Source organism: Phyllobates terribilis, unplaced genomic scaffold, assembly GCF_046119375.1.
Source record: "Phyllobates terribilis strain yellow unplaced genomic scaffold, ASM4611937v1 Scaffold_8__6_contigs__length_399053987, whole genome shotgun sequence".
Classification (NCBI taxonomy): domain Eukaryota; kingdom Metazoa; phylum Chordata; class Amphibia; order Anura; family Dendrobatidae; genus Phyllobates; species Phyllobates terribilis.
Genome location: NW_027362768.1, coordinates 280255693 through 280327781, shown reverse-complemented (window position 1 = coordinate 280327781; position 72089 = coordinate 280255693).

Below are 72089 nucleotides of genomic sequence, written 5' to 3'. Positions count from 1 at the left end.
GCTCACACCAACCACTAGTGGACGAGAGGAACCTAAGAGGACATTTACCAGCAATAAACAGGACCATTCACCATCATGTGCTAGTAGTAGATTTATTTTATATCTGAATGGATAAGTATTTTACCTTTAACTCCTTAAGAGCACAGGGTACATGTAATGTGTTGATACATTTTATGTGCTTTTCATTGGTACCATTTTGGTACACATCAGAATTTTTGGTTCATTTTTAATCTGTATAAGTTTGTAAACTCTGCTTTTGAAGGACGGGATGAAGAAAAAACATGCCTCTTTGGTACACTTTTTGAGTTTTTTGAAGAATTATTTGTGCAGGAGAAATAATGTGTAAATTTGATAGTTCAGGTTGTTATTCTATAGGTGCAGCAATACCAATTCTTGTAGACAAAGGTGTAAAGTGCAGGTACTCGTCAGAGCTGATTCCTGATTACTATGGGTCACTGTGACGCGCCCCCAGGGCAATGGGGTGCTCGGCAGCCAGGCCTATGGATGCTGGTGGTGGGGGTATGTCACAGTGGCTGGCCCGGTCCGTGGCTCAGGGCAGTCAACCAAAAAGGGGGATTGGAACTTGGATAGGAAAAATAAAATAAATAGTATGTGACGCCACCTGTGGTACCTGATAATGTTTACCAGCGCTGCTGCAGACCTACGAGGGTGATGGGATGGCAGCTGAGGTGTTTCTGCTCCCCACAGGTGGAGCGGGCCCCAGGAGCAGTGTGGAGTTTGGTGGGTGGTGATGCTGGGACTTGTAGTGCAGGCGGATGGCACAGCAGGAGTAATTGACAGAGACAGGGGATTCTCTTCAATACCTTTACTGGTGCGGATGTCAGGTACGGTTCAGGGTACTCAGTAGTAGAGATGAGCGTTGTTCTACTCGAACTGTTCGCCAATCTCAAATTCGAGCTGTTTTGGGCGGTGTTCGAGCCGTTCGGCGAATACGAACAATTTGAGAAAAATTCGGCTGTTCGAGGTTATGCTCGATAACTGTTCGTGCACCAAAATCATAACTGGATTTTTTCTCAGTAATGATGAAAATTAATGTTAATACGCAGTTTGAGTGTACAGCGGGGTGGGGGGAGGGGCAGGGGATGGATCTCTGCAGGAACAATGAAGATCTCCATTTTTTTTTCTCTTTCCCGCATTTGCAGTGGGGAGGTGCAATCTGTCAGCCTATCAGCAGCGCACACACGGAGCGAAGTGCTTTTTTTCACACAAGCAAGGGCATGTGTCATTGGCAGTGTATGTCACATGTCCTTGCCCTATAAGACCAAGCCATTTTACCCGTCGCCACCATTTTCTCACTGCTGCAGCTGCGTGTTAGACGGCACCGCTGTTGCTGTGTGCGCTATACCTTGTTAATTTCAAGCCAATTTTCGCACAAATCTACAGATAGCTTGGGAGTAGGGAATAGTTGTGATTGCAGTCCTTTTAAGGACTAGGTTACAGCATTTCCTACGACTTTTATCAGGCAGGTCTGTGCTCTTAAATAGATAGATTGTGGGAGTAAAGACTAATTGTAATTGGAGTCCTTTTCAGGACTAGGTTACATCAGTTCCTATCAGTTTTTGCCAGGCAGGTCTGTGCCAGTGCTGTGCAAGTTTTTTTCACAGCATTTGGCTGAATCTAGCAAAGCTAATCCTTTTTGGCCTATTGCAGAGTGTGTTAGTCAGTGGAGTAGCCTATCTGTGTTGCAAGATATACCACCTGTGTATAGAATACCAATTTTTTTACTGCACCTAGTGAAGTAAAATCTTTTGGGCATAGCATCATTCTATTAGTTCATCTATACTGACCTCCATCAGGTTGCAAATTGAATATAATTTTTTTCTGCATCTAGCTCTGAAAAAATATTGGGCTTCTAGCTGTGTGTGGGACTTGTTCTATTAATCCATCTATACAGACCTCCATCAGGTTGAAAACTGAATATATTTTTTTCTGCATCTACCTCTGAAAACATATTGGGCTTCTAGCTGTGTGTGGGACTTGTTCTATTAATCCATCTATACAGACCTCCATCAGGTTGCAAACTGAATATATTTTTTTCTGCATCTACCTCTGAAAAAATATTGGGCTTCTAGCTGTGTGTGGGACTTGTTCTATTAATCTATCTATACAGACCTCCATCAGGTTGCAAACTGAATATATTTTTTTCTGCATCTAGCTCTGAAAAAATATTGGGCTTCTAGCTGTGTGTGGGACTTGTTCTATTAATCCATCTATACAGACCTCCATCAGGTTGCAAACTGAATATATTTTTTTCTGCATCTACCTCTGAAAAAATATTGGGCTTCTAGCTGTGTGTGGGACTTGTTGTATTAGTCCATCTATACTGACCTCCATCAGGTTGCAAACTGAATATATTTTTTTCTGCATCTACCTCTGAAAAAATATTGGGCTTCTAGCTGTGTGTGGGACTTGTTGTATTAGTCCATCTATACTGACCTCCATCAGGTTGCAAACTGAATATATTTTTTTCTGCATCTACCTCTGAAAAAATATTGGGCTTCTAGCTGTGTGTGGGACTTGTTCTATTAATCCATCTATACAGACCTCCATCAGGTTGCAAACTGAATATATTTTTTTCTGCAACTACCTCTGAAAAAATATTGGGCTTCTAGCTGTGTGTGGGACTTGTTCTATTAATCCATCTATACAGACCTCCATCAGGTTGCAAACTGAATATATTTTTTTCTGCATCTACCTCTGAAAAAATATTGGGCTTCTAGCTGTGTGTGGGACTTGTTCTATTAATCCATCTATACAGACCTCCATCAGGTTGCAAACTGAATATATTTTTTTCTGCATCTACCTCTGAAAAAATATTGGGCTTCTAGCTGTGTGTGGGACTTGTTGTATTAGTCCATCTATACTGACCTCCATCAGGTTGCAAACTGAATATATTTTTTTCTGCATCTACCTCTGAAAAAATATTGGGCTTCTAGCTGTGTGTGGGACTTGTTCTATTAATCCATCTATACAGACCTCCATCAGGTTGCAAACTGAATATATTTTTTTCTGCATCTAGCTCTGAAAAAATATTGGGCTTCTAGCTGTGTGTGGGACTTGTTCTATTAATCCATCTCTACAGACCTCCATCAGGTTGCAAACTGAATATATTTTTTTCTGCATCTACCTCTGAAAAAATATTGGGCTTCTAGCTGTGTGTGGGACTTGTTCTATTAATCCATCTATACAGACCTCCATCAGGTTGCAAACTGAATATATTTTTTTCTGCATCTAGCTCTGAAAAAATATTGGGCTTCTAGCTGTGTGTGGGACTTGTTCTATTAATCCATCTATACAGACCTCCATCAGGTTGCAAACTGAATATATTTTTTTCTGCATCTACCTCTGAAAAAATATTGGGCTTCTAGCTGTGTGTGGGACTTGTTGTATTAGTCCATCTATACTGACCTCCATCAGGTTGCAAACTGAATATATTTTTTTCTGCATCTACCTCTGAAAAAATATTGGGCTTCTAGCTGTGTGTGGGACTTGTTCTATTAATCCATCTATACAGACCTCCATCAGGTTGCAAACTGAATATATTTTTTTCTGCATCTAGCTCTGAAAAAATATTGGGCTTCTAGCTGTGTGTGGGACTTGTTCTATTAATCCATCTATACAGACCTCCATCAGGTTGCAAACTGAATATATTTTTTTCTGCATCTACCTCTGAAAAAATATTGGGCTTCTAGCTGTGTGTGGGACTTGTTCTATTAATCCATCTATACAGACCTCCATCAGGTTGCAAACTGAATATATTTTTTTCTGCATCTAGCTCTGAAAAAATATTGGGCTTCTAGTTGTGTGTGGGACTTGTTCTATTAATCCATCTATACAGACCTCCATCAGGTTGCAAACTGAATATATTTTTTTTCTGCATCTACCTCTGAAAAAATATTGGGCTTCTAGCTGTGTGTGGGACTTGTTGTATTAGTCCATCTATACTGACCTCCATCAGGTTGCAAACTGAATATATTTTTTTCTGCATCTACCTCTGAAAAAATATTGGGCTTCTAGCTGTGTGTGGGACTTGTTGTATTAGTCCATCTATACTGACCTCCATCAGGTTGCAAACTGAATATATTTTTTTCTGCATCTACCTCTGAAAAAATATTGGGCTTCTAGCTGTGTGTGGGACTTGTTCTATTAATCCATCTATACAGACCTCCATCAGGTTGCAAATTGAATATAATTTTTTTCTGCATCTAACCCAGCCAATAGTTTTGGCCTAATACCACAGTTTGGCCACTCAGCTCTGCTCGGTTCCCATCCATTGTTTTTTTGTGCAAACAACTCCAGAGTTGTGAATTAGTTAACCACCAAAATGAGTGGAAAAAGGCCTGCTGCTGGTGGAAAGGGGAATAGGCGTGTTGGGAAGGGGAAAAAAGGTTGTGTCCGTGGGGTAGGTGTTAAAGCAACAGTAACATCTGCAGAAGAAAGACCATCTTCCAGTCAAACTAAAATGTCTACTTCTTTTAGCGGACAATGTGATAAGATCCCTTTCTTACGGCCACGCCAATCGCTACAAATTCCAGATGAGGCACAAAAACAGCAGGTGCTTCAACGGATATCAAGTGCTCCTTTAAGTGGGCTCTTATCCACATCAACTTCAACATTACAAATACTCCAGTCCTCAAAGGTGTCACCCCAATCGCACTTGCTTCCTCACAGCTCCCAAATCTCCAGCTGCCCGTCTGAGTATGAGGTAGAACAGATGGTTGAGTCTGCAGAGCTGTTTACTCATACTATAGCCTGGGAATTAGAGGTCGACTCCAGCGCTTCTGTGAATCCAGACGAGGAAATGATCTGCACTGATGCCCAGAATCTTTATGAGTCGGATCCAGGACCAGACGCAGAAGGTTCTGACCATAATGTAGACCCTCATTCCCAAACTGTAACTCCTGTTGGTGGAGACAATGAGGAAGACGATGATAAGACTCAAATACCTAATTGGAGCGACAACTTTAGTTTTTTGTCAGGGCAGGAACAGGTTGGCTCTGAGGACGACGGGTGTGATAACGCACAGGGTGATGATGATGAGGTTGGAGATCCCACTTACTGTCAACCCACAGTCAGCCAAGAGATGAGGTCAGCAGAGGAGGTGGAGGAAGATGCTAGTGACGACGAGGTCAGGTTGCGCCTTCCTGGACAGAGACGTAGTACTGGAAGCACGTCAACAACTGCATCCTCAAACACAACTCTGCCTCTCACCACAAGTCGTGGTGGCTCTTCAGGTCACATGGGTGCTAAGCCTTGCATAGCCTGGGCATTTTTTCAGATCGATAAAGATGACCCAACTCGTGTTATCTGTAACATTTGTCAGCAAAAGCTAAGTAGAGGCCAAAAAATACATAGTTTGAGTACTTCATGCATGAACCGGCACATGGACATGAAGCATAAGTTGCAGTGGGAAGCTCAGTGTGCTACAATGCGGCCTAGCCGGCCGGGCCAACCACCGTCTGCCATATCTTGTGCATCCGCGGCCTCTTCATCCTCTGTGACTGGGGGGACAGCAGTCACACCTGTTTTGGGGTGCAGACCTGCCACCTCTTTACCCGCAACAGCCAGCGTGATTGGCAGGTCATCATTTTCTTTGGAGGTGGTAACACCAGCTGGTGTTGAGCGCTGTCCGACATCGATAGCACCACCTTTGGATCAAGGCAACCTAACATGTCCGCCTGCATCTTCCTCACAGACCGGCAGTTTGCCGGGGACACACTTATCAACCCCGTCTAAGCACAATAGCCAGCCCTCGGTCCCTCAGATGTGGACAAGTAAAAGACCATTTCCTCCTAGCCATGAGAAAGCTAAGAGGTTGAATTTCACCATCTGCAAGCTCTTGGCTACAGAAATGCTGCCTTTCCGCCTGGTGGACACAGAGGATTTTCGAGACCTTATGTCCGTCGCAGTGCCCCAGTACCAGATGCCCAGTCGGCACTACTTCTCAAAGAAAGGTGTGCCTGCGCTCCACCAGCATGTCGCACACAACATCACCGCTTCTTTGAGAAACTCTGTGTGTGACAGGGTGCATTTCACCACAGACACTTGGACGAGTAGGCATGGACAGGGGCGTTACATGTCGCTGACTGGGCACTGGGTAACTATGGTGACAGCAGGACAAGGGGCTGCTGTCCAAGTCTTGCCGTCCCCACGAGTTGTGCGTCAATCCTCTTTATGTCAAAGTTCCTCCACTGCTTCTGCCTCCTCAACCTCCTCTCGGTCTTCCACCTGCACCCAAAGCCTGTCTGGTCATGCCACAAGCTTTCTAACTGCGCAGAAGGGATCCTGCACACCTCCTTACTATGCTGGCAGTAGGGCTCAACGTCATCAGGCGGTTTTTACATTGAAATGTCTGGGAAATGTGAGTCACACAGCTGAGGAGTTGTGGTCAGCTCTGGAGAACCAATTTCATGAATGGTTGTCTCCACTGGACCTGAAACCAGGGAAGGCCGTGTGCGACAATGCTGCAAACCTGGGTGCGGCCCTTCGCCGGGGCAATGTCACACACGTGCCTTGTATGGCTCACGTGTTGAACCTGGTTGTCCAGCAATTTTTAGCCCACTATCCCAGACTAGATGGCCTTCTGCAGAGGGCACGGTCGCTGTGTGCTCACTTCCGCCGTTCGCATCCCGCAGCTCAGCGACTTACATCTCTACAGAAATCATTGGGCCTGCCACTTCACCGGCTAAAATGCGATGTGCCTACCCGGTGGAATTCAACTCTGCACATGTTGCAGCGACTGTGGCAGCACCGACAAGCCCTGGTGCAATACGTTCTGACGTATAGCCTGGGCCAACGAGATTCAGAGGTGGGGCAAATCACGCTGGAGGAGTGGTCTCAGATCAGGGACCTATGCACCCTTCTGCACAGTTTTGAAATGGCGACGAAGATGTTTAGTGCTGACGATGCCATTATCAGCATGACTATTCCGGTGATTTACATGCTGGAGCACATGTTAAACAGAATTCGGAGTCAGGTGGTGGCACAAGAGGAGGTGGAGGAAGTAGAGGAGGAGGAGTTGTATGCGGAAGGGCTAACATCTGCAAGGTCCAGACGGTCGGCAGCACCAAGGCGGCAGGCATGTGAGGGTGGGGGAGATGGTTTTACCAGGGCGCATGGTAGCAGCCAAACTAGTGAGGAAGGTGCAGGAGCCCAGGAAGAAGTGGAGGACGAACTGATGGAAGACTCATCAGATGAGGGAGACCTTGATCACATTTCTGTTGTGCGAGGTTGGGGGGAGAGGACAGAGGAAGGAAGCATGATTGTTACCTCGCCACCAACACAACAGGGACTTGGTGCTCCTGGATGCGCAACACACATGAGTGCCTTCTTGCTGCACTACCTGCAACATGACCCTCGAATTGTGAGAATTAGAAATAATCCTGACTACTGGGTTGCCACACTGTTAGATCCCCGGTACAAAAGTAAATTTGCAGAAATTATTCCTGCCATAGAAAGGGATGCACGCATGCAGGAGTATCAGCAGAGACTGTTGCAGAATCTTACATGTGCTTTTCCACAAAATACCAGTGGTGCACGTAGTGAATCTCACAGTTCCAACTTGCCAACCGTGGGACCGTCAAGTGTTCAGCACTCAAACCGTAACAGAACCACAGTATCTGCTGGTAACATCAATTTTGCGGAATCATTTCACCACTTTTTTAGCCCATCCTTTGCAAGGCCACAGGAGACAAGAAGTCTGACACATAGTCAACGCCTAGAGACGATGGTACAGGAGTATCTCCAAGTAAACATTGAAGCCACGACTGTGTCACTGGACCCTTGCTCTTTTTGGGCTTCCAATCTGGATAAATGGCCGGAGCTAGCCACTTACGCCTTGGAGATCTTGTCATGCCCCGCAGCCAGCGTTCTGTCTGAACGTGTGTTCAGCGCTGCTGGTGGTGTGCTGACAGATAAGCGCACGCGGCTCTCCACTGATAATGTAGACAGACTCACGTTCATAAAGATGAACAAATCATGGATCCGAAACGACTTTTCTACCCCTGTGTCATCCTGGGGAGAGTAAAAGCTTGATGATTGGTTAAAATCACCCTACCAACCGTTTTAAGCTTTCAAATTACTAATCATGTTTATCTGTATCTTGGCTGGAAAATAATTTGGGCTTTGTAGCAGTGTGCAGCACTGATTCTATTAGGCCATCTATAATAAGCTCCACCAGATTTAAAATTACTAATCATGTTTATCTGTATCTTGACTGGAAAATAATTTGGGCTTTGTAGCAGTGTGCAGCACTGATCCTATTAGGCCATCTATACTAAAGCTTCACCAGATTTAAAATTAATAATAATTTTTAGCTGCATCTAGCCCGGAAAATAATTTTGGGGCTCCGAGATGCGCAAGACACATAAGTGCCTTCTTGCTGCACTACCTGCAGCATGACCCTCATATTGTCAGAATTCGAAGTAATCATGACTACTGGGTTGCCACACTCTTAGATCCCCCAAACTTTTCGATCAACCTTTTCATTTTAATAAAGACCAAAAAAATGGTCATTTTTGAAATTATAAGCATTAGCAGGTTGTTAGAAACTGAAATCAAACAGTTTTCAACTCAAAACTTTATTCTAGGTGATGTTACATTTTCACATAGGACCCCTTGTTCGAAAGGAGCTTCTGAACTCTCTCGTCCATTGAATTTGTCAGGTTTTGGATGGTTTCTGCTTCAATTGTTTTGCATGAGGACAGAATACCCTCCCAGAGCTGTTGCTTAGATGTGAACTGCCTCCCGCCATCATAGACACTCCTTTTAATGATGCTCCAAAGGTTCTGAATGGGGTACAGGTCAGGGGAGCATGGGGGTCACACCATAAGTTTGTCCCCTTTTATGCCCATATCAGCCAGAGATGCAGATGTTTTATGTGCAGCATGAGATGGTGCATTATCATGCAGAAAAATGATCTTGCTGTGAAATACACGGTTCTTCTTCTTGAACCATGGCAGGAAGTGCTGTTTGAGAAAATCCACATACATTATGGAGTTCATCTTTAGCGCCTTCAGGGATCCTAAAGGGGCCGACAATCTCTCTCCCCATGATTCCAGCCCAAAACATTACTCCACCTCCTCCTTGTTGGCGCTGTAGCCGTGTTTGCGTGGGGTGTCCATCAACCAGCCATCCTCCACTCCATCCATCTGGACCATCGAGCGCTGCACGGCACTCATCCGTGAACAAAACAGTTTTGAAATCAGTCTTCATGTAATGTTTGGCCCACTGGAGCCGTTTCTGCTTGTGTGAAGTGGATAGAGGAGGTCGACAGGATGGCGTATGCACAGCTGCAAACCTCTGAAGGACCCTGCATCTTGTTGTTCGGGGGACGTTGAAGGCACAAGCAGCTTCAAAAACTTGTCTGCTGCTATGACAAGGCTTTTTTGCCGCTGCTCTTTCAACCTGACGTAATTGCCTGTAGGAAAGAGTCCTCAATTTGCCCTTATCAGCACGCACACGTGTGTACTGTGAATCAGCTACATACTTCTTGATTGCCAAGACACTTCATCCTGATCATCGCACAATGTTGATTGTAGTCATGCCTTGACCTAAACACTCCACAATTTGTTGCTTCTCAACAGCCGACACATCCTTTTTCTTTCCCATTTTGGCAGAAAATGTAGGCTGCTTAATAATGTGAGACAACCTTCTTAAGTAGTCTTGCCTTTCATTGGACACATCTGCCAAACTAATTAGCACAGGTGTCTGCAATTGCTTACAGTGATATAAAGAGCCCTGACACACATCACCATCAATGAGTTTAACTGACAAACAAACAAATTCTTCCCTTATCACTCCTAAACACTTTTTGCATAATAATTTGGAATGCAGTGTACATGTGCTTTTCCACAAAACACCAGTGGTTCACGTAGTGAATCTTACAGTTCTAACTTGCCAACCGTGGTCTGTATGGAGTTGTTCAATAAAGGGCCCAAAATTAAGATAACATAGATGGGAGAGGTCTCTATGAATAGGAATTCCTAAGTATTTGATACCCTGTGAGGGCCAGGCAAAGGGAAAGTTGGACTGGATGGAATCCTATATGGATTTGGGGAGGGAGACATCAAGGGCCTCAGACTTCGCTGCATTGATTTTAAAATTTGACCATGTAACAAAGTGATCTATTTCAGCCATAACAGCATGGATGGATATATGTGATTGAGTGATATATACTAGGACATCATCAGCAAATAGAGAGCACTTGTACTCGGTGCCTCCCACCTCAATCCACCTAATATTGGGGTTATGGCGAATTGATGAGAGCAGGTGCTCCGTCACTAGGATGTATAAGAGAGGGGACAGAGGACATCCCTGCCTTGTCCCATTGGTGATTGTGAAAGGTGATGAAAATGTTCAAAGCCTTCTCTTTCACTGGTTTATGGCCTCTGTGTTTATCTTACATAGCATTGCCTGCTCTAGCCCAGTGCTAATTGGCTAATTACTCAGTTTGTCCAACTGGTGCTGGCCTCTAGCAGACATTTCATTTCATATATATTCAGCTCTGGCTGGGAATAGCACGCGTGCAATAGATTTTAAGTGCAATAATTACCAGTGCAGTTAGACCATGGCAGTTGGACAGGGCAGGAGACAGGTAAGGTGCATAAAATTTTCATACAAACATGCTTCTTGGTCAGTCATAGTGCATTATGCATTAGTCTTATCAATCTGCTTTTTATTTGTTTTCACTTCTGCTTTCTCACAACTCACCCGCCCTTCAAAACATTCTGTGCACTCTCTCTATATCAGCCCCTCCCTTCTCCCCTCTCCCATGTATAACTCTGAGGCTCTACTGACATTCCTCACCCACTGCAAACCATCCTCTACCTCCATACAGCATTCAAAACGTTCATACAAATCATTAGACCACCTGATCTTTCTCTTCTTTCTCCTTTTACTAGTCGCAGGCGACATCTCCCCCAACCCTGGGCCCCCCTCCACTAGCGTACACCACTCTCCTCCAGCTGCATATAGAAACCCTGCTAATCTTATTAACGTTCAGTGCATGCCCTCTCCTATTGATTTCCATTGCGCTCTCTGGAACGCACGGTCTGTGTGTAACAAACTAACTTACATCCATGATTTTTTCCTCTCTAATTCTCTTAACCTTCTGGCTATCACAGAAACCTGGATTCAGCAGCTAGACACCACCGCTGCTGCTGCTCTCTCGTTTGGTGGGCTGAAATTTTCACATACCGCCAGACATGGCAACAGACAGGGTGGAGGTGTTGGTCTGCTCCTTTCCTCACAATGTGCTTTCCAGGTCATCCCCCCGGTTCCCTCACTTATGTTTCCTTCCTTTGAAGTCCACACCATCAGACTCTTTAAACCCTTCTCCCTGCGAGTGGCAGTCGTGTATCGCCCTCCAGGCTCCGCCTGCCAGTTCTTGGATCACTTTGCCACCTGGCTTCCTCACTTTCTATCCTGTGACATCCCCACCCTCATCATGGGCGACTTTAACATCCCCATCGATGACCCCCTCTCCCAATCTGCCTCTCATCTACTTTCTCTAACTTCTTCATTCCGTCTCTCACAGTTTACGAATTCTCCTACCCATGAAGACGGGAACACTCTGGACCTGGTTTTTTCCAGTCTCTGCTTGCTGGATGACTTTACCAACTTCCCTCTCCCGCTCTCGGACCACAACCTTCTCTCCTTCTCTGTTAAGAATTGTCTCCTCACCCGGGACACCCCCACTTACCACACTTATAGGAATACACGTACCATTAATACCCAGCAGCTTATGGACAATCTCCACACATCTTTAGCCCCCATCTCCTCCTTCTCCTGTCCAGACTTGGCATTGTCACACTACAACAATACACTGAAGAGCGCCCTAGATGAAGCAGCTCCTTCTACTCGCAGAAAGATCCGACACAGACAACGGCAGCCCTGGCACACGATGCAAACACGCTTTCTTCAACGTTGCTCGAGGTGTGCTGAGCGTCAGTGGAGAAAATCTCTTTTAGCAGAGGACTTCATCCACTATAAATTCATGCTCAAAACCTATAACTCTGCCCTTCATCTGGCCAAACAATCCTACTTCACCACCCTCATCACTTCAATGTCCAACAACCCAAAACGACTTTTCGAAACCTTAAACTCCCTCCTGAAACCTAAAGCACAGGCCCCCACCACCAACCTCAGCAGTGAGGATCTGGCCACTTATTTCTTGGAAAAAATCAACCACATCCATCAGGACATCTCAGCCCAATCTCCTCAGTGCCTGGATCCCCTTCCCTACTGCACTTCAAGCTCACTAGCCATCTTTGAGCCTGTCACAGAAGAAGAGGTTACCCAGCTCCTCGCTTCTTCTCGGCCTACAACCTGCAACAGTGACCCCATTCCTTCACATCTCCTGCAGTCCCTCTCACCGGTGGTCACCACTCACCTGACTAAAATATTTAACCTCTCTCTTTCTTCAGGTATCTTTCCCTCCTCATTTAAACATGCCATCATAACCCCTTCACTTAAAAAGCCATCCCTGGACCAGAACTGCACTGCTAACTATAGACCTGTCTCTAATCTTCCCTTCATCTCTAAACTCCTGGAACGCTTGGTCCACTCCCGTCTAATCCGCTATCTCTCAGACAACTCTCTCCTCGACCCTCTACAATCTGGTTTCCGCTCCTTACACTCCACTGAAACTGCCCTCACTAAAGTCTCTAACGATCTACTAACAGCCAAATCCAAAGGTCACTGCTCCCTGCTGATTCTCCTGGATCTCTCTGCAGCATTTGACACTGTGGATCACCAGCTCCTCCTCACTATGCTCCTCTCTATAGGCCTCAAGGAAACCGTTCTCTCCTGGTTCTCCTCCTACCTCTCTGACCGCTCCTTCACTGTATCTTTTGCCGGCTCCTCTTCCCCTCCTCATCCCCTTACTATCGGGTTCCTCAGGGCTCAGTCCTAGGCCCCCTCCTCTTCTCTCTATACACTGCCCCTATTGGACAAACAATCAGCAGATTTGGGTTCCAGTATCATCTCTATGCTGACGACACCCAACTATACACTTCTTCCCCTGACATCACCCCTACCCTAATACAAAACACCAAGGATTGTTTATCTGCTGTGTCTAGCATCATGTCCTCCCTCTATCTCAAATTGAATCTCTCCAAAACTGAACTTCTTGTGTTTCCCCCCTCTAGTAACCTAACTCTACCTAATATCGAAATTACCTTGGAGGGGTCAACCATAACTCCCAAGCAGCACGCCCGCTGCCTTGGGGTCATATTCGACACTAACCTTTCCTTTACTCCCTATATCCGATCACTCACTCGCTCTTGTCACCTGCATCTTAAAAACATCTCCAGAATCCGACCTTTTCTCACTTTGGAAACTGCTAAAACTCTTACTGTCGCTCTTATTCACTCTCGTCTGGACTACTGCAACTCTCTTCTGATCGGTCTCCCTCTTACCAAAATTTCCCCTCTCCAATCTGTCCTGAATGCGGCAGCCAGGGTCGTATTTATGTCCAGCCGCTTCACCGATGCCTCCACCTTGTGCCAGTCATTACACTGGTTACCCATTCACTACAGGGTCCAATATAAACTCATTGCTCTCACCCACAAAGCTCTCTACAGTTCTGCACCACCTTATATCTCCTCTCTCATCTCAGTCTATCGTCCTACACGTGCCCTCCGTTCCACAAATGACCTAAGGCTAACATCCCCCATAATCCGAACCTCACACCTCCGTCTCCAAGACTTCTCTCGTGCTGCACCAGTTCTCTGGAATGCTCTACCCCAGACGATCCGATTGATGCCTAGCCCCGATGTCTTCAAGCGCGCTTTAAAAACCCATCTCTTTAAACAAGCCTACCACCTCAACTACTCAGTAAACTAACTTTCCCCTGTTCCCTCCTAAATACTATTCAGAATCTGCACCCTACTGTTCATCTGTTTCTACACCCTCCATGCACTCGATAACTGCACTCGGTAATTGAGTATTGCACTTTAACATACAGGCTGATGACCGGATCATACAGCTTTATATGATAATCCCGACTTATTATAATTGTCTGACCTGAAATAACAAGCACTTTCCACCTATTGTATCCCCCCATTTCCATGTAGATTGTAAGCTTGCGAGCAGGGACCTCACTCCTGATGTAACTGTTAAACTGTCTCACCTTGTATTGAATTTATTGTTTGTACATGTCCCCGCTTAATTGTAAAGTGCTGCGGAATATGTTGGCGCTATATAAATAAAAATTATTATTATTATTATTATTAAATGTTCTGATGCACCCCCTGGGCCTTGGGACACCCGGAGCCGGACCCTTTTTGGTGGATGCTGGTGGTTGTAGTCTTCGTGGCGGCGACCCGGTTCCGTGGCTCAGGGTGGTCAAACCAGTGGCGGAACTATTTATGTGGTTTTGATGTTTAAATGTCCGACTACGCCACCCGTGGATTGCGGTCAGAGTGAACCGCCGCTGCAGGGCAGACCGCTGAGGCTGGTGTTGTGGGTGCAGCAGAGCGTAGCATAACTCCCCACGGGAGGAGTATAGCCTCAGGGCAGTGTATGCGGAGGATGGGGGTGATGGTGCAGGGCAGCAGCAGTAATGACACAGAGTCAGTGATGCAGTCCAGGGCCTTTACTCACAGTTCTTATTATCCAGACCACGTCTGCAGGTAACGGCTGCCCACGTCGTACTGTGCTCACCAGGTGAGGGGCTCAGACAACTCCCAGATAACTTTGGAGCGCTTCACAGGACCCCCTTTGTGTGTCCTTTGTCTAGCCTTCCTTACCAACCCTTCTGTCCGGCTGCCTCGGGCCTCCTCTTGGTAAACTTGGCGCCAGTTTCCCTGACCCTATGTGGTGCCTTCCTAGCGGGTGTAGCGAGGGGCTGCGCCACATAAAATGTCACAGCCTCCGGTTTCTAGCTGAGGGTCGTTTCCTGCCTCCACTAGTTTCGGGGACCGGTCTCCCCCTTTGGCTTGACCCCTCCACGCAGGTGGATTCGGGCGTGCGGTGGCGACTCGCCCGTCCGCACCCCTGGGATCCCTTCATTCCTCGTTCCTGGAGCCTTCTCCGCTCCTCTTCCTTCCTTCTCCCTCTTCCAGGCCTGGGCCTCTGTTACTAGGCCCGCCTCCGGAGCAGAGCTCATGCAGAGCCCCTGCTCCCTGCCACTTCTGCTCAGACTTCTCTGCACTGAACTAAGATGGTGCCCACCTTTTATAGTCCCTTCTCAATGCACCCAGGAACTGCTTCCTCCCTGCTCCTGCACTACAGGGTTCCCCTTCCTCAGTGTTCCCTCCCCCCACTCCAGCCAGGGACAGGGACTGTCGTGCCCATCTCAGAGGCATATTGGTCGCCCTGCCCCACGGCAATGTGGTGTAATGCATGCAGGTGTCGGGTCCTGATCCACACTCCATCCTTACCTGAGAGTGAGATATCACACCTCTGGGTGAGGTGCAATACCTCTGTAGCAACCGAGCCCTCAGGGTGCTACAGTTCCATTTATCTTCAGCCTAGGTGACGTATTGTGATACAGGGCCGTGATTTTGGCTATAAAAGGGTCCCCTAGACCCCTACCCCAAGCTTTTTAAGAGAATCATATATGGCGTGCCAGGAGACTCTATGGAATGTTTTCTCAGCATCCAACGAGAGTATCTAATTACAAATTTTTAACTGCATCTAGCCCAGGAAATACTTTGTGCCTAGTAGCAGTGTCTGCTAGTCAGCGGATTATCCCGGCTGTTAAGCAAGCTACACCACCTGTAGTTTAGACACTTAATTTTTTCAAAGGAAATGCTTCGGGACCATGGGATACTCAGTGAAGAGCATCAGGAGGCACCCCAAGGCATAGGGGCTGGGACTGGCAGTAGGATGCCTTGCGGTGGACAGCCGAGCTCGATCCTTATAAAAGCTTTTTAACTGCAGCAGCTTTAGTGGACGCTACTGGAGCTGGAATTACGCGGCTGCTGGCATGAGACTTGCCCTCCAATAGATCCTTGTAAATGGATTTAAAGTGTATTCATTCAAATTAGAGAGACAATTTAAATTAAAAAGCTTAGAGCTGCCTCCACCACAGGGGGGCTCGCTCGACCCACCAGCGGACAGGCACCAGTATTGGGAGAGGGGGGCTGGCCATCAGGGTTCACCGCGGCTCTGGCACAAACCCGGCGACACGGAGGTGGCACGGGCAGGAGCGGACTGGCCGTGTCGGCTTCTCACTTTTTGGATTTTAGAAGGGCATGACATGCCTATATCTGTGTCTCCCCCTCCTTTTACTCCTCCACCTCTTATATTTTCGCATGACTATATGTACTTGTCACTTTTCCATGTGTTAGTTATGTCTTCTGAGCAGTTTGTCAGCTTTTGGACACCTTTGAAGGTGTTTTCTATGTGTTTCTATGTGTTTTTGTTTGCCTGCCATTGGTTTTAACGGTGTTCGAAGGTGTTCGACGAACAGTTCGACGAACAGTTCGGCGAACACACGGGTGTTCGACGAACCGAACCGAACTCGAACACTACGGGGGTGGCTCAACACTACTCAGTAGGATGGGTGCACTTCAGGACTTCTCCCCAGTGAGCGGGTATAAGGCCTCCTGATCCGTGTCTGCCTCTCTGTATGCTCCTGGCTAGCCGGCAACTGGGACTAGCTTATGTGTCGTGCTGTTCCTTCACCTGTCGTTCGGTAGTAGGACCTTCTGCTGGCAACCACTATCCCTGGGCGTCGGGGCCTTCGTGGTTCCTGGTCCTGTGTGGGTCTAGCTTCAGGTCAGCCAGGGACTTGTAGTCCTCCTGGAATGCCGGTGATCCCTACTAGGTATAAAGGCACCCTGTAGGTGCTGACCCTGTGTCCAGTTTATATATCGGGGTGAGCCTATGATGCTCCTCTGCCCCCTCAACTCCTCTCTCCTTTCTCCTCTTGCCTTCGGCTACACTCGGGGCCCTCAGAACTCAACTCGTGCTGTAGGCCTTAGCTCGCTTAAACACACCAGCCAGCGTGCTGCGTCTTCACTGGTCTAAGTGCCAGCACACTCTCCAACAACTAACTCTCTGACTAAAACTGAGCTGCCTGGCTCCACCCTCCATATATATATCCCTAACGGGATCCCTCTGGTGGTGTGAGGTGGAAGGGTGGAGGTGTTTGCATGTAATGAGGGATTCTTGTGGAGAAGTCCGTCCATGCACCCTGGGTCCTGTGGTACCTGTGCGCAGCAGGGTGCCACATTCCCCCCTAGTACAATTCAGTACTCCCGGACTGAAACATTTTGTAAAAAAGGTTAGCAACAATAATGAATAACAGCAATAACAATAATTATAATTACATTAATTAAGTTACAGTAAGTCCCGTAACCAGGTGTCCATTTCACCGAAGAAAGAACATGAGGGACCCGCCTGAAAACCCTCAACGTAGGCCCTGGGCGTGGCTACAGGGCATAAGTGATCCAGGTGCTGGACCACGTCTTCGGCCACGCCAAACGGGTTTTTGTTCTGTGGTCAAATAAGGGGGGGCACCTTTAACGAGTGCAACTATTTACAAATAAAGTTTTTGGCTGCTCACAGTCCTCAGCCTACAAGTCTTTGTACCCTGACGGGTAACTAAAGGCACATATTAATTTCAGTTTACATAATAAACAATAACAGTAGCAATACCCACTGCGTAACTATTTATAGTGTAGGCACTTTGTGCTTATTCCCTAAATCTGGCAGGGATTTGTCCTTGTGTGCTGCGTGTGGACTTTCATAGCACTGGGGTGTCACTAGTGTCTGTGCATGCACTTTCTCTTAATCTAGCAGGTGTACGTGCTGGTAGATTGTAGAACTGCCTTAATCTCTCTATGGGACTAGCAAGTACACTGTCCACTGGGCCTGCAGGCTCTGCTTCAACGGGTGATCCTCCTCTTACTGGGGACTCTTCCTGTTCCTGAGCAGGTTCTTCTAGGGTGCTTACAGGTTCTTCTGGTTGTTTATAGAAGTGTATCACAGGTATAATCACAGCTCCATCAAGTTGAGGCTAGTCCGCAGGGAAATCTCCTAGAACTGTGTGAAGCACTTCTTCCTTGGGTTCTTCCGGTGCTATAGGAGGTACTTCTTCTTCTGTTGTCTTCAGTAGACCTGGGCACACTTTCAGATGGTCTCTTGAGACTGTTGCAGTTGTTTTACCTCCATCTTTTCTAATCAGGCAGGTTTTACTGTTGTCAAACTTGGAGTTCAACACTGTGTAGGGCTCTCTTTCCCACTGGTCATCGAGCTTGTGACTTCTTCTCTTCCGCTTTAGCACTATCTCTCCAGGTGCCAAGGGTTCTGCTGGTGCATGTTTATTGTACTGTTCTTCTTGTTTTTCCCTTATTCTGTTCAGACTGTCTTCGACACAAGCCTGTACTCTCCTGTACTGCTCTTGCCGATTTGTATCCCAGTCTTCAGTGGACATATCTGCTTCAGGTTCTACCACTCCGAGTTCCAGGTCCATGGGCAACTTTCCGGGTCTTGTTCTCATGAGATACGCTGGAGTACAATTAGTAGAACTCACAGGTATGTGATTGTACAGATCTACCAGCTCAGGTAGTTTGTCTGGCCACTGATTTCTTTCTTCCAAGGGTAAGGTTTTCAGCAGGTCTATGACGATGTTGTTCATTTTCTCATACAAACCATTGGTCTGAGGGTGATACGGCGTAGTCCGGATCTTTTTGCATCCGTACAGGTGGCAGAACTCTTTAAACAGCTTGGCTTCAAAGGCAGGGCCTTGATCCGTCAGCACTTTGTCCGGGTATCCATGGGGCCTGCAGAAGTATGCTTGGAACGTTCTTGCTGCAGTTTCTGCTGTCAGGTCCTTGACAGGGGCTACCACCAGGATTCAGCGACCTTCCCTGACGTATTATTGTGACGTGTTGCTCATGGACCACTCCGCTTCGTTGGAAAGCAGGTAATTCAACTTCCTCTAAATCATCCACTTCATCCTCGCTGTCTGACTGGTGAGGCATCCTTGACAGGGCATCAGCATTGGTGTTCTTGTGACCTGCCCGGTACTTGATGGTGAACTGATAATTTGACAGTCTGGCCACCCAACGCTGTTCCATGGCTCCCAACCTGGCTGTCTCCAGGTGTGTCAAGGGATTGTTGTCAGTAAAGGCTGTGAATTTCGTTGAGGCTAGGTAATGCTTAAACCTTTCAGTGATAGCCCAGACCAAGGCCAGGAACTCCAGCTTGAAGGAGCTGTAATTCTCCAGGTTCCTCTCAGTAGGGCGTAGCTTCCTGCTCGCATACGCAATTACCTTCTCTCTTCGATTCTGCTTCTGGGACAACACAGCTCCCAGTCCCTCATTGCTGGCGTCGGTGTACAGCAGGAAAGGCTGGCTGTAGTCAGGGTAAGCCAGGATTTCTTCACCAGTCAGGATTTCCTTCTTTACTGCAAAGGATTCAGCCTATTCTTTGCCCCACTGGAATGGGGGACTCTTTCCTCTTTTGGACTGTCCTACCAGGAGATCTTGTAGAGGTGCTACCTTTTTGGTATAGTCCGTTATGAACCTCCTGTAGTACCCGACCAGTCCCAGGAATTGCCGTACTTCTTTGATGCTTCTCGGCTCAGGCCACTTCTGGATGGCAGTGACCTTCTCCGGGTCTGGTGCTACTCCCTCCGAGCTGACTACGTGCCCCAGGTACTGAACCTTCTGCTTGAGCAAGTGGCATTTAGAAGGCCTTAGTTTCATCCCATACTGGGACAATGCTTCAAATACCTCCCCCAGGTGCTTCAGATGGTCCTCATACATCCTCGAGTACACAATAACATCATCCAGGTACAGCAGCACTGTCTCGAAGTTCCGATGTCCCAAACAACGCTCCATCAGCCTCTGGAACGTTCCGGGTGCATTACAGAGTACAAACGGCATACTGTTGAACTCACACAGTCCCATCGGGGTGGTGAAGGCCACCTTCTCCCGGTCTTCCTCAGCAACAGAGACTTGCCAGTACCCGCTAGTGAGATCCAGTGTAGAGAAGTAATTAGCAGATTTTAGTGCAGCCAGGGATTCCTCTATACGGGGCAAAGCGTATGCATCTTTATGCGTTATGCGATTAATCTGTCTATAATCTACACATATCCTCATGCTACCGTCCTTTTTCCTGACCAGGACCAGGGGAGCTGCCCAAGGGCTACAGCTATCCCTTACTACCCCTGCCTTTTTCATGTCGTGTAACATTTCCTTGGCTTTCTGATAATGTGCTGGTGGTATGGGTCGGTAACGCTCCTTAATGGGTGGATGGTTACCGGTGGGTATGTGGTGTTGTACCCCTTTAACCCGTCCAAAGTCAAGTGGGTGTTTACTAAACACTTGTTCATATTCCTGAACCACTCTGTAAACACCGTGTTCTTGATGGACAGGAGTAGCGTCAGTCCCAACATGGAGCTGCTGACACCAATCCTCCAGCTGAGCTTCGGAGTCATTGTCCTCCACTGTATCTGGTGGGGTCAAGGATTCCACTGTGTGTATGGCATCATTATTCACAGTATACAATCTAGCAACAGTGGCATACCTTGGCAATTTGACTTACTCCTCCCCACAATTTAGGAGACGTATGGGTACCCTCCCATTGCGTACGTCAACTACCCCTCTAGCAGTTAAGAGTGTAGGTCTGTGCTCTGAGCTAATGGGCTCCACTACCGCCTGGTAGTTCTGTCCCTTGAGACCTATTGCTGCCCTACACCAAATCAGCATTTCACTCATCGGGGGAATCACAATGGGTATCGGGTCTGTCACCCGTACATTACCAATCTCACCACCTGTTAGCTTTACCTGTTGCTGGTACAGGATTGCTCGAATCTCTCTCTGGAGCACCTTCCTCTGCCCTGGTTTGGCAGTGTCAGCAATCTGTTGGAGCAAAAACAACACTTCTCCCAAACAGTTACCAACAATATTTGTACCAAGTATCATATATAAGTCTGTATCACCAGGGTTAGATTCCACTACAATCAGTCCTTGGTCCTTTAGTTCTGCTCTCCCCACCTTCACTGTCACGTCCTTAACCTCTACTAGGTTAAGAGGAAGGCCATTAGAGGCATACACAGAGAGGTTCCGGGCTGGTGGCTGGAGTTCATCTACCGACCAGTACCTTTTGTAGAGGACATGAGGTATGATGGTTACCTGTGAGGCCGTGTCCAGTAATGCAGGTGTTGCTATACCGTCCAGCACAATGGACAGGAAAGGCCTTCCTACTACAAACCGATGGTACCAGCTGGATGGGCCTGGTTGATTTACTCCTGGGTGTCGGCCCTCGGCCCCAGGGTTTGCCCGTTTAAAGGACAGTTCAGCGCTGTGTGGCCTGCCTTGTGGCAACGGTAGATGAAGTCTCCTGGAGGGCGACGTTGGTCGTTGGTCCTCCCACGGGGTGGCGTTGTCCTCCTCCAGGGTGGCGTTGTCCTCCTTCTTCTCCTCATCCAGGGGACATCCTCAGGGCTATCGGCGAGTAGGATCCTTCCTTCTGGCTCGGGCTCCGTCTGCAGCTGCAGGGTGCTCAGGACAGTGGCCAGAGTTTTACTTAGCTGACGCACTTCAGAGCGCAGGCTGTCCAGCTCGCTAGGGGGCACTATTTGCGTCTTTGTTTCAGCCGTCAATGAAAGAGCAGTGGGTGCTGCGGGCACTGGGGTGGCCCCACCCTGGTAACGCTGGATAGCAGTCCCTGATGTTTCCAGGGGCTGTAGACCCTTAATAGACGTGTCCTTCAGGGTGTCAAAGGTTGTGTCTGGATGATCTAAAGCCCACCACCGTACAGTTCTGCTCTCCTCCTGGGACCTCAACCCCCGGATGAACTGTTTCATCAGCATTTTATTCTCATCTTGTATGCTGGCTGGACTAACCTGTTTCAGGGCCCGCAGGGCTTCCTGCAAGCGCCAGGCGTAGTCCCGGATACTGTCCTCAGGTTTCTGGGTACAGTGGTAGAACCTCATCCGAAGATCTGTCTCAGTGCGGTTTTCAAAGACAGTTTGCAGTCTCTTAAAGATAATGGATACTGATTCCTGGTCTGCGGCTGGCCAGGTTTCAACTTCCCGCTCTGGGGCACCAGTCAATTGTCCCAGCACAACAGCGGCTCTCTGCTTACCAGTCATAGAATACATGTCCTGTACACTGCATATTTTTCTCTTGAACCCAGACAGGGTGTCTGGTTTTCCATCATACTGGGGAAGCCATTTCGCTCCAGGGATATAGGGCAGGGCCATGGGTATCAACGAAGTCACGACCCCTGCTGGTGGGGCGGCCGCTCCGGCCTGTGCAGCGCCGGGCGCAAGTTGAGCATCAGGAGCATTAACCAGTGATCCGTCGGCTTGCTGGTCGTCGGCCATGGTTGCGCCCCCCTAGTAAACCGTAGCCTACCTTCTTTACTTGGATCGGGTAGGCCGCAGGTCCGCAGGTGACTGTCTCCTTCCAGGACCTTGCGTCTCCCTCGCGGCTGACGTCAGAGCGTGCGCTTGACAACGGTCTCATTCCAGGACCTGACGCTTCCTGGTTCGCCGTCAAGGTGCGAGGTGGGGCCTGGGCTTCGCGTGCTTCCAGCAGTTACGCCTCTCCGATTCCCGCGGTTGCGCCCCTCTTCTTCCCGCTCGGCGACAGTAAAATGGCGGATAATGGCGGGAAACCACAGCAATGGCGGGAAATCTTCACCACAGTAAGTGTTGCAGTCTTCTAAGGCGCACAGTACCCGGTGGCAACAGGCACGGAATCCTGTTCGTGCAACGGGCACGAAATCCTGTTCGTTGCAATGGGCACGGAATCCTGTTCATGACGCCAGAAGTTGACGCGCTCCCAGGGCAATGGGGTACTCGGCAGCCGGGCCTATGGATGCTGGTGGGGGGGTATGTTACAGTGGCTGGACCGGTCCATGGCTCAGGGCGGTCAACCAAAAAGGGGGATTGGAACTTGGATAGGAAAAATAAAATAAATAGTTTGTGACGCCACCTGTGGTACCTAGTAAGGTTTACCAGCGCTGCTGCAGACCTCCGGGGGTGATGGGATGGCAGCTGAGGTGTTTCTGCTCCGCACAGGTGGAGCGGGACCCCGGGGCAGTGTGGAGTTTTTGACAGAGACAGGGGATTCGCTTCAATACCTTTACTGGTGCGGATGTCAGGTACGGTTCCCTGGGCGTCGGGGCCTTCGTGGTTCCTGGTCCTGTGTGGGTCTAGCTTCAGGTCAGCCGGGGACTTGTAGTCCTCCTGGAATGCCGGTGATCCCTACTGTGTATAATGGGAACCTGCAGGGGCGGACCCGGTGTCCGATTTATATATTGGGGTGAGCCTATGATGCTTCTCTGCCCCCTCAACTCCTCTCTCCTTTCTCCTCTTGCCTTCGGCCACACTCGAGGCCCTCAGAACTCAACTCGTGCTGTAGGCCTTGGCTCGCCTAAGCACAGTAGCCAGCATGCTGCATCTTCACTGGTGTAAGTGCCAGCACACTATCCAACAATTAACTCTCTGACTAAAACTGAGCTGCCTGGCTCCACCCTCCCTATATATATATCTCTAACGGGCTCCCTCTGGTGGAGTGAGGTGGAAGGGTGGAGGTGTTTGTAAGTAATGAGGGCCTCTTGTGGAGAAGTCCGTCCATGCACCCTGGGTCCTGTGGTACCTATGCGCAGCAGGGTGCCTCAACTGCTTCACTCTTACTTTCACCAGTTTTAATAAATGTCCCCCTTTATTGTGTTTTATTAATAAAAGCTCAGCCAGGGAGTAACATCTCAATATACAGTACAGACCAAAAGTTTGGACACACCTTCTCATTTAAATATTTTTCTATATTTTCATGACTATGAAAATTGTACATTCACACTGAAGGCATCAAAAGTATGAATTAACACATGTGGAATTATATACTTAACAAAAAAGTGTGAAACAACTGAAAATATGTCTTATATTCTAGGTTCTTCAAAGTAGCCACCTTTTGCTTTGATGACTGCTTTGCACACTCTTGGCATTCTCTTGATGAGCTTCAAGAGGTAGTCACCAGAAATGGTTTTCACTTCACAGGTGTGCCCTGTCAGGTTTAATAAGTGGGATTTCTTGCCAGTTGTGTTGTGCAGAAGTCTGGTGGATACACAGCTGACAGTCCTACTGAATAGATTGTTAGAATTTGTATTATGGCAAGAAAAAAGCAGCTAAGTAAAGAAAAACGAGTGGCCATCATTACTTTAAGAAATGAAGGTCAGTCAGTCCGAAAAATTGGGAAAACTTTGAAAGTGTCCCCAAGTGCAGTTGCAAAAACCATCAAGCGCTACAAAGAAACTGGCTCACATGAGGACCGCCCCAGGAAAGGAAGACCAAGAGTCAACTCTGCTTCTGAGGATAAGCTCAAATTAGTGACCAGGTCAATTCCACACAGAATTCTAGCAGCAGACACATCTCTTCAACAACTGTTAAGAGGAGACTTTGTGCAGCAGGCCTTCATGGTAAAATAGCTGCTAGGAAACCACTGCTAAGGACAGGCAACAAGCAGAAGAGACTTGTTTGGGTTAAAGAACACAAGGAATGGACATTAAACCAGTGGAAATCTGTGCTTTGGTCTAATCTGTCCAAATTTGAGATCTTTAGTTCCAACCAACGTGCGACACAGAAAAGGTGAACGGATGGACTCTACATGCCTGGCTCCCACCGTGAAGCATGGAGGAGGAGGTGTGATGGCGCTTTGCTGGTGACACTGTTGGGGATTTATTCAAAATTGAAGGCATACTGAACCAGCATGGCTACCACAGCATCTTGCAGCGGCATGCTATTCCATCCAGTTTGCGTTTAGTTGGACCATCATTTATTTTTCAACAGGACAATTACCCCAAACACACCTCCAGGCCATGTAAGGGCTATTTGACCAAGAAGGAGAGTGATTGGGTGCTACGCCAGATGCCCTGGCCTCCACAGTCACCAGACCTGAACCCAATCGAGATGGTTTGGGGTGAGCTGGACCGCAGAGTGAAGGCAAAAGGGCCAATAAGTGCTAAGCATCTCTGGGAACTCCTTCAAGATTGTTGGAAGACCATTTCCGGTGACTACCTCTTGAAGCTCATCAAGAGAATGCCAAGAGTGTGCAAAGCAGTCATCAAAGCAAAAGGTGGCTACTTTGAAGAACCTAGAATATAAGACATATTTTCAGTTGTTTCACACTTTTTTGTTAAGTATATAATTCCACATGTGTTAATTCATACTTTTGATGCCTTCAGTATGAATGTACAATTTTTATAGTCATGAAAATACAGAAAAATATTTAAATGAGAAGGTGTGTCCAAACTTTTGGTCTGTACTGTATATCTACCTTCAGTCCCCAGATTTCCACACGACACAACCGTCCGTTCCTAAGGTGACAGTTCCAGTGGCTACAAGGTGTACGGCCTTAGTCACTGCTCTCTGTTTAGCTTCTTCCATTTGCGTGCATGCAGGGACCTATGGATCGGCTGCCACTGTCTGCTGCAGGATGATCGGTCCAGGGGAGCTGCCATCCTATGCAACACAGCACAGATAGGTTTGCTTAGTATAACAAGGCATTAGGTCTTGACAGTGAAAAGCTAAGAGGCAATCTAGTGGCTCTGACTTTGGCCCGGCCTAAGAGGCACTTAGCCATGGCAACCTGGGACCTTTGTGACTCATTAGAGTGCTGCAATTGCATCAGGCCCTCTGTCTAACCACCTAGATGCCACTGTCGCTATTCACCACAGCATCTAGGGGTTAATAACTTGGCACTATTGAAGCGCCCCCTGGGCCGTGGGGTACTCGGCAGCCGGGCCTCTGGTTGCTGGGGGATATCACGGTAGCTGGCCCGGTCCGTGACCCAGGGCGGTCAGTAAAAAGGGGGGTATTTATAAGGGTTTTAAGTGTTCGTGACGCCACCTGTGGAATGCGGTTAAGGGGTGCCGCCGCTGTGGAGCATTCTGGTGCTGGTGTTACGGCATCAGGGATGGTGTGGCTCTCCACAGGTAGAGCAAGCTCCAGGGCAGCGTGGGGGTAATGGATGGTGGTGCAGGGGAGAGACGGCAGGGCGGTCCCGGAGGAAAGACGGACACTCACACGGGGGTAAGCTTCAGTACCTTTACTGGTGATGTTGCAGGCATGGTCCAGAGTACTCCGGGCGAAGGGCGCACTTCTGGACTCTCCCCAGTGAGCGGGTATAGGGCCTCCTGATCCGTTGCTTTATTCACTAATCTTCTGGCCTCCCTGGAACTAGGCCTAGCTTGGTTAATGTCTCTCTTTGCACCTGCTGACCTGGTGGTAGGGCCTTCTTTTGGAGATCACTCTCCCTGTACGCTGGGGCCTCCGTGACTCCTAGCCCTGGTACTGTAGTCAGCGTTTGGTAAACCTGGGACCTGTAGTCCGCCAGGGGTTCCGGTGGTTCCTACTGGGTATAAATGTCCCTGTAAGCGCGGACCCGGTGTCCGGTATATATCTCGGGGTGAGCCTGGTATGCTCCTCTGCCCCCTCGCTACTTCTTCCTTCTCCTCTCGCCTTTGCCCACACTTAAGGCCCTCACACGTGCTGTAGGCCTTGGCTCGCCTAAGCACAGCAGCCAGCGCGCTGCATCTTCGCTGCTCTCTGAGCGTCATCACGCTCTCAGACCCTCTCACAGTCTTACTTCTCAGAGAACTAACTGAGCTGCCTGGCTCCACCCTCCCTATATCTACCCCTAACGGGCTCCCTCTGCTGGTCTGAGGTGGTAGGGTGGAGGTGTGTGAATGTGCGAGGGCCTCTTGTGGAGAAGTCCATCCATGCACCCTTCTGAGTTCTGTGGCACCAATGCGCAGCAGGGCGCCACACTATCTTGGTGTGTCGTTTCTGTACCCACTACTGTACAGCAGAGATCACAGGGCTCTGCAGCGCCACTATCAGGACAGGTAAAACAGCTGCAGTTTATAGATAGCGACTAACACTTATGGCATAAATCATTGCTCAGCAATAGGCAAATGGGTAAAAAAAAACGGAATATATTGTGATGGGTCCTGTAACTGCAGTAGAAAGTACAGCACGTCCTACCCTCACTAGTCCTATATAGTGGCTAGCATGGACACGGCCATATTCACTAACTCTGCTCCACCTCTGCTTTCTAATTTTCAAATAGTCAGATTGAATTATTTTCACCCCATCCCAAGCTGTGAGGTACACGCTACGATCGCTGCTGTTTAACCCCTTAAATGCAGCTTTTAATCTATGGCAGCTGCTTTTAAGAGTCGTGATTCCAGGTGCATATTTGATATTGATATGTCCATAAAACTCCAGAGCAGCAAAATATACAATTATTTATTCTGTATGATGAAAGCCGTAAAGAATTAAAAAAATGGAAACACCACAAATGCCATTTTTCAGTCTGCACAACCTTCAGTAAAAGATGCATTAAAAAACACAATTATAACACACTGACCAGCATGAAGCACTCTGTGCAGCCGTAGACTCTCCATCGCGTCACTGGTGATTTCTCCATTTTCATTGATGGGAATAATGAGGAAAACAGTTTCACAACCTTCTAGGGCAGCATGGTGGCTCAGTGGTTAGCACTGCAGCCTTGCATCACTGAGGTTCTGGGTTCAAGTCCCACCAAGGACATCTACAAGGAGTTTGTGTGTCCTCTCCATGTTTGTGTGGATTTCCTCCCATGCTCCAAAGACATACTGATAGGGAATTTAGATTTTGAGCCCCAATGGGGACAGTGATGTTAATGTATGTAAAGCACTGTGGAATATGTTGGCACTATATAAAAATAAAAATTATTATAGTTCCCTAAAGGTAAAATATTACAAGATGTAACCTGGAAGTTTTAGTTAAAGAGGTTGTCCACTACTATGGAGAATACCCCAATGTATTTAAACAGCAGAAATACGTTTTTTTGTAAATACCTTCTGCTGTGCGTCTTGCCTGTGAGTGGCGCTATTGCTGACCGCTCACAGGCATCACATGACTCGGCTGCAGCCGGCTCTGGCATCCGCTGATGTCACATCTAGTTCCGGCTGCAGCCGGGCGTGACTCAGTGACGCGCTCCCCGCTGATTGATGGGCTGTGGGCAGGGTTTCACAGCACGTCACTTCCCAGCATCCACCGCGCGCTTTCCCTCTCCTCTGCATTCATTGGGAAAGTGAGCGGTGGATGCTGGGCTGTCCTGGACAATGCGCAAGCGCGGCTTAAACCTGCAGTGTGCAAGCGCGGATGTCACACACACACTGCGCAAGCTGGCTAATACTGAAAACTGCGCAAGCGTGGAATTTGAACACCACTAGTCAGATGACGTCGCCGCAAACACTCAGACAGAATGCAAATTTGAGTAGGCGGCGACCACCATAACTGAATACAGGAAAGAACACCCCTATGACTGAATGAGCAAATAAGTGTATAAAGTGGTTTTGGCAAATGAGTACAGCAGAGATTTTCGTGGAAAAAACATGTTAGTGATACACATTGCATCACTAATTGTGACCTGGGGACAGTTTAAATTATACAAATGACATGACAGGTTCCCTTTAAGGAAGGATGCCTTGCAAGCTTATTGACGTAACTTGCAATCATAAAGCCTCTGCCTCTGCTAAATGTACAGTACAGACCAAAAGTTTGGACACACCTTCTCATTTAAAGATTTTTCACTATTTTCATGACTATGAAAATTGTACATTCACACTGAAGGCATCAAAACTATGAATTAACACATGTGGAATTATATACTTAACAAAAAAGTGTGAAACAACTAAAAATATGTCTTATATTCTAGATTCTTCAAAGTAGCCACCTTTTGCTTTGATGACTGCTTTGTGCACTCTTGATGAACTTCAAGAGGTAGTCACCGGAAATGGTCTTCCAACAATTTTGAAGGAGTTCTCAGAGATGCTTAGCACTTGTTGGCCCTTTTGCCTTCACTCTGAGATCCAGCTCACCCCAAACCTTCTCGATTGGGTTCAGGTCTGGTGACTGTGGAGGCCAGGTCATCTGGCGTAGCACCCCAGCACTCTTCTTCTTGGTCAAATAGCCCTTACACAGCCTGGAGGTGTGTTTGGGGTCATTGTCCTGTTGAAAAATAAATGATGGTCCAACTAAACGCAAACCGGATGGAATAGCATGCCGCTGCAAGATGCTGTGGTAGCCATGCTGGTTCAGTATGCCTTCAATTTCAAATAAATCCCCAACAGTGTCACCAGCAAAGCACCCCCACACCATCACACCTCCTCCTTCATGCTTCATGGTGGGAACCAGGCATGTAGAGTCCATCCGTTCACCTTTTCTGCGTCGCACAAAGACACGGTGGTTGGAACCAAAGATCTCAAATTTGGACTCATCAGACCAAAGCACAGATTTCCACTGGTCTAATGTCCATTCCTTGTGTTCTTTAGCCCAAACAAGTCTCTTCTGCTTGTTGCCTGTCCTTAGCAGTAGTTTCCTAGCAGCTATTTTACCATGAAGGCCTGCTGCACAAAGTCTCCTCTTAACAGTTGTTGTAGAGATGGGTCTGCTGCTAGAACTCTGTGTGGCATTAAAGAGGAAAAATAATTCAGCTCACCTGGTTTTCACATGCTCCTGGTGCAGGGAAGCCCGGTAACGTGTGGTCTCACGTGGGAGAAACAATATAAATGGAAGAGAAAAAATAAAGGCTTCTGGGAATTTAGAAATTTCCAAAAAGATTTTTATTCATAGAAAAATAGTTCAAAACCAGATCAGGTAATAAGATAATGACTCGCCCAGGGGGGATATATGGGGAAAACTCGGTACCCGGGCCTTTATCTCCTTGGGATGTCGCGGCAGTTGGCTCCCGGGCCCGTACCCTGGGGTCACTCTTTAAAAGGGGTTTTAGTGTTTTTGTTAACAGTTTGTCTCGTGACGCCACCTGTGGTTTCTGGTAATAGTTACCAGCGCTGCTGCAGACCTCCGGGGGTGATGGGATGGCAGTTGGGATGTTTCTGCTCCCCACAGGCGGAGTGGGCCCCCGGGGCAGGATTGATGGTAATTCTGGGCATTGTAGTGCAGGCGCGGTAGCGTGATGGAAATAACGGACAGAGACAGTGGAGTGCAGTCATCCGAGTTACTCACAGTTCTTTTTAGGTTCCTCGGGTACACTGTCCAGGTGTCAGACTCACGCGTCGCTCTGCGTTTGTCAGGCAGGGGTTCAGCACTCCTTCAGGTAGATTAGAAGCACTTGACAGGACCCCCTTTCTTATGTTCCTTCCTTGGCCGACTTCCCGCGCTGGGACTTCTCCCTCCTGCCCTGCGCTCCCCACACACAGTCCCGATCGGGTGCTCTGAAGTCCCTTCTGGGCAACCTGGAGTTCCCGGACCTACTTGATGCCCTTCACGGAGACTAGGGTGAGGCTGTGGCAAATGCACCATGGAAGTGCAAAAGCCTCCGGTTTTTCCAGCCGAGACCTGGAGTAACACGGCTGGTCCAGGGACCGGGTCACTTCCTGCGGCCTGATCCCGCTGACTCTTGTCAGATTTGGGCATACGGGTGCCGTCCTGCACTCACTGTACCCCCTGGGATCACTTCCATTCCCGGAGCATTCCTCCCTTGCTCCCACTCCTCTCCTGAGCCTCTCTCACTAGGCCCACAATGGAGCAGAGCTCCTGAAGAGACTCTGCTCCCCTCCTCTCCTTACTACTCACTGGCTGAACTGCACCATTCTCCTCTTCTAACTAAGATGGCTTCCATTTTTATATCTATTCTCTAAGTGCTCCCCTGTTCTACGTCCTCCACCCACACCCACTACTGGTTCCCCCTCACTTTGGTTCCCCCCACACCAGCCAGGGACAGGGCAGCAGAAGAAGCGCATAATGCCCTTCCAGCCGGCCTGGAGTAGTGTAGTGTTGAGTGCAGGTGTTGGGGTCCCGGGGCAGTACTCCATCCTTACCTGAAAGAAGGGGATACCACACCTCTGGGTGAGGTGCAGTACGTCTGTGGCGACTGAACCCTCAGGGGTGCCACAATAAGATACAATGGGCAAATCACATCATAAGAACCAGCTATGCGTTTCAAGCATGTTGATATGCTCTTTGTCAGAAGCTGATGAACTGATGGTCAGACAGAGTATATGTATACTGAGCTGCCAATCAGGAAAGCAAGTTTGGAACATGTGAGCATTGAATCCAGTCACACATGAAGAATGATAAACTAATTAAGAACACAAAAGAAACAAACAAAGAAAACTGCCATGCAAAATTATGTTTCAACATTCCAGAAGGATAATATAAAAACCATACAAAAAATCAAAACATACAATTATATAAAAGAAAAAGAAATTCACTTAGGTATAATGATACATAATCTCCCAACGTGCATTTAGACCATTAGGATGTCGCGAATCCAGAGAATAAATCCAGAATGCTTCTCTGGTAAGAAGATGTCGCCTGCGATCTCCCCCTCTTTGCATGTGCTTAAGCCGTTCAATACCAATCACTTGTAAGGCACGAGTGTTTCTCTGATGACATTCAATAAAATGTTTAGAAGCATGTGAAATATTCCGATTACTACTAGAAAGAGAAAAAATATCAGTCAAGTGTTCAGAAATGCGGTCTTTCAATCTCCTGATGGTACATCCTACGTAAATCAATTTACACTCCTTGCATAATATAACATAAACCACTCCTTTAGTATTACAATTAATATATGTCTTAATAAGGAATGATTTGGTATGAGAGGAGTTGAGAAACTCTTTTACAGGAATTATGTGGCTGCACGTGCGGCATTTAGCCTGACAGCAACCATAAAATCCCTGAAAATTAAGCCATGTGGTCCTTTTTTTGACTGAAGAAAAAAGAGATGGGGACAACACATTGCCCATGGTTTTTCCTCTACGTGCTACAACAGAACATCCTGAATTTAGTATCTTAGATAAAATAGGATCTTCAAAAAGAATGGGTAGGTACTTGTAGAAAATTGATTTAATCGCTGAAAATTCAGTACTATATTGTAAAGATAAAACCAATTTGTTTTCAGTACCATGCCATTCCCATCATGACAGGCAATATTGTGTCTGTTTTTATTCCATGATATTCCATTCCCAATATGTAAGTTATTTCCACTGACAATGTGTTGGGCCCTATTCAGAATCCATTTCGGGTAACCACGTCCAGGGTCGGTCTGGCCTGGCGGGAAATCGGGAAATTTCCCGGTGGGCCCCGACATGAGAGTGAGAGAATTGGTGGCGGGGGCCCTTTAAAAGTGTGAGCCTTTTAAAAGCGCGGCTGAATCAAATGTAGCGTCGCGCGCACGGCACATTCATTGGTGACAGCGGGCCTGCGGTGACGTGCATGCAGCATACTTACCACGTGACTCTCTGACACTAAGAGGATGGATTCTGTGGCAGACTGTGGTGTCAGGTGACATTGAGGGTGCTCTCGTCTGGCCTCTGATACGCCGCGGCCGCGCTCTGCTTTGCTTTCTCTCTGCTCCGGGGCCGTCCTATGATACGCCGGAGCCACAGAACCCGACGTCTCGCTCTGCTCTCCCTGCTCCAGGGCTTCTCATACGGTTCCATCCCGGCTCCATATCTGTTCTGGCCTGCTCCCCTGTAGTAATACCGGCTCCCGACCAGGTGGTGGCACCGGAGCACCGCCCCCTTCTCTCCAGCTCTGACTCTGGGCTTTTTAATACCGGCTCCGGGGCTGGATATGTGGAATGTGGCCTGGCCTGGAATTGGAAACAAGGCTGCAGGCCTACAGCTCTCACTGCTTCAATTTCATGTCAAGAGCACCGTGCCAAATTTTTATGGGTGAGTTATATGGCTGTGTGTGTGTGTGTGTGTGTGTGTGTGTGTGTGTGTGTGTGTGTGTGTGTGTATGTATGAATATATATATATATATATATATATATATGCCTGTGTGTGTGTATATGCATGTGTGTACAGTTTGTGTATATGCCTGCATGTGTGTGTATGCCTGTATGCGCGTGTGTGTATATGCCTGCATACATGCATGTGTGTGTATATATGCCTGCATACATGCGTGTGTGTGTGTGTATATGCCTGCATACATGCGTGTGTGTATATGCCTGCATACAAGCTTGTGTGTGTGTATATATGCCTGCATACATGCATGTATGTGTGTATATGTGTGTGTGTGTATGCCTGCATGCGTGTGTGTGTGTATATGCCTGCATACATGCGTGTGTGTGTGTGTATATGCCTGCATACATGCGTGTGTGTGTATATGCGTGTGTGCGTGTGTGTGTATATGCCTGCATGCGTGTGTGTGTGTGTAAATGCCAGCATGCATGCGTGTGTGTATATGCCTGCATGCATGTGTGTGTGTATATGCTTGCATGTGTGTGTATGCCTGCATGTGTGTGTGTGTGTATGCCTGCATGCGTGTGTGTGTGTGTATGCCTGCATGCGTGTGTGTGTGTATGCCTGCATGCGTGTGTGTGTATGCCTGCATGTGTGTGTGTATATGCATGCATGTGTGTGTACAGTGTGTGTGTATATGCCTGCATGCGTGTGTGTACTGTATATGCCTGCATGTGTTTGTTTGTATGTATTTGAGTGCCTGCATGTCTACGTGTGTATATGTGTCTTCACACGTGTGTGCGTACTTCCCTGCGTGTCTGCATTTTTGTATGTGATTGAGTGTGTCTGAGCATGTCTGCGTGTGCATTTCTGTGTGTGCTTGCCTGCGTGTGTATGTGTCCCCATTTCTGTGAGTATGTGTATCTGTGTGTGTATATTAGGGCTCTTTCACAAGTCCTGATATTTACGGGACTGGAGATATCCATGTCCACCTGTGTGTCATCCGTGTGACACGTACCGGCGCTTGGGAATCAGTGTACAGTTAGCGCTGTTCCCAAGAGCCGGGTGCTGAGTGCTGCCCTCATCATAGATCCCTGCCGGTGCTGCGATCAGCAGCAGCAGGGTCAATGATGAGAGTAGTAGTCTACTCCCTCCGTGTCCAACTGTAAAAATAGGAATAAAATAAAAGAATCCTTATACTCACCTCTCCTAAGCGTCACCCGCTGTAATCCGTGTGAGCGCTCACTCCGAGGAGAATGACTCCTGCAGCGAGCAGGCCCCGGAGCTGCGCTCAGTGATTGACAGGGCACCCCTTGTTGAGCGCAGCTCCAGGGCCCACTCGCTGCAGGAGTCGTTCTCCTCGGCGTGAGCGCTTGCACGGATTACAGCGAGTGATGCTTAGGAGAGGTGAGTATAAGGATTTTTTTATTTTATTCCTATTTTTACAGTTCTACACGGCGGGAGTAGACTACTACTCTCATCATTGACTCTGCTGCTGCTGATCACAGTGCCGGCAGGGATCTATGATGAGAGCAGCGTTCAGCACCCGGTGCTTGGGAAGAGCGCTGTCATCAGTGTGCAGAACGTTTTGCGGGAGGTGCAGCAGGTAAAAACATTCATTTGAATGGGTCTACGTGTACCAATGTCTCTGGTACGTGTGGAAACTGTCACCGCATGTACTGACGTGTGAAAGAGCCCTTAGTATGTGTCTGTGTGCGCTTGTTTTCGTGTGTGTAAGAGTGCTTCTGCATGTCTGTGTGGTCTTCCGAAGATTTATTATATTTGGGGAGAGAGGGGAGAGAAATTTTAGGAGACAGAATGGGGAGATGTGTGAAAAAACAGTATGGTGAACCAGAGGAGGGGTGGGAATGAGTGCAGGAACAGAATGGGGAAGGGGGATGTGTGAGGAAACAGTATGAAGAGTGGGGGAATAGTGTGAGGAGACAGTATGGAGGGAGAAAAATGTGAGGTGACACAGCACAGAGACTAGGTAGTGTGAGGGAAGGTAAAGAGATGCGGCAGTATGGGGGAAACAGTGTGAGGGCACAGAATGGGGGGAACAGTATGCTGAGGAGGGGGGAGTGTGATGAAGGGGCACAGTATAGAGACTGGGCAGTATAGGGGGGACACAGTGTGAGAGGACAATGTGAAGAGGGGGTCCAGTATGGTAAGGAGAGGACAGTGTGGAGAGCAGGTACCATAAGAGGGGTAGAGTGTATGTCATATTTTGTGCAGGGAGCATTGTAAGAGTTAGGTTTATTCAGGGGCTCAGTGTAGATATTTTTATTCAGGAGCATTATAATGACTCTGCTATCTTTAAGGGCATCGTGTGGGCATGATCTGCAGAAGACCGGAGAAGATGGAAGTCTGCGGAGACGAGCTGTGGATGAGAAAACTCATCATGGAGTCTGGACAAGAGGAAGAACAGAAAGAGAACAACTCTAATCAGAGAAGACGTCTCAGGTAAGATACCTGGATGTAAATGTTCATTTGTGATCCTCCCTGTGTCTCAGCAGTACTGTGGTTCCTGTATGGTCCGCAGTCTGATGATGACTGATAACAACTCCCAGTATCTCTATTGTTAATTACATACTGGGAGTTGTAGGTTTATGTGATAGAAAGATATATGGGTCTGACCTGACATTACAATTGATGGTGGTTCAGATGATGTATTCATGTACTGATGTGTTTGTGCGCGTCTGTGTGTTTGTGCGCGTCTGCGTATCTGTAATAATATGTATTTTTGTAAGATGCGTGTATGTAACTGTGCATTGTGGTGTGTAATAACATTCATATGCTTGGGACACTTTTACTAAATCTATTAGGTATCTTTCACATGTGTTAGGGAATTCCATTTGTCTTTCCACATTTAGGAACAGACAAGTGAAATTTGCTAACCTTGTCATAACTGTCACCATTGGGATGTGCTTGTATGGAGCGGGTTCAGGAGCTGAGCCTGCTCCATACCGGGCAGATGTCGGCTGTGTTACATAGCCGGCGTCTGCCTGTAACAGCAGTGATCAGAGCTCGCCTTGATTGCTGCTGTTTTGAGTATTTAAGTGCCCTTGTCAATCACTGACAGCGGCATTTAGATAGCACAATGGCCGGTGCATGCAGTCACCTGTTCCCTTCAGCCCCCTGTGACGCAGTTGCAGGTTCCTGATGGGTTGCCAGTAGTGCTGAGTGAGCGTGGTCGGATAAGAGACATTACAGTCACCGCGAACTACAAAGTGAGCGTGCTGCAATAACTTCCGGCACCTTGATTGCAACACTTCCATGGAGCCCAACCTCAGGCTGAGCTTCATTGAATGACTAACATGGCAGCCGTACCTGGCAACTAGTGCTGAGTGAGTGTGGTCGGATAAGGTGTGACCCCAGCATGCTCGGGTGTTATCCGAGTATCTTGTAGTGCTCTGCTAATATGCTCGAGTCCCTGCGGTAACATGTTTTGCGGCGGTAGACAGAAGCAACACATGCAGGGATTACCTAACAAACCGGCAATTCCTGCATGTGTTGCGTCTGTCTACCGCCGCAAAACATGCTACCCTGGGGATTCAAGCATAGTAGCACTACAAGATACTGGGATAACACCAGAGCATGCTGGGATCACACCTTATCCGAGCACGCTCGCTCAGCACTAATTGCCAGGTGCTGCTGCCATGTTAGTCATTCAATGAAGCTCAGCCTGAGGTTGGGCTCCATGGAAGTGTCACAATCAAGGTGCCGGACGTTATTGCAGCACGCTCACTTTGTAGTTTGCGGTGACTGTAATGTCTCCCTCCTTGCACCGATCCTATGACAGGAAGCGAGTGGCAGTAGGGAGAATAAAATGTAATTTTCTCCGTGTAGCCAATGCTTTTCCAATAAGCCGTCTAACCAGGATTTAAACCCTATTTACCTGCAGATTACCCCTATATCTGCAGATAAATAGCGTTTTTCAAGGTGACAAGTTACCATTAAAGGGACTCTGGCAGTACGGAATGACTGTTCGAAGAAAGTCCTGCCGCTCAGTGCTTCACAGTGCAGCCAATCATGTAACTATAGTGCATTATAGAAATGCATAACAAGTAATAAAACCGTTTATGGTGGGCTGTAGTGTGGGCCCCTAGAGTCAGTTCTCCTGGTGGGCCCTAGGCACCCCAGTCCGACCCTGACCACGTCGGATAAAATTAGTTTTAGAGCGGGATAATTCACCATCTAATATTTGTGCATTATTGCAATTTTTTGCTATACGTGTGAATTCACCCACTGGCACTGCTTTTATTGTGTGAAGTGGGTGACTACTACTGGCATGCAAAATGGTATTACCAGAAAGAGGTTTATAATAGATACATGTGGCAATGTTTTTGTTGGAAATGCCACACAAATTTAAATCCAAAAATGAAATATTATTTTTCTGGTGCTGATATGTGAAAGTAAGATTACAGTGATTAATGTTCAAATAATCTATAAAATCAGGTATGGGAGAAACATGGCCAGACCATATGATGAGTTGGTCATCGATGTATCTGCCATACCAATATATATGTCCCAGAAATGGATTATTGTCACAATACAGGTAGCTCTCCTCCCAGTAAGCCATAACCAGATTTGCCAATGAAGGCGAATACTTTGCCCCCATAGAAACACTCCTGATTTGGATGTAGAATTCGCCATCAAAGGAAAAATAATTACATGTCATCAAAAAATCGACAACCTGTATAACAAAATTGCAAAGATCTGATGAATATTTACTATAATTACCCAAATAAAAAGATAACGCCTCAAGGGCAATTTCAGGTGGAATAGATGTATATAGAGAAACAATATCATAGGAGACCCAACTGAAGTTCTCCTGCCACACTATATCAGATAACTGCTCAAGAACATCACCTGTGTCCTGCAGAAAGCAGTGTGGCATTGACCTGGTCTCTAATCTGAGCTGCTGTTAACCTGCGACTTCTGAGGCTGGTGACTCGGATAAACTTATCCTCAGAAGCAGAGGTGACTCTTGGTCTTCCTTTCGTGGGGCGGTCCTCATGTGAGCCAGTTTCTTTGCAGCGCTTGATAGTTTTTGCAACTGCACTTGGGGGCACTTTCAAAGTTTGCCCAATTTTTCGCACTGACTGACCTTCATTTCTTAAAGTAATGATGGCCTCTCATTTTTCTTTGCTTAGCTGCTTTTTTCTTGCCATAATACAAATTCTAACAGTCTATTCAGTAGGACTACAAGCTGTGTATCCACCTGACTTCTGCACAACACAACTGATAGTCCCAACCCCATTTATAAGGCAAGAAATCCCACTTATTAAACCTGACAGGGCACAACTGTGAAGTGAAAACCATTTCCGGTGACAACCTCTTGAAGCTCATCAAGAGACTGCCAAGAGTGTGCAAAGCAGTCATCAAAGCAAAAGGTGGCTACTTTGAAGAACCTAGAATATAAGACATATTTTCAATTGTTTCACACTTTTTTGTTAAGTATATAATTCCATGTGTTAATTCATAGTTTTGATGCCTTCAGTGTGAATGTACAATTTTCATAGTCATGAAAATACACAAGAATCTTTAAATGAGAAGGTGTGTCCAAACTTTTGGTCTGTACTTTAGATGTGAATGATGCATTGAGTACCTGCTATCTATTGTATATGTTTGAACAAATACAACACTAAAGTTAACCTCATGCTCATAAAATGGACTGAAATGTTCTATGCATAGGCGGATTATAATGAGGGCAATCTGGGCTACCACCCGGGGCCCGTAGCTCTGAGGGGGCCCATGGCCAGACTGCCATCATTATAATGTTAGGTGCGCCGCCCGCAGGACAATGAAGCAGACGTGAACATGCAGCGCACTCTGCATGGCCACCTCTTCTGTACTCATGCACGAAGCACCTGGGATTCCTGGCTGTCGACTCCTGCACTGCAGCTCCTGCGGTGCTCGGTGCTGGCTCTGCCCCCTGCTCGTCTTGTGCTAACTGCTGCCTTTCTTCCTGTTTCTTCCTGCTGGCAGCTGTTATGATCTGCTACAGGGACTAAGGAAAGACAGGAGAACTGTCCCTACAATAGAACTAAACTAGATCCCTACGATGTAACGGGGAACCTGATCCTGCGATCAGACCCGCTAAAGACCTCGGCTAGTCTGAACGAAGACCTATAGATGTGAGGGAGGGATCCCTACAAGAACTAGGGACTGGGACAAGTTGGACACCTCCTAGCAGAAATAGTAGCAGTCAAAGACAAACACACAACAAAAAGCATAGAGGTCAGAAGACCTAGCAAAACTAACAGAGAACGGCAACAGAGCACCAAGCTAGCTCAAGAGTAGTAAATACAATGAAGTCCAGCAAGACCAGGAGGGCGGAGCCGGATTAAATAGGCAAAAATGGTCATGTGACCAGCAAACTAAAAAAAAACTAACAGGAGAGTTCTAACAGTACCCCCTCTTCTAAGAGGATCCTCCGGATCCCCTAGGCCCAGGCCTACCAGGAAACCTCCTGTGAAACGCTCTGACAAGTCTGGAAGCAGAAACATCATCCGCCCTCACCCATGAGTTATCCTCAGGTCCGAAACCCTTGCAAGCGACGAGATACTGCAAACTCCCTCTATACCGTCTAGAATTTAGGATGCGGGAAATTTCATATTCCCCGTCCTCCACCACTGGAGGAACAGTGGCAGAGGCGTCACCATCAGACACATCAGCTTTTTTCAATAGAGAAACATGAAACACCGGGTTAATCTTCCAGGACGTAGGAACCTCCAACCTAACAGCAGATTGGTTAACTATCTGAAGCACCTTAAAGGGCCCTACGAACTTGGGACCCAATTTTTTAGAAGGAATCCTCAATCGCAGATTCTTAGAGGACAACCAAACCATGTCACCAACAGCAAACAAAACCTCTTGCCGTTTCCTATCAAAGTACCTCTTAGATTTTTTGTTAGCCTCCTGAAGATTACCACGCACATCCGTCCAAACTCTCTCCAAATCACCGGAAAAACTCTCCTCCTCAGGCACAGCCGAAACCAATTTGGAGAATGACCCAAAAGACGGATGTCTCCCAGAACAACAAAAAAAAGGCGAACACCCAGCAGAAGAGGATGTATGGTTGTTAAGAGCAAATTCAGCAAGTGGCAGAAACTCAGACCACCCCTCTTGATTGTCTGCCACAAAACAACGCAAGAACTGCTCAACATCCTGGTTCTTCCTTTCTGTCTGGCCATTAGACTCAGGATGATATCCAGATGAAAACGACAAATGAACTCCCAACCTGTCACAAAAGGCACGCCAAAAACGAGCCACGAACTGAGGTCCCCTATCAGAAACAATGTCAGTAGGAACACCATGTAGTCTGACAATTTCCTTGACAAAGGCCTTAGCGAGTGTCTTAGCGCAAGGCAGTTTGATGAAGGGAACCAAGTGACACATCTTGCTAAAATGGTCCACGACCACCCAGATGACCGTGAAACCTTCAGAGGGGGGAAGGTCAGTAATAAAGTCCATAGCCAGATGTGTCCAAGGTGCACTAGGAACCTCCAGAGGGCAAAGCAACCCCGCAGCAGGAGCATGCGAAGACTTGGATCTAGCAAACACAGTACATTGGCGCACCCACTTAATGACTTCCTTCTGCCATCCAGGCCACCAAAAACTGCGACCCACAAGTCTCTTGGTCTCAGAAATTCCTGGATGACCTGCCAACCGAGACTCATGACACTCAACAAACAAATCTCTCCTAAAGGTCCTAGGCACAAACAACCTCCCATGGGGAGTGTTAGATGGGGCATTCTCCTGAGCTTTAAGAATCTCATCCTCCAAAACGGAGTCCAAAGCAGCAATCACAACCTCTTCTTGTAAAATGCTCTCCTCTTCCTCCTCAACACCGACCATGGGAGAAAAGCTGCGAGACAAAGCATCCGCTTTAACATTCTTGGTACCCGGGATGTAAGTAACGGAAAAATTAAACCGCGAGAAAAAAAGTGCCCACCTAGCCTGACGGGCATTCAAGCGCTTGGCAGCATCAAGATAGATCAGATTTTTATGATCAGTGAAAACCTGAATGGGAAATTCAGCACCTTCCAAGAGGTGACGCCAGTGTTCAAATGCGAGTTTAATCGCCAGCAATTCCCGATTACCAATATCGTAATTAAGTTCAGTCTCAGAAAATTTTTTTGAAAAAAAGGCACAGGGATGTACTCCATCCTTGTTTTCCTGAGACAACACCGCACCGACCCCCACCGAAGAAGCATCAACCTCAACCAAAAACGGCTTAGTCACATCAGGCTGCATAAGGATGGGAGCAGAGGTGAACCTCTCCTTTAGAAACACAAAAGCTTCAATGGCCTCAGAAGTCCACTGAACAGCATTAGCACCTTTCCTGGTGAGATCGGTCAGCGGTTTGACAATAATAGAAAAATGTTTTATGAATTTTCTGTAATAATTGGCGAAACCCAAAAACCTCTGTATCGATTTCAAACCAATAGGCCTAGGCCATTCCTGCACAGCTTGAACTTTAACCAGGTCCATCTCAAAACCTTCACTGGAGATAATGTAGCCCAGAAAACTAATTCTCTGTACAGCGAACTCACATTTCTCCAGCTTAGCAAAAAGCGAATTGTCCATTAATAACTGTAATACCTCACGTACGCTCCGCCAATGAGACTCCAGATCAGGCGAATAAATCAGAATGTCATCCAAATACACAACCACATTTTTGCCGATTAAAGGTCTAAGGATGTCATTAATAAGATTCTGAAAAAATGCTGGAGCATTGGTAAGACCAAAAGGCATAACCAGATTCTCAAAATGACCCACAGGAGTGTTAAAAGCAGTCTTCCATTCATCACCCTCCTTCATGCGCAACAAATTGTATGTCCCCCGGAGATCAATTTTAGAGAACCACTTGGCCCCCACTAACTGGTTAAATAAATCAGGAATCAATGGCAGTGGGTAAGGATTGCGTACAGTAATTTTATTAATCTCACGAAAGTCCAGACAAGGACGTAAACCGCCATCTTTTTTTTTTACAAAAAATAATCCAACAGCCACAGGAGACTTGGAAGGCCTAATGTGACCGGCGGCCAAGCTTGTCTGTATGTATTCCTCCAAAGCCTTTCTCTCAGGAATAGTAAGATTAAATAAACGACTTTTAGGAAGAGTCGCTCCAGGGACAAATTCAATGGTACAATCATAGTCTCTATGGGGAGGCAAAATTTGTGACTCCTCCTCAGAAAAAACTCTCCAAAAATCCTGAATAGGTACAGGCAATTCCCCTTTATCCACAGCAGCAATACGTCCGTTACAACACTTGTCATAACACTTAGGGCTCCAGGACTTAATTTCATTGGTAAACCAATCCAGTACAGGATTGTGCAATTTTAACCAGGGTAACCCCAATATTACTGGAGAAGGCAAATTATCCAATACCACCAAATCCAAATTTTCTTGGTGAATACCATAAATAGTGAGGGGAAATTCACAGACCTTATGAGTAACACTCTTCAAGGGAGAGCCATCAACAGAAACCACAGCAATAGGGGATGACAAAGTTTTAGGTTCTAATCGAAGTTTTTCCAAGAATCCCCCATCAATCACATTCAGAGTAGAACCACAATCCACAAATACCTGAAATTCAATTAATTCATCCTGAGCAGCAGTAGTGGCAGATAGGAATACTCCCTTAGAATTTAAACAGGCAATACGAGCATAACTGACCATTTTTTTTTCTTTCTTCAAACGAAGCACACAGTTCTTAATAAAATGACCAGAATTTCCGCAATAGAAGCACAAGCCTTCAGAAAGCCTGCGATCTTTTTCCTGAGAGCGGGGTGCCATCGCCCCAATCTCCATCGGCTCTCCATTGTCAGCACAGACCCTCTCAAGACTCGGAGCTGACATAGCAGAGGATTTGCTCTCATTAACCCTTGCACGCAGTCTCCTGTCCACCCGTATAGCTAATTGCATTGCCTCCTGCAAGTTTCCAGGTGTGGGATAAGCAATCAGTAAATCCTTAACCCTTTCACCTAGCCCTGCAAGAAACAAGCTTTTCAAAGCTGAATCGTTCCACCCCACCTGGGCAGACCACCGACAGAAGTGAGAACAATATTTTTCCACATTACCTGATCCCTGCCTCAAACGTCTCAATTCAGACTCAGCAGATGAGACACGATCAGGATCATCATACAACAAACCCAAAGCAGAAAAAAAACTATCCACTGATCTAAAGCACGGATCACTAGGTTGGAGAGAGAAGGCCCATCCCTGAGGATCTTTGCGCAAAAGTGACATTATGAACCCTATGCGCTGTGATTCATCACCAGAGGATCCGGGTCTCAAACGAAAATACAATAAACAAGCATTTTTAAAAGAAAAAAAATCTTGTTGTTCGCCAAAAAATAAATCAGGCAGACGTACCTTTGGTTCCACAAAATGTGCTCCAGAACAGCTACTCACGTGTTGTTGGAGCTTGGCCACCTCCAGAGAGAGTCCCTGCAAGCGTTGAGCCAAATCTTGAACCGAGACCATGATGGAAAACTGGAGGTCTTTCCTTAGAGAAAATTTTTTTTTTTTTCTTTTAGGGCTGGACTTACTGTTATGATCTGCTACAGGGACTAAGGAAAGACAGGAGAACTGTCCCTACAATAGAACTAAACTAGATCCCTACGATGTAACGGGGAACCTGATCCTGCGATCAGACCCGCTAAAGACCTCGGCTAGTCTGAACGAAGACCTATAGATGTGAGGGAGGGATCCCTACAAGAACTAGGGACTGGGACAAGTTGGACACCTCCTAGCAGAAATAGTAGCAGTCAAAGACAAACACACAACAAAAAGCATAGAGGTCAGAAGACCTAGCAAAACTAACAGAGAACGGCAACAGAGCACCAAGCTAGCTCAAGAGTAGTAAATACAATGAAGTCCAGCAAGACCAGGAGGGCGGAGCCGGATTAAATAGGCAAAAATGGTCATGTGACTAGCAAACTAAAAAAAAACTAACAGGAGAGTTCTAACAGCAGCTCCTGGTGACGGTAAGAGGCAAATAACTGCTCCCTGTTCTGTGAGAGAGTGACTTGGGCATTTTATCCTGTGGACTGTAGGGTATGTGACCATGGGGGGGGGGGCACAAGGCATATGACCATGGAGGGGCTACAGAGTATGTGACCATGGGGGGAGGTGCAAGGTATGTGACCATGGGGGGCAGCAGGGTATATCACCATGGGAGGGTATGTGACGCGCCCCCTGGGCCGTGGGGTATTAGGTGCCAGGCCGGTCGTTGCTAGGGGTGATGTCACAGTGGCGGTAACCCAGTCAGTGACCCAGGGCGGTCAGTAAAAAGGGGATATTATTTACAGGGGATTTATAGTTCTTATATACAGTTTGTGACGCCACCTATGGTATGCGGCTATATGGAGCCGCCGTTGCGGAACAGGTCCTCTGGAGCTGTTGTTAATGCAGCAGAGTTGGTTTAGCTCTCCAGAGGTAGAGCTTAGCTCCAGGGCAATGTAGATGTTGCTGTTATGAAGTAGCACTCGTGGTGCAGTGTAGTGCAGGGAGTGATGGCGCAGCAGTAATAACTGATAGAGGCGGTGGGGTGTAGTCTTCAGGATTTTACTCATGGTTTTCAGACTCCCAGTTACCAGGGCCAGGGTAACTTCCCACGTCATCCTGTGCTTACTCAGGGAGGGGTTCAGCCAACCCTCAGGTACCTCCAGAGTACATAGCGGGACCCCCTTCTGTGTGTTCCTTCTTGCCGTCTCCCTGCACCTCACAACTAGTGTCCCAATCCAGTGACCGCGGGCCTTGTTGGGCGACGTCTTCTCTGTCCCCTGGGTCCTCTATGGCTACTTTATTGGTGAGACAGATGTGGATTGTGGCTGCAGTACCTGAAATACTGCAGCCTCCGGTTTCCTAGTTGAGACTTGAAGAACTCTGCTAGTTTAGGGATCGGTCCCCTCTGTGCGACCTGACCCTTCCACCGCCTGGCAGATTTGGGCGTACGAGTGGCCTCCAGCACTGCCCGTACCCCTGGGGTCCCTTACTCGTTCCTGAAGCTTCTCCTGCTCCTCTCTCTCTTCAGTCTGTCCTGGGCCTCTCTCTAGGCCCTCCTCCTGAGCAGAGCTCCTACAGAGCTCCTGCTCCCAACTCTTCCTCTCACTGAAGAACCCTTCTGGATTGTTCCACCCTCTTTTTATATAACTCCTTTCAATGCTCCCCTGATTTACTTCCTCCACCCACACCCACTACATGGTTCCCCCTACTTTGGTTCCCCCCACTCCAGCCAGGGACAGGGCTCAGCAGGAAGCGCGACACATCTTGCCCTTCCAGCTGGTCTGGAGTAGTGTACTGTTGGATGCAGGTGTTAGGGTCCCGGGCTGTACTCCTTCCTTACCTGAGAGTGAGGTACCACACCTCTGGGTGAGATGCAGTACCTCTGTGGTGACCGAACCCTCAGGGGCGCCACATACCCCCCTGGTAAAACACAGCACGTCCGCGGGCTGGAACAGAGTAAAAACAAGGTATTTCAGACTTACAAAAATTTTAGATTGCATTCACATATAAGATTAATCATAACTTTTCTTCCCTTTATGGGAGGCACATCTCTTGAACGTTACTGGTTTCTTTATCAAAACATTCTAAAAGCACTTTTAATAACATTGCCTTCACTTATATAAAACATTTTCCACATATGACATTTTTCAACAGATACAGTGAGATCTTTAACTGGATGTCCATCTCACTGAAGAAGGTGCAATTTAAGGGACTTGTCCGAAAACCCTCAATGTAGGCCCTGGGCGTGGCTGCAGGGCATAGGTGATCCGGGCATTGGACCACGTCTTCGGCCACGGCAAACGGGTTTTTGTTCTGAGGTCAGTCTTGTTATATAAAACCAATAAGGGGCACTTTAAGAAGTGCAACTATTTACAACGGAAAGTTTTTCGGTTATTCACCGTCCATAAACCTACAGTCCTTTTACCCTTACCGGGTACACTCATAGAACTTTAAAGTCACACAAAAACAAACTTCTTCAACATAAACTTAAGCAGTGCTGTACCCTTCCGAGTAACTATTTACAGTTTCTTCCAATAAACAGTTCAAAAGTGGTGCTCCCTCTGGGGGAACACCTGGTTCTTACAGGCTGACCCAGCCGGGTCATCAGCCTCGTACTGCGGGGGCATGTCCTTCCTCTCCTTCACCACTCTGTATACCTGAAGGGCATACCACCCGCGCTCGCCCTTGTGGTGGGTAAAGGTGACATGGTCACCGGGGTAGAGATCTCGGCCGAACATACAGTACAGACCAAAAGTTTGGACACACCTTCTCATTTAAAGAGTTTTCTGTATTTTCCTGACTATGAAAATTGTACATTCACACTGAAGGCATCAAAACTATGAATTAACACATGTGGAATTATATACTTAACAAAAAAGTGTGAAACAACTGAAAATATGTCTTATATTCTAGGTTCTTCAAAGTAGCCACCTTTTGCTTTGATGACTGCTTTGTACACCCTTGGCATTCTCTTGATGAGCTTCAAGAGGTAGTCATCGGAAATGGTTTTCACTTCACAGGTGTGCCCCGTCAGGTTTAATAAGTGGGATTTCTTGCCTTATAAATGGGGTTGGGACCATCAGTTGTGTTATGCAGAAGTCAGGTGGATACACAGCTGATAGTCCTACTGAATAGAATGTTAGAATTTGTATTATGGCAAGAAAAAAGCAGCTAAGTAAAGAAAAATGAGTGGCCATCATTACTTTAAGAAATGAAGGTCAGTCAGTGCAAAAAATTGGGCAAACTTTGAAAGTGTCCCCAAGTGCAGTTGCAAAAACTATCAAGCGCTACAAAGAAACTGGCTCACATGAGGACCGCCGCATGAAAGGAAGACCAAGAGTCACCTCTGCTTCTGAGGGTAAGTTTATCCGAGTCACCAGCCTCAGAAATCACAGGTTAACAGCAGCTCAGATTAGAGACCACGTCAATGCCACACAGAGTTCTAGCAGCAGACACATCGCTACAACAACTGTTAAGAGGAGACTTTGTGCAGCAGGCCTTCATGGTAAAATAGCTGCTAGGAAACTACTGCTAAGGACAGGCAACAAGCAGAAGAGACTTGTTTGGGCTAAAGAACAAAAGGAATGGACATTAGACTAGTGGAAATCTGTGGTTTGGTCTGATGAGTCCAAATTTGAGATCTTTGGTTCCAACCACCGTGTCTTTGTGCGACGCAGAAAAGGTGAACGGATGGACTCTACATGCCTGGTTGCCACCGTGAAGCATGGAGGGGGAGGTGTGATGGTGTGGGGGTGCTTTGCTGGTGACACTGTTGGGGATTTATTCAAAATTGAAGGCATACTGAACCAGCATGGCTACCACAGCATCTTGCAGCGGCATGCTATTCCATCCGGTTTGCGGTTAGTTGGACCATCATTTATTTTTCAACAGGACAATGACCCCAAACACACCTCCAGGCTGTGTAAGGGCTATTTGACCAAGAAGGAGAGTGATGGGGTGCTAGGCCAGATGACCTGGCTTCCACAGTCACCAGACCTGAACCCAATCGAGATGGTTGGGGTTAGCTGAACCGCAGAGTGAAGGCAAAAGCGCCAACAAGTGCTAAGCATCTCTGGGAACTCCTTCAAGATTGTTGGAAGACCATTTCCAGTGACTACCTCTTGAAGCTCATCAAGAGAATGCCAAGAGTGTGCAAAGCAGTCATCAAAGCAAAAGGTGGCTACTTTGAAGAACCTAAAATATAAGACATATTTTCAGTTGTTTCACACTTTTTTGTTAAGTATATAATTCCACATGTGTTAATTCATAGTTTTGATGGCTTCAGTATGAATGTACAATTTTCATAGTCATGAAAATACAGAAACATCTTTAAATGAGAAAGTGTGTCCAAACTTTTGGTCTGTACTGTATGTGGCAACCGAACCCTCAAGGGCGCCACATATGTTACCAAGGGAGGCTTGCAGGGTATGTGACCATGGGGAGGCTGCAGGTTATGTGACCATGGGGGGGCTGCAGGGTATGTGACCATGTGGGGGGGACACAAGGTATGTGGCCATGAGGGGGCTACAGGGTATGTGACCATGGGAGGAGGCGCAAGGTATGTGACCAGGGGGGGCAGCAGGGTATATGACCATAGGAGGGCTGCAGGGTATGTGACCATGGGAGGCCTGCAGAGTATGTGACCATGGGGGGGCCACAAGGCATATGACCATGGGGGGGCTACAGGGTATGTGACCATGAGGGCAGGCGCAAGGTATGTGACCATGGGGGGCAGCAGGGTATATGAACATGGGAAGGCTGCACGGTATGTTACCATGGGAGGCCTGCAGGATATGTGACCATGGGGAGGGCTGCAGGGTATGTGACCATGGGGGGGCTGCAGGGTATGTGACCATGTGGGGGGGACACAAGATATGTGACCATGGGGGGCAGCAGGGTATGTGACCATGGGGGGGCAGCAGGGTATGTGACCATGGGGGACAACAGGGTATGGGACCATGGGGGCCAGCAGGGTATGTGACCAAGGGAGGGCTGCAGGGTATGGGACCATGGAGGGGGCTGCAGGGTATGCGACCAAGGGAGGGCTGCAGGGTATGGGACCATGGGGGGGGGCTGCAGGGTATGTGACCAAGGGAGGGCTGCAGGGTATGTGACCAAGGGAGGGCTGCAGGGTATGTGACCAAGGGAGGGCTGCAGGGTATGGGACCATGCAGGGAGGGCTGAAGGGTATGGGACCATGGGGGGGCAGCAGGGTATGTGACCATGGGGGGGGTAGCAGGGTATGTGACCATGGGGGGCTGCAGGGTATGTAACCATGGGGGGCAGCAGGGTATATGACAATGGGAGGGCTGCAAGGTATGGGACTATGGGGGGCAGCAGGTTATGTGGCCAAGGGAGGGCTGCAAGGTATGGGACCATGGGGGGGCAGGGTATGTGACCACGGAGGGGGGGGCGCAGGGTATGTGACCATGGGGGCTGGTAGTGATGCATAGTATATTATCTTGGGGGCTACAGATTAATGTTATCCTGTGGATTTGGGGGCTGCAAGGAGCTATGTGGGGGCTCATACCATATATTGGGAGCTATGTGAGGACTCATACTGTATGTGAATGGCTGTGTGGGGGTTCCTGTTGTATGTAGGAGGCTTATACTGTATGTTAGGGGCTCATACTGTATATTGGGGGACTGTGTGGTGTCATTGTATGTAGGGGACTTTGTGTGGATTCATACTGTATAAAGGGAGATATGTGGGCGCTCATACTGTATCTATGGGGCTGTGTGAGAGCTCTAACTGTAGCAATGAGAGGGCTCATACTGCATATTGGTGGCTACGAGAGGGCTCATACTGTATATTGGGTGCTGTGTGTGGACTCATACTGTATGTGGAAGCTCATACTGTATATAGAAGGCTATGTGGAGGCTTATACTGTATATTTGGGGACTGTGTGGAGTCATAGTGTATGTAAGGAGCGCATACTGTATGTAGGGGGCTATGTTGGGGACTCATACTGTATATTGGGGGACTGTGGTGTCCTTGTATGTAGGGGACTTTGTGTGGATTTATACTGTATAAAGGGAGCTATGTGGGCGCTCATACTGTATCTATGAGGCTGTGTGAGGGTTCGTACTGTGGCTATGTAGGGGCTCATACTGTATATTGGGGGCTATGTGAGGACTCATACTGTATATTGGGTGCTGTGTGTGGACTCCTACTGTATGTGGAAGCTAATACTGTATATAGGAGGCTATGTGGAGGCTTATACTGTATATTGGGGGACTGTGTGTTGTCATAGTATATGTAAGGAGCTCATACTGTATGTAGGGGGCTATGTTGGGGGCTCATACTGTATATTGAGGGACTGTGGTGTCATTGTATGTAGGGGACTTAGTGTGGATTTATGCTGTATAAAGGGAGTTATGTGGGCGCTCATACTGTTTCTATGGGGCTGTGTGAGAGCTCTTACCGTATCTAGGTAGCTATGTAGGGGATCATACTATATGTAGGGGGCTGTGTGTGGTTTCATACTGTATATGGAGGGCTGTGTGGGGGCTCATATTGTATGTAGAGGCTGTGTGTGGACTCATACTGTATGTAGGGGCTGTGTGTGGACTCATACTGTATGTACAGGGCTATGGGGGGCTCATACTGTATGTATGGGGCTGTGTGTGGGCTCCTACTGTATATGGGGGTCTGTTTGGGGGCTCATATTGTATGTAAGGGGCTGTGTGGGGGCTCATACTGTATGTAGGGGGCTGTGTGTGAGTTCATACTGTATATGGGGGTCTGTTTGGGGGCTCATATTGTATGTAAGGGGCTGTGTGGGGGCTCATACTGTATGTAGGGGGCTGTGTGTGAGTTCATACTGTATATGGAGGGCTGTGTGGGAGCTCATATTGTATGTAGGGGGCTATGTGGGGCATATTGCTTGGACCTGTGAGCTGTTATCCTCATTGCCGTTCGGCTTATAGTCTCCTTTTCTTGTCCTGATTAAAGGAATTCCCTGACGAATCCTTGAATGACCAAAGAGGAGAAAAAGCGTTGGAACAAGATGCCGTTAAGCTAAGTGCACAACTGTTCAGGCCCTATAGGGTCTATATATAGTGTTGTATCTGCTGTTAAACAGATACAACACATGCAGGGATTGCCTGTTTGTTAAGTGTTGTCGTTGTCTAACAGAAAAAAACAAAACATGCAGCCGCAGGGACTCGAATATATTATCCGAGCACTACAAGATACTCGGATAACACCCGAGCGTGCAGGGATAACAAATTATCTGACCACGTTCGCTCATCACTATTGTCTTTATGAATTGAGTTTTTAAAATAAAGAGAATTTTTTTAGAGTTTTTTTTTGTTTTGTTATGGTTTACATGTATGAAGGCCCCATAGGTTTTGGTTGTTGATTAAGGGGACTATGTGGGGGCTCGTACTGTATATAGGTTATGTCAGCGTATTAATTCTGCTCAATATTAAGTGATACAAATAAAATGAAAAATAATTATAATTAATATGTTAATATTGAGCAGAATTAATTTCAGCCTATTGTTCGGCCTCCACAACAGTCACGGTCTCTCATGTGACCCCTTCTGAAAATTAATCTCCCACCCCTGCCCTATTATGTATGGCGCTATGTTATATATTTTTACCTTATGCTGTACATAAGGGAAAAATGTGCGCTCCGCGATATACTCACTGCTATATCTGTAAGCGGGGGGGGGCACACGCCTTCTAAACTGCCGGGCCCTGGCTGCTCTTGATCCACCCCTGGTTCTATGAGTATATATTTGGGCTCTGATACCATCTGATGGCATATAACCGCAGTGAGAAACACACAAGGGGACTGATGTCACCCTGCAGACTCACCATGCTTGATGTTAAGGGCAGCAACAATACATCAATTAGCCTTAAAGTGAACCTATAGGCCAGACCGCATATCAAATATACGAGTTGGGGGTCACTTGGGTAATAGTGATCACAAAATAATACGTTTTCATGTAACCTTTAATAAGATGTGTAGTAGAGGGGTTATAAGGACACTAAACTTCAGGAAGGCTAATTTCCAACGGTTGAGAGATGAACTTAGTGCAATAAACTGGGACGATATCCTGAGACATAAAGCTACACAAAGCAAATGGGAGACATTTATTAACATCCTGAATAGGACCTGTGCACAATATATACCCTTTGGGAATAAACATGCTAGAAATAGGAGGAAACCACTATGGCTAAATAGAGCTGTAAGGGGCGTAATAACTGACAAAAAGAAAGCATTTAGAGAACTAAAGCAAGTAGGTAGTGATGAGGCATTAAATAAATATAGAAAATTAAATAAATTATGTAAAAAACAAATCAAGGCAGCAAAGATTGAGGCAGAGAGAATCATTGCCAGAGAAAGTAAAAATAACCCCAAAATATTCTTTAACTACATAAATAGTAAAAAACTAAAAAATGATAGTGTTGGCCCCCTTAAAAATAGTCTAGGTGAAATGGTGGATGAGGATGAGGAAAAAGCCAATATGCTAAATGATTTTTTTTCAAAATTTTCCATTAAATGTCACTTGCTTAACCCAGCAGGAAGTACGGCGGCGTCTAAAAATCACTAAAGTTGACAAATCCCTAGGCCTGGATGGGATACACCCGCGAGTACTGCAGGAATTAAGTAAAGTCATAGATAGACCATTATTTTTAATCTTTAAAGATTCCATAATAACAGGGTCTGTACCACAGGACTGGCGTATAGCAAATGTGGTGTCAATATTCAAAAAGGGGACAAAAACTGAACTTGGAAATGATAGGCTGGTAAGCTTAACCTCTAATGTGGGTAAAATCCTGGAGGGTTTCCTAAGAGATGCTATAATAGAGTATCTGAAGAAGAATAACCTCATGACCCAAAATCAACATGGGTTTACGAGGGACCGTTCCTGTCAAACTAATCTGATCAGTTTTTATGAGGAGGCAAGTTCCGGACTGGACCAAGGAAATGCAGTGGATGTTGTTTATATGGACTTTTGAAAAGCTTTTGATACGGTTCCACACAAAAGGTTGATACATAAAATGAGAACAATGGAGATAGGGGAAAATATATGTATGTGGGTTAAGAATTGGCTCAGTGATAGGAAACAAAGGGTGGTTATTAATGGAAAACACTCAGACTGGGTCTCAGTTAACAGTGGAGTACCACAGGGGTCAGTATTGGGCCCCCTTCTTTTTAACATATTTATTAATGACCTTGTAGGGGGCATACAGAGTAATATTTCAATATTTGCAGATGACACTAAACTCCGCAGGGTAATAAATACAGAGGAGGACAATTTTATATTACAGGAGGATCTATGTAAACTAGAAGCTTGGGCTGATAAATGGCAAATGAGCTTTAATGGGGATAAATGTAAGGTAATGCACTTGGGCAGAGGAAATAAAATGTATAATTATATGCTTAATTGTAAATCACTGGGCAAAACTGTAACTGAAAAAGACCTGGGTGTATTGGTGGACGACAAGCTCACGTTTAGTGGCCAGTGTCAGGCAGCTGCTGCAAAGGCAAATAAAATAATGGGATGCATTAAAAGAGGCATAGATGCTCATAAGGAGAACATAATTTTACCTCTATACAAGTCATTAGTGCGACCACACTTAGAATACTGTGTACAGTTCTGGTCTCCGGTGTATAAGAAAGACATAGCTGAACTACAGAGCGACCAAGGTTATTAGAGGACTGGGGGGTCTGCAATACCAAGACAGGTTATTACACTTGGGGTTATTTACTGTGGAAAAAAGAAGGCTTAGGGGTGATCTTATTACTATGTACAAGTATATGAGGGGACAGTACAAAGACCTTTCTACTGATCTTTTTACTCTGAGGCCTGAGACTGGGACAAGGGAGCATCTTCTACGTCTGGAGGAAAGAAGGTTTAATCATAATCACAGACGGGGATTCTTTACTGTAAGAGCAGTGAGACTATGGAACTCTCTGCCGCATGATGTTGTAATGAGTAATTCACTATTAAAATTTAAGAAGGGCATGGATGCCTTTCTTGAAAAGTATAATATTACAGGTTATAAATACTAGATTCCTTGATAGGGAACTAGTCTGATTGTCGTATGGAGTCGGGAAGGAATTCTTTTCCCCAATGTGGAGCTTAGTGTTTGCCACATGGTTTTTTTTGCCTTCCTCTGGATCAACATGTTAGGCTATGGGTTGAACTAGATGGACTTAGTCTTCCTTCAACCTAAAAAATTATGTTACTATGTTAAAGTGAACCTGACAGTTGATTCATGCCTCCCCAAACCACAGGCAATATGAATCAGTCTATTTTACTCACTTATATGGTGCCATTAATTCCACAGAACTTTACAGACATCCCCATCACTGTCCCCATTGAGGCTCACAATCTAAATTTTCTTTCACTATGTCTTTGGAGTGTGGAAAGAAACCGGAGTACCCGGAGGAAACCCACACAAACACGGAGATAACATACAAACTCCTTTGCAGATGTTGTTGGTTTCATCATTTTAGCCAGGTATGTTTTCATCTAAAACGCTGCAGTGTTTTAGAGGAAATATACAGTAAATTTAAAAGCCATCCAGGGACCATGCTGCTCAGGTAACTAGTCCAAAAGGCCGGTTCCCAGCAAATGCTGGTGAAGAGGTTACAGGCTCTGCTAGCTAAAAATATACACTTGGATCAGGTGCGGTTTCTCCCTGGAAGGGAGGTTCACGACAAAACTTTAAAGACTATCAACATTATTCCTTACTCCCAGACTAGGAACACCCCCTTATTAATACTTTCACTTGACACAGAAAAAGCATTTGGCAGGGTATCCTGGCATGCCTTATATTACTCTCTTAAAAAAACTTAACATTGGAGATCTTATTATAGCTAAGATAATGGCCCTCTACTGTAACCAATCTGCCAGATTAAAAATAAATGGAACTATATCGTCGCCACCCGTATTGACTAATGGAACAAGACAGGGATGCTCCCTTTTCCCCCCTCTTATACATTTTTGTGATGGAGCATCTATTATCATCAATCCATGAAAGCCCTGATATTAAAGGAATCACCATAGGGCAGACAGAATACAAATGCACAGCGTTTGCGGACTATGTTCTGCTATATATTACCCAACCGCACACATCCATTCCCTCAGTTATGGCTGAAATAGATCACTTTGGCACCTGGTCGAATTTTATGGTCAATACATCCAAATCTGAAGCGTAAACGTTTCCTTTTCCAATGATACACAGGCGTTTATCCAATCTAATTTTTCCTTTGCCTGGCCAACTCAGGGAATAAAATATCTGGGAATTCGAATTCATAGAGATCTCTCCCAATAATTCAAGCTCAACTTTAAACCCCTACTGGAAAAAATCAATAGAGATTAGTGATGAGCGAGTATGCCTCATTAACCCTTTCGGCGAGCACGCTCGGGTGCTCGCCGAATATTTTGGCGTGCTCGGTATTTCATTCATTGTCGCCAGATGTTGGAGGTGTGGAGTGGGAGAGGGGACGATGACGCAGATTTGGTGGGAATGTCCTACAATAAAGAATTTTTGGATACAAGTGGTCCTTCTTCTGAAGAGGATAACTGGCCTAACCGTCCCTAATTCACCTGAGGCACTATTTCTTCTAATGTTATCAATAAATTTCTCCAAATATAAAAGATCTCTGATAGGTCACCCTGGAGGAGTGGTTCTCTGAGATTTCGCTTCTTGATATGATGGAACATCTAGTTGCTCAATCACCTGCCGATGTTGACAAATATTGTGTGAAATGGAGGAATTGGATTGAATTCCAAGAATCAGATGCATACTGTCTTGCCCCAAAATGATTTCTCTTGTCTTGTAATCCGGGACGTATTGATATTCATATTTCATTAACCTATAAGTCACTCTGGTCCAATCTCACCCCTTTAGAAGAATGAGCAGCTCATCAAAATGTTGATGTTGATGTAATATCTTTCATGTATCCCTATTGTATTATATTTGTTATATTATTTCTTTTTTAATAGTGCATGTCTTCCTTTGATATTCATTTTAGGCTAGTGATAAAAATATTAAAATCTATCAATAAATATTGAATTTGGAAAAAAAAAATTCATCTTAATGAATTTGCGGATCTTACAATTGCTCTGCGCGTCCTCCAGAAATGTATTCCAGGTGTAAAACGCCCTTAAGTTGCAAAACATTTGTGCAACTCTGAGTTGCGCAAAAAAATTGTGACATTTCTGGCAAGAAGTTCTTGATAAACCAGGGTCCAGTGTGTACAGATTTTCACATTACTGAGATAGGAGATGACAGTTGGTGCTCACATAGTTCTATGAAGACAGAGGAGCAGCTAAAAGCAAACAAAGACATTCTGCTGCAAGTTCTACTGAAATAACAGTTACAATTTCTATTGTTCTGCTAAAATTACAGCTGCTCCATGATTGGTTGATATGGGCAACAAAGAGCTTCCGTTACAGATGTTTTACTGTATTAATCAAGTCTTTAAATCATTTAGATTATTTAACGTGATTGATAAATGGAGCAAAAAAAATAAACAATAAAAAAAATCTAATAAATTTCATGTATAGAAAAAGTAAATTTTTTTATAATAGCTTCAACAGACACTGATAAATGACAAAGAGACTTTATAACTGTGGAAGAGCGCAGGTTTCTCAGCTAGGCTGATGATGTCACTGGTCCCGCTGTGATGTCACATGACCTTTGGCTTTGGTCCCTCTGACATGTCATGTGACCTTTAGAGTATGATGATGTCACAATTGACTTTGTGATGTCATGGAATAGTTATCAAAATGTCACTGCAGCCTGAATATTATTTATATGTCTTTATCACTTGGTGGGTGAAGGCAACTTTTACTTGCGCTTGGCAAATTTTAGTTTTGTATAAAATATAAGACCAGATAATAGAAGGCTTGTTAGAGGAGCAGTTCCAAGGGCCATCTTGGAGCGCTACGGAGGTGAACAGGACCTTCTTCAGCCCAAATAGACATCTATGGAGCTGAATATGGAGATTTGGAGGAAGAGAAAGGGAGAGAGAATAGATGAGGTGCCAAAAAAGAGGAGAGCAGAAACAACTGAGAGTGAAAAAAATGGCGCCAAACAATGCATTATCAAGGCTTCAAAAAGACCTGGAAGCCCAATACAGGAGAGTATCATGAACAAGAGGAAAAGGGGAGTAGCAATGGGGGACAAGACTGATGATGGAACCAGAGTGTCCCCCATTACTGACACTGAGCAGCTGTCAGGTGAGTTCAGATCTAAGACACCGAGAGCCAATATTCCCCAAAGTAGCCATTGCCAGGATTGTCCACATTTGGGAGATCCCGCTTATTATGATTTTGGTGCCTTTTCTATTTGATACCCTCTAATATTGTTCTACCCTAATGTGTTGTAATTCTTATTGGATGCCACATTGCACTGTATAGGAATGTTATTTCTCCTCTCTCTACCAGGGACAATTCCAGCTGAATCCTCCATCATTGTGACTGGACTGGAGAGCTTCACCTTCCATAAAATGATTGGAGAGGGTGGATATGGTAAAGTAAGTATTCGGAATTGCGGTGACGTCATCATCATGTATGTAATATGTCTCTAGGAGCATCACTGCCTCATCTTCTCATCACATCTCGTGGCAGGACAGGCCTTTCCTCCATTTCTAATGTTCTCTATCCTACAGGTCATATTGGCCACACATCAGGCCTGCCAACAACAACTGGCAGTGAAGATGGTGAAGAAGAGGCTTCTACTTGAGAACTTAGGAGACAACGTTCTGATAGAGCGACAGGTCCTGGAGATGACTAGGAATAGTCCATTCATTACTCGGGCTTTTGCCACCTTCCAGTCCCAGGTAAGAAGGTCATGATCCAACAGCTCTGAGTCTTCTATGTGTTCTATGAATGTCAGTCTATGTGCCAATCTGTGTGCAATGTTCTAGGTTACTACCATAGTATTACATGTATTGTAAGATTATAACCAGTGCCGCATATCTAGAATATGGCAATAACCCCTATTATCGCCTCTGTTTTATCACAGGACTACGTCTTCTATGTCATGGAATATCTCAGTGGAGGAGACCTTAGAGACCTCATGGCAACAAATGCCCCATTTCCCATTCCAACCACCAGGTAAGACAGAATATGGATGTATTAGATGAAGATGATGGTTGTCAGGAACATCTGGCTTTAAGTCATTAGTCTCTTAGTTTAGTGGATGAAATGTTGGTTGTTGATGATTTTCTATTTTTTGCCCATCAGATTTATTGCAGCTGAGATAATCTGTGGGCTGCAGTTTCTCCACTCCAGAGGAATCATACACAGGTAAGTGCAGTCTTATTCTGTGTAGACCTGATATAAATACTCCCATACCCCCATCCTCATGCTCCCTGTAGACACTTAGTATCTCAGGCCATCATGGGGTCCTCATCCTGGCTAATCTAATAATTATGATATTTTATAAACTCTTTCCTCTATCAGAGACATAAAATCAGAGAACATCTTACTAGACAGCACCGGTCGCTACCGGCAGATATCCATTTTATATAGGTGTAATGCATGACACCACCATAAAGTCACTGATCAATGATGATCCTGCCTTTCCAAAAGGACTAGACCCCCAAGCCAAAGCCATCATAGAGGGGGTGAGTATAAATAAACATCTAAGTAATAAAAGGGGTAAATATAACGAAAAACACAACAATGAAAATGGAAATCAACTGGAGACTGAATTGTTAATTATTTGTTTCCAGCTCTTGGATAAGTCACTAGAGAGTCGGCAGGTAGCTGTGGACAACATCAGGGATCATCCCTTCTTCATGGAGATCAACTGGACAGATATAGAGGCGGCTGGAGCGTGTCCACCATTCCAACTACGACCTGTACGTAAATCACCCAGAGAAGATGGTGGCAACTGTACCACTCTATTGTGTGTCTTCTTTATGACCACTGGTTCTTGTATTTTCTTTCCGCAGCCACCAGTGATGACATCAGATATAATGAAAAATGTCCTGTCCTTCACTGAAGCCATTAAACCACCGATGGCCGAAACAGATCAAAAACTCTTCTGTGGATTCACATTTGCCAGTGACGGATGGAAGGTCATAAAACAGATACCAAAACCTGTAATACCCCATCGCAGGTGAGTCAGTGTAAATGGGACAGGAATTAGGGAGCTTTTTAAGGTTACTCTCTTATCCTTTGAATATGTCAGCAGAGTGTAGTGTGGAAACCTCTTACTGACTGCTGCTTACAGTCTGCTGATGGGTCCACAGGGCAAACCTGGAGACGTTTTCCTATTAGGATAACCACATTTTATGTGTCTTATTGGGATATAAGAATTGTTTCTAACCTATTATCTCTCCTGGCAGAACGTTTGGCAGTATTGTGAAGAACGCTTTCCGCAATCTCTGGAGGAGAATAAAACGCTGGAAGTGAACAGCTCTGAAAACCACTGTTCACTGGTTGATATTCCACCATCACCGCTAGGAGTATCCTGAGGGCCGTGACTTGCAGTGTAACGTGCAGCCATACCCATTCCTCCTCCCTGCTGTAATCTGGGCTGGGGGTTTTGCTGGATTATGGCGATCTGCAGTGTCCGAATACAAGAAGAAGCTGGAGACCAAGAAAATCCTAACAGGAGTCAATAAAATGACCGTGGACCAGCGCTTCTAGACGACATGTTGCCTTGTGCTCCCAGGGAAGGGCACTTATCCTTAGGCCATGGTTCCCTAGAGGTTTCCCCCACAGGGGGGTTTTCCTCTCCTGAGTGCCAAGGGATAAACACAACAAGAGAATGGCAGCTTGTCGTACTCTGCCCTCGGTGGAGCTCACACCAACCAATAGTGGCCGAGAGGAACCTAAGAGGACATTTACCAGCAATAAACAGGACCATTCACCATCATGTGCTAGTAGTAAATTTATTTTATATCTGAATGGATAACTATTTTACCTTTAACTCCTTAAGAGCACAGGGTACATGTAATGTGTGGATACATTTTATGCGCTTTTCATTGGTACCATTTTAGTACACATCAGAATTTTTGGTTCATTTTTAATCTGTATAAGTTTGTTAACTTTGTTTTTGAAGGACGGGATGAAGAAAAAACATGCCTCTTTGGTACACTTTTTGAGTTTTTTGAAGAATTATTTGTGCAGGAGAAATGATGTGTAAATTTGATAGTTCAGGTTGTTATTCTATAGGTGCAGCAATACCAATTCTTGTAGACAAAAGTGTAAAGTGCAGGTACTCGTCAGGGCTGATTCCTGATTACTATGGGTCACTGTGACGCGCCCCCAGGGCAATGGGGTACTCGGCAGCCAGGCCTATGGATGCTGGTGGGGGGGTATGTCACAGTGGCTGGCCCGCTCCGTGGCCCAGGGCAGTCAACCAAAAAGGGGGATTGGAACTTGGATAGGAAAAATAAAATAAATAGTATGTGACGCCACCTGTGGTACCTGGTAAGGTTTACCAGCGCTGCTGCAGACCTCTGAGGGTGATGGGATGGCAGCTGAGGTGTTTCTGCTCCCCACAGGTGGAGAGGGCCCCAGGGGCAGTGTGGAGTTTGGTGGGTGGTGATGCTGGGACTTGTAGTTCAGGCGGATGGCGCAGCAGGAGTAATTGACAGAGACAGGGGATTCGCTTCAATACCTTTACTGGTGCGGATGTCAGGTACGGTTCAGGGTACTCAGTAGGATGGGTGCACTTCAGGACTTCTCCCCAGTGAGCGGTTATAAGGCCTCCTGATCCTTGTCTGCCTATCTGTATGCTCCTGGCCAGCCTGCAACTGGGCCTAGCTTATGTGTCGTGCTGTTCCTTCACCTGTCGTTCGGTAGTAGGACCTTCTGCTGGCAGCCACTATCCCTGGGCGTCGGGGCCTTCGTGGTTCCTGGTCCTGTGTGGGTCTAGCTTCAGGTCAGCCAGGGACTTGTAGTCCTCCTGGAATGCCGGTGATCCCTACTAGGTATAAAGGCACCCTGTAGGCGCAGACCCGGTGTCCGGTTTATATATCGGGGTGAGCCTATGATGCTCCTCTGCCCCCTCAACTCCTCTCTCCTTTCTCCTCTTGCCTTCGGCCACACTCGGGGCCCTCATAACTCGTGCTGTAGGCCTTGGCTCGCCTAAGCACAGCAGCCAGCGTGCTGCGTCTTCACTGGTCTAAGTGTCAGCACACTCTCCAACAACTAACTCTCTGACTAAAACTGAGCTGCCTGGCTCCACCCTCCATATATATATCCCTAACGGGCTCCCTCTGGTGGTGTGAGGTGGAAGGGTGGAGGTGTTTGTATGCAATGAGGGACTCTTGTGGAGAAGTCCGTCCATGCACCCTGGGGCCTGTGGTACCTGTGCGCAGCAGGGTGCCACATGCCCCCCTAGTACAATTCAGTACTCCCTGACTGAATCATTTTGTAAAACAGGTTAACAACAATAATGAATAACAGCAATAGCAATAATTCTAATAACATTAATTAAGTTACAGTAAGTCCCATAACCAGGTGTCCATTTCACCGAAGAAAGAACATGAGGGACCCGCCTGAAAACCCTCAACGTAGGCCCTGGGCGTGGCTACAGGGCATAAGTGATCCAGGTGCTGGACCACGTCTTCGGCCACGCCAAACGGGTTTTTGTTCTGTGGTCAATATTAACTAACAGGCCACACAGAATAACTGAGGTGCAGGTCGGGGGGCACCTGGGAAATAGTGACCACAACATTATACAATTCCACATGTGCTTCAGTAGGGAGCCCAGCAGGGGAGTCACAAAAACACTGAACTTCAGGAGGGCAAAGTTTGATCAGCTAAGAGATGCCCTTCACCTTATAGACTGGGATAGTATCTTTAGTAATAGGAGCACGGATAGAAAATGGGAAATTTTCAAAACAGTCCTACATAGTCACTGTAGAAGGTACATACCTTATGGGAATAAAGGGCTAGAAATATGAGGAAGCCAATGTGGCTAAATAAGGAAGTCAAGAGGGCAATGAAAAACAAAAAAAGGGCTTTCGGTAAACTTAAACAAGAAGGCAGCGAGGAAGTGCTAATATCTTATAGGGAAAAAAACAAAATCTGTAAGAAACAAATAAGAATAGCAAAAGAGAAGACAGAGAGACTAATTGCCAAGGAAAGTAAAACGAATCCCAAACTGTTCTTTAACTATATAAACAGTAAAAGGATTAAAACTGATGGAGTTGGCCCATTGAAAAATAACCTGGGTAAAATCATAGAGGGCGATGAGGGTAAAGCAAACCTACTCAATAGCTTCTTCTCCACTGTTTTCACAAAAGAAAACAATTTATCGGAGGAAATGCAGAGTGATAAAGTAAACCCTCTGCTAAATATCACCCACCTAACCCAGGAGGAAGTTCAGAAACGCCTAAATAATATCAAAATAGACAAGTCACCAGGCCCAGATGACATACACCCCCGGGTACTAAAAGAATTAAGTAATGTGATAGACAGACCGCTGTATCTTATATTCAAGCACTCTTTATGGACAGGGACTGTCCCACTTGACTGGTGCCAAGCAAATGTGGTACCAATATTCAAAAAGGGGTCTAAAAGTGACCCTGGGAACTATAGACCAGTCAGCTTAACGTCTGTTGTGGGTAAATTGTTTGAAGGATTTCTTAGAGATGCTATTGTACAATATCTTAATGATAATAACTGTCTAACTCCATATCAACATGGATTCATGAGGGATCGCTCCTGCCAAACAAACCTGATGGCCTTCTACGAGGAGGAGAGCTTACAGCTGGACCGGGGAGAGTCATTGGATGTTGTATACCTTGACTTCTCCAAAGCGTTTGATACCGTGCCACACAAAAGGTTGGTATATAAAATGAGAATGCTTGGTCTGGGGGATAATGTGTGCAAGTGGGTAAATAGCTGGCTGAGTGATAGAAAGCAGAGGGTGGTTATCAATGGAGTAAGCTCAGGGTGTGTCGGGATTACTAGCGGGGTGCCTCAAGGGTCTGTCTTGGGCCCTATATTATTTAATATATTTATTAATGATCTAGTGGAAGGGTTGCATAGTAAAATAGCAATATTTGCAGATGATACTAAACTTTGTAAAGTAGTTAATACAGATGAGGATAGGGCACAGCTACAGGAGGATTTAGATAAATTGGGGAGTTGGGCCAAAAAATGGCAAATGGGGTTCAATGCCGATAAAGGTCATGCACATGGGAAAGAAAAACAGCAGTCACCCATACATATTAAATGGGAAACCGTTGGGGAAATCTGACATGGAGAAGGACCTGGGCGTCTTGGTTAATAGCAAATTAAATTGGAGTGCCCAGTGTCAGGCAGCAGCTGCGAAGGCAAATAGAGTCATGGCATGCATCAGAAGAGGAATAGGGGCATATGATGAGAACATTGTTCTTCCTCTGTATAAAGCGCTGGTAAGGCCGCACTTAGAATATTGTGCACAGTTCTGGGCTCCGGTGCTCAGGAAAGACATATTGGAGCTAGAGAGGGTACAAAGGAGGGTGACTAAGGTAATAAAGGGAATGGAGGGACTAGAATACCCAGAGAGGTTGTCAAAATTAGGCCTATTTACGTTGGAAAAGAGAAGGCTTAGGGGAGACCTCATAAACATGTATAAATACATCAGGGGGCAGTACAGAGATCTCTCCCATGACCTGTTTATACCAAGGATGGTGACAAAGACGAGGGGGCACACTATGCTTCTGGAGGAAAGGAGGTTCCTGCACCAGCATAGAAGGGGATTCTTTACGGTCAGAGCCGTGAGACTCTGGAACTCTCTGGGAGAGGAAGTGGTGATGTCCAACTCACTTAATGAGTTCAAGAGAGGCCTGGACGCCTTTCTTGAGAACAATAAAATTACATCTTATGCTTAGTGATAGTTAATTAATCCAGGGATTTAATCTGACTGCCAGATTGGAGTCGGGAAGTGAATTTTTCCTCAATGATGTAAATTGGCCTATACCGCATGGGTTTTTTTTGCCTTCCCCTGGATCAACGTTGCGGAATAGCTGCAGTGCACAAGAAATAGGCTGAACTCGATGGACGCTTGTCTTTTTTCGGCCTTATAAACTATGTAACTATGTCAAATAAGGGGGGGCACTTTTGACGAGTGCAACTATTTACAAATAAAGTTTTCGGCTGCTCACAGTCCTCAGCCTACAGGTCTTTGTACCCTGACGGGTAACTAAAGGCACATATTAATTTCTGTTTACATAATAAACAGTAGCAATACCCACTGGGTAACTATTTATAGTGTAGGCACTTTGTGCTTATTGCCTAAATCTGGCAGGGATTTGTCCTTGTGTGCTGCGTGTGGACCTTCATAGCACTGGGGTGTCACTAGTGTCTGTGCATGTGACGCGCCCCCTGGGCCTGTGTTGTGCAGGGGAACCCGGAACTGGGCCTGTTGTAGAATGCTGGGGGTTGTAGTCTCCGTGTGGCGGTGACCCGGTCCGTGCCCAGGGTGGTCAAACCAGTGGCAGTCTTAATGTATAGCAAATGTCCGACTACGCCACCCGTGGATTGCGGTCAGTGGGGACCGCCGCTGCGCTGCCGACCGCTGAGGCTGATGTTGTTTGCGCAGCCGAGTATGGGATAACTCCCCACGGGAGAAGTATTGCCTCAGGGCAGCTAATGTGAGAGATGATGGGAGTAATGGTGTGAGGGTCCCAGTGCTAATGGTGCTGGTGCGGCAAGGAATCACAGAGACGTGAGGTGCAGTTCAGGGTCTTTACTGATGGTACAAGGCAGACCCTCCCGGGAGTACTGGCTAGTATAAGGGGCCTGGTCAGTCTGCGAGCAAGCAGGAGTTCCCCTGGCCAGGTGGAGTTGTAGGCCTCCCCGTTTATCTGCACTCTTCCTGGCTACCTTGCTGTCAGCGGTTACAAGTAGCCCACGTCCCTGAGTATACCGTGTGGTGCTCACCCGTATGGCTGGTGACTTGGGGCCTTCTGTTAGCCTCCGCTCCTGGATGGCGGCGCTGGTCCCTTCTTTGTGACTGAGCCTCCGGGCTTCTATGGCCAATGGACCTGGAATCCCCTGCCGGCTGGTTTCTGCTGCTGGGTATATATCAGTCCCCACAGCCTTCGACACCTGTGTCCGGTTTTAGTAACTTCAGCCAGGGCGAGCTATATCTCTGCTCACAGCCCCTGGTCTTCAGCTGCTGCTCCTACAGAGCTCCTGATGTATCTTTTCCTGTGTCTGCAGCTTCACTCCCTAATCCCGCCCCAGACCCAGTTTATAAGGGCAGATTCCTCCCCTCCCAGGTCTGGGCGGACCGTGTTGCATGCTTAGGGCTCCTGACCAGAGAAACCTCCCACTTGCTCTCAGACATAATATCTCTATTACTGTGGCAACCAGACCCCTGGGGTGTCACATTCCCCCCTAGTAAATTTTAGTACTCCGGGATTAAACACATTTTTAAAAACATAATAACAGGGTATAAACAATAATACGATAACATATTTACAAGAAGCTTTAGTTCTTTAAAGGTCACGGCGTGTCCGCAACCGGGTGTCCATATCACCCAAGGTGAAGCTTTAAGCGAAGTAGGGGACCTGTCCAAAGCAAACCCCTTGCGTTGGCCTTGGGCGTGGCTGCAAGGGTAGACTAACTACTTTGGGCCGCAAGGAGGCCACGCCAGACAGGTTTTCTCTTCCGCGGCCGTCTTCGCAAGAGGCACCAAGGTGCAACTATCTACAAAACTGTTCCGGTTATCCAGCGTCCATAACCTGTTAGTCCATAAAAATCTGCAGGGTAACTGAGAAACATAATTAATAACAGGCAACAAACATAAACCATAAACAGTTAGCAGATAAATTCACAATGCATTAGTTTAGATTCTCCAGCGAGCGGGCATCTGACCTCTAGTGACTCTAGTGGACCTACGGAGCTCACTAACTGGTTCTGCACTACAGGGTGTAGGAGGTGTTATGGGTAAGCTGGGCAGCTGTCTGCGCACTCTTTGGCTCACTAGGGGCACGGCAGGCTCACTACTAGCAGAGGGTTGATCCTCCTGTACTGCTGGTGTGAACTCTTCTGCCTCTTGGGCCGGCTGCTCTTCCAGCTCTACCGGTTCCTCTGTAGGCACTTGCGGGGCTGGCTGGAGAAAGGTGAGGACGGGTACCACGACAGCGCCATTTACTTGTGTCCAAGACCGGGGGAAGTCTCCGAGTACGGTACTGATCATTTCTTCCCTTTCCTCTGCGGGTTGAGGGTTTCCTTGATCTTCTTCAGGGCTTTGCAGCTGCTCGGGACACTTCTTCAGGTAGTCTCTGGAGACAATGGCTGTGGTTTCTCCTCCATCCTTACTGATTACGCAGATTTTTGGGTTCTCATGGCTTGATGGCAGTACGGTGTACGGGTCCTTCTCCCACTGGTCGTCCAACTTGTGGAGCCGCCTCTTCCTCTTCAAGACCTGCTCTACAGGTACCAGCGGAACAGCGGGAGCATACTGGTTATAAGCCTTCTCTTGCCTTTCTCTAGCTTGAGACAGACTTCGCTCGACGCTCTCCTGTACTTTCCGATACTGCTGCTGCCATTCTGTATCCCAGTCTGCCTCTGGCGAGGTGTCCTCAGGTTTCAGGACTCCCATATCCAGGTCAATAGGCAGCTTACCAGGTCTTGCTCTCATTAGGTAAGCCGGGGTACAGTTGGTGGAACCTACAGGGATGTGGTTATACAGGTCCACCAAATCGGGCAGTTTCTCAGGCCACAGACTGCGTTCTTCCAGGGGCAATGTTTTTAGCAGATCTATCACCACCTGGTTCATCTTCTCGCAGAGTCCATTGGTTTGAGGGTGATAGGGCGTTGTTCTTATCTTCTTGCAGCCATACAGGTTGCAGAATTCCTGGAAGACCTCCGCTTCGAAGGCTGGTCCTTGGTCTGTCAACACTTGGTCCGGGTACCCGTGTGGACGGCAGAAGTGCTGCTGGAACGCTCTAGCTGCTGTTTGAGCCGTTAAGTCCTTGACCGGGACCACCACCAGGAACCGGGAGTAATGATCTACGATTGTGAGGGCGTAGACATACCCAGATCTGCTTGGAGCCAGTTTCACATGGTCCAGGGCTACTAGTTCCAGTGGCTGTCTGGTGATGATGGGCTGAAGGGGAGTCTTCTGGCTGGCTCGGTCTTTTCTTCTCAGGTGGCATGGGCCACAGTCTCTGCACCACCTCTCGATGGCTCCTCTCATGCCTACCCAGTAGAACCGTTCACGCAACAAGAACTCCAGCTTCTTCCATCCGAAATGCCCTGCTCCATTGTGGTATGCCTCCAGAACCATAGCCGCGTCTCGACTTGGGACCACTACCTGCCAGGTCAACTCATGTATTCGAGAGTTAACCATTCTCCGGCACAGCTTCTCCCTGTAGAGGAACAGCTTACTTTTCTCCTTCCACAGTTGCTTGGTCTCCTCCGGAGCATCTGGGTCAAGACGAGCATCGGCCTGGGTCAGCATTTCCTTCACCAAATGGACTGCGGGATCACTGTCTTGCGTCTCCGCCCAGTTGTAGTGGGGCAAGGGATTGAACGTCACGGAGCGCCTGTCCTTCACATGGTGGGAATACAGGCTAATCCCATGACGGTGGAACGCAGGGAGCTCAACTTCTTCCAGATCTTCTGGATCTTCCCCTACGTCCGGTAAGTTCGGCATTCTAGACAGGGCATCCGCGTTGGCATTTGAGCGTCCTGCCCGGTATTTGATGGTGAATTCAAAGTTGGACAGGCGGGCCATCCATCTCTGTTCCAGGGCACCGAGCCTTGCAGTGTCCAGGTGTGTCAACGGATTGTTATCCGTGTACACGGTGAATTTGGAGGAGGCAAGGTAATGCTTGAAACGTTCGGTCACTGCCCACACTACTGCCAGGAACTCCAGCTTGAATGAGCTATAATTCTCAGGGTTCCTCTCCGTGGGCCGTAGCTTTCGGCTGGCGTAAGCGATTACCCGTTCTTTCCCTTGCTGGATCTGGGACAGTACGGCTCCTAGCCCGATGTTGCTTGCGTCCGTGTGGAGGATAAAGGGCTGGCTGTAGTCTGGATATGCCAGGATTTCATCCCCCGTGAGGGCCATCTTCAGCTGGCAGAAGGACTCCTCTTCCAGCTTTTCCCACCTAAAGGGCGGCTTCTGGTTTTTGGCTTTCCGAGATTGACCTATCAGGAGGTCCTGCATATGGGCTGCCATTTTGGTGAAACAGGGAATGAATCTTCGGTAGTAGCCTACCAACCCGAGGAACTGCCGCACTTCCTTTATGCTGGAGGGTCTTGGCCAGTCCTTAATCACGGTGATCTTATCAGGGTCAGGAGCCACTCCGTCAGCACTCACCACGTGTCCCAGGTATTGCACCTTTGGTTTCAGGAGGTGACACTTGGAGGGTTTCACCTTTAGGCCGTAGTTTGCCAGAGCTTCGAACACTTCTGCCAGGTGTTTCAGGTGGTCCTCGTAGGTCTTGGAATAGACGATGACATCGTCCAGGTATAACAGGACCGTCTCGAAGTTCCGGTGTCCCAGACAGCATTCCATTAACCGTTGGAAGGTTCCTGGTGCGTTGCAGAGCCCAAACGGCATACAGTTAAATTCGCTGAGACCCATCGGGGTGGTGAATGCGGTCTTCTCCCGGTCCGCCTCTGCTACAGGAACCTGCCAGTACCCGCTAGTGAGATCCAAAGTAGAGAAGAAGTTAGCAGATTTTAATGCAGCTAAGGACTCTTCTATCCTTGGTAACGGGTACGCATCTTTGTGTGTGATACGGTTGACCTTCCTGTAGTCTACACACATTCTCATGGTGTTGTCTTTCTTTTTCACTAAGACTAGTGGAGCTGCCCAGGGGCTACAGCTGTCCCTGATTACCCCAGCCTCCTTCATGTCTCTAAGCATCCCCTTGGCGTGTTGGTAGTGTGCCGGGGGTACGGGTCGGTATCTCTCCTTTATGGGAGGATGGTCCCCCGTGGGGATGTGGTGTTCTACCCCCTTTACTCGCCCGAAGTCTAGTGGGTGTTTACTAAACACTCTCTCGTACTCTCGAACCACCCGATAGACTCCCTGTTTCTGGTGTGAGGGAGTGGAGTCAGTACCCAAATGCAGTTGCTGACACCAGTCCTCCATTGGTTTCTTAGAGCCGTTACCTTCCTCTGGTTGAGATGGAGGCAAGGGTTCCACGGCCTGTACAGAGTTCTGGTTGATGGTGAACAATTTGGCTAGCATGGCATACCGGGGCAGGTGTACTTCTCTCTCCCCGATATTTATGATGCGAACGGGCACCCTCCCATGGCGTACATCGACCACCCCCCGTGCCGTCAAAATGGTGGGCCTACTGTCTGAGTAGACGGGTTCTACCATTGCTTGGTAGTCTCTACCTCTTAGACCAATAGCTGCCCGGCACCAAATCATCATCTCACTTTTTGGGGGCATGGCAATAGGGAACGGGTCACACATTCTCACGCTACCTATCTCACCACCAGATAGTTCCACCTGTTGCCGCTTCATCAGTGCCCGGATCTCTTTTTGGAGCACACGCTGCTGGCCGGAACTGGCGTTCTTGGCAACCTGCTGTAAAATGAGAATCACCTCTGCAAGACAATTTTCAATCACATTAGTTCCCAAGGTTATTCTAGGGTGACTCTCATGACGGTCTATGTCCACTATAATCAGTCCTTGTGCCGCCAATTTGACTTTACCGATCTTAATGGTCACCTCTTTGAATCCCACCTGCGGCACGGGCTGACCATTGCTGGTGATGATACTCAGGTCGTCATCTGGGTAGCGGGTTATGTCCGAGTCATTCCAGTACTGTTTAAAGAGCATGTACGGGATGGTGGTCACCTGTGACCCAGTGTCTAGTAGGGCACTCATAGGAATGCCATCCAGTACCACAGGCAAGATTGGACGTCCCCCTACGTATTTATCACGCCAGTTTGATGGGCCTGATGGTCTTATGCCTGGGGGTCAGCCCTCTACCCCAGGTTGTGCCCGTTTAAATGACAGTACCTTGCCACATGTCCGGGTTGATTGCAGCGGCGGCAGATGGGTCGTCCGTCCTCGTTGTATCTGTCGCTGGGTCTTCCTCTGGCCGGTGGGGTCCTCCTCAGTCGGCGCCACGGGACGTCCTCCGGTCCGGATGCCAGCTGGATCTTTCCTGGAGAAGAGACCTGTAAAGACTGCACAGTTCTGGTTAGCGCGGCAACGCTCTTAGTCAGCTCTTGGACCTGATGGTGCAGGTCTGTAGCCGGGTCACTGTTTAAAGCCTGCGTATCAGCTCCCACAGGCCCTGCAGACAAGGGCGCCGTCTCCTGGTGGTAAGTGATAGCAGGGGGCTTGTGGGTCACAGCGCCACCTGGTGCCGGTTCTCGGAGCACCCGGATGGCTCTGTCCTTGAACTGTGCAAAGTCCAGGTCAGGGTCCTGTAAGGCCATTGCCCGCAACTGGGTTCGGTGGGCATTGCACAGTAGACCCTCAATAAACTGTTCAGTCAACAGCTTATCTTCATTTCCCACGCTGTCAGGGTCTGCCTGCTTAATGGCTCTCAGGGCCTCTTGTAGGTTTAGAGCATAGTCTCTTATACACTCATGTGCCCGCTGTTTACACCCGTAAAATCTGAGCTTTATTTCGGCTGAGGTGCGGGTATCAAATGTGTCTTTCAGCCGGGCTAGTATTTCTCTGACAGTCCTCTTCCTCCCAGGTGGCCAGGACTTTACCTCCCTTTGGGCTGCCCCGATTAATTGGGCCACCAGGATGCTCACTTTTTGCTCTTCTGTGAGGGGGTACACCTGGAAGAGGCTATCCAGTCTTTCTCTAAAGTCATTTAGAGTATGTGACTCCCCTGAGTACTGGGGTAGCGAGGTTGCCCCCGGGATATAGGGCATGGTGAATGGCATGACTGCTGCAGCGGTTGCGCTGGCGGTAGCTGTGGCAGAGGAGCTCCCCTCGGTATCCGGCATCCTCCTCCCCCCTAGTGGACCGTGGCCTACCTTGCGATGCTCTTCTTCCGTAGGCCGCGGCTCCGCAGTCGATCGTCGGGGTTGAGGACCTGGCGTCGCGCTCCGATGACGTCAGCGTCGCTCTTCCTCCCTTGCAGGACCTTGCGCAGCGTCAGAGCGTGGGGCGGAGCGTGGGGCGGCGCTTTGGATCTCGCGCGCTTTTGGCGTCCACGCCCCTCTTCTTCCCGTGCGGCGTCCCGAAGATGGCGAAGATGGCGGGAAACGGTCCAAGATGGCGTCTGATGGCGGGAAACGACTCCGGACGGCGGGAAACTTCACCACAGGTAAGTATAAAAGTCTCTTTTTCAGGCACGCAGTACCCGGTGGTTGCGGGCACGAAATCCTGCCGACTACGCCAAAGTTGACGCACCCCCTGGGCCTGTGTTGTGCAGGGGAACCCGGAACTGGGCCTGTTGTAGAATGCTGGGGGTTGTAGTCTCCGTGTGGCGGTGACCCAGTCCGTGCCCAGGGTGGTCAAACCAGTGGCAGTCTTAATGTATAGCAAATGTCCGACTACGCCACCCGTGGATTGCGGTCAGTGGGGACCGCCGCTGCGCTGCCGACCACTGAGGCTGATGTTGTTTGCGCAGCCGAGTATGGGATAACTCCCCACGGGAGAAGTATTGCCTCAGGGCAGCTAATGTGAGAGATGATGGGAGTGATGGTGTGAGGGTCCCAGTGCTAATGGTGCTGGTGCGGCAAGGAATCACAGAGACGTGAGGTGCAGTTCAGGGTCTTTACTGATGGTACAAGGCAGACCCTCCCGGGAGTACTGGCTAGTATAAGGGGCCTGGTCAGTCTGCGAGCAAGCAGGAGTTCCACTGGCCAGGTGGAGTTGTAGGCCTCCCCGTTTATCTGCACTCTTCCTGGCTACCTTGCTGTCAGCGGTTACAAGTAGCCCACGTCCCGGAGTATACCGTGTGGTGCTCACCTGTATGGCTGGTGACTTGGGGCCTTCTGTTAGCCTCCGCTCCTGGATGGCGGCGCTGGTCCCTTCTTTGTGACTGAGCCTCCAGGCTTCTATGGCCAGAGGACCTGGAATCCCCTGCCGGCTGGTTTCTGCTGCTGGGTATATATCAGTCCCCACAGCCTCAGACTCCTGTGTCCGGTTTTAGTAACTTCAGCCAGGGCGAGCTATATCTCTGCTCACAGCCCCTGGTCTTCAGCTGCTGCTCCTACAGAGCTCCTGATGTATCTTTTCCTGTGTCTGCAGCTTCACTCCCTAATCCCGCCCCAGACGCAGTTTATAAGGGCAGATTCCTCCCCTCCCAGGTCTGGGCGGACCGTGTTGCATGCTTAGGGCTCCTGACCAGAGAAACCTCCCACTTGCTCTCAGACATAATATCTCTATTACTGTGGCAACCAGACCCCTGGGGTGTCACACATGCACTTTCTGTTAATCTAGCAGGTGTACGTGCTGGTAGATTGTAGAACTGCCTAAAGCCCCCGTCTCACATAGCGATATCGCTAGCGATATCGCTGCTGAGTCACGGTTTTGGTGACTCACCAGCGACCTCACCAGCGATGTCGCTGTGTGTGACACTTTGCAACGATCAGGCCCCTGCTGTGAGGTCGCTGATCGTTGCAAAGTGTCCTGGACCATTTTTTGGTCGTTGGCCTCCCGCTGGCCAGCACACATCGCTGTGTGTGACCAGCGGGACCAACGATCTGGCTGGTAACTATGGTAAACAGCGGGTTACTAGGGGCACGCGCGCACTTAGTAACCCGATGTTTACCATAGTTACCAGCCTGCTCCTGCTTGCAGCAGGCTGGTAACGGGAGCAGGACATCGTGGAACGATTCTTTCCACGATATCGCTGCTCCCCTGATCGCTGGTGAGCCTGCCTGTTTGACAGCTCACCAGCGATGTATTAGCGATGCAGCAACGATCCCTGACAGGTCGTATCGTTGTCGGGATCGCTGCTGCATCGCTTAGTGTGACGGGGCCCTTAATCTCTCTATGGGACT